Source organism: Primulina tabacum, chromosome 15 (genome assembly GCF_025594145.1).
Source record: "Primulina tabacum isolate GXHZ01 chromosome 15, ASM2559414v2, whole genome shotgun sequence".
Lineage (NCBI taxonomy): Eukaryota > Viridiplantae > Streptophyta > Magnoliopsida > Lamiales > Gesneriaceae > Primulina > Primulina tabacum.
In genome coordinates, this window is record NC_134564.1 from 28,551,828 (window position 1) to 28,623,916 (window position 72,089).

The 72,089-nt window shown below is 35.5% G+C and overlaps 4 protein-coding genes and 1 pseudogene across 7 annotated transcripts in view; all 5 read right to left on the reverse strand.

Moving 5' to 3' along the window:
- Positions 1–2,230: 2,230 nt before the first annotated feature.
- On the reverse strand, positions 2,231–3,829 carry LOC142527099 (ethylene-responsive transcription factor ERF027-like; annotated as a pseudogene).
- A 19,787-nt stretch (positions 3,830–23,616) lies between these two features.
- On the reverse strand, positions 23,617–43,916 carry LOC142527841 (transportin-1-like). Of its 2 annotated transcripts, XM_075632815.1 has the most exons (29): positions 43,527–43,913; positions 42,604–42,891; positions 42,143–42,232; positions 41,950–42,027; positions 41,791–41,871; positions 41,128–41,178; positions 40,867–40,952; positions 39,864–39,930; positions 39,729–39,785; positions 39,611–39,640; positions 39,468–39,524; positions 39,116–39,229; positions 38,165–38,278; positions 36,147–36,245; positions 35,369–35,494; positions 35,169–35,243; positions 30,265–30,336; positions 30,008–30,118; positions 29,385–29,468; positions 28,726–28,833; positions 27,736–27,837; positions 27,159–27,221; positions 27,008–27,082; positions 26,151–26,222; positions 25,679–25,803; positions 25,215–25,266; positions 25,059–25,127; positions 24,919–24,978; positions 23,617–24,378 (listed from the first exon to the last, which is right to left on the reverse strand). In XM_075632815.1, the coding sequence occupies exons 1-29, from the start codon at positions 43,716–43,718 to the stop codon at positions 24,295–24,297; spliced, it is 2,682 nt and encodes an 893-aa protein (XP_075488930.1). In that variant the 5' UTR covers positions 43,719–43,913; the 3' UTR covers positions 23,617–24,294. The 2 variants fall into 2 exon arrangements, with proteins under 2 accessions (XP_075488930.1, XP_075488931.1); XM_075632816.1 differs by lacking the exons at positions 23,617–24,378; positions 24,919–24,978; positions 25,059–25,127; ... (3 more) ...; positions 27,008–27,082; positions 27,159–27,221 and adding an exon at positions 27,250–27,459 and having other exon boundaries at positions 43,527–43,916.
- A 1,847-nt stretch (positions 43,917–45,763) lies between these two features.
- On the reverse strand, positions 45,764–49,277 carry LOC142527104 (uncharacterized). 2 transcript variants are annotated; one of them, XM_075631817.1, is made up of 4 exons: positions 48,980–49,277; positions 46,360–48,851; positions 46,218–46,287; positions 45,764–46,156 (listed from the first exon to the last, which is right to left on the reverse strand). In XM_075631817.1, exon 2 carries the CDS (start codon positions 48,837–48,839, stop codon positions 47,394–47,396), a length of 1,446 nt encoding a protein of 481 aa, XP_075487932.1. In that variant the 5' UTR covers positions 48,840–48,851; positions 48,980–49,277; the 3' UTR covers positions 45,764–46,156; positions 46,218–46,287; positions 46,360–47,393. The 2 variants fall into 2 exon arrangements, with proteins under 2 accessions (XP_075487932.1, XP_075487933.1); XM_075631818.1 differs by lacking the exon at positions 48,980–49,277 and having other exon boundaries at positions 46,360–48,870.
- On the reverse strand, positions 46,478–47,203 carry LOC142526037 (uncharacterized). The gene has a single exon (XM_075630312.1). It carries the CDS (start codon positions 47,201–47,203, stop codon positions 46,478–46,480), a length of 726 nt encoding a protein of 241 aa, XP_075486427.1.
- A 16,354-nt stretch (positions 49,278–65,631) lies between the features above and the next one.
- The window catches only part of LOC142526631 (plant UBX domain-containing protein 8-like), a 7,345-nt gene continuing 887 nt past the window's right edge, over positions 65,632–72,089 (reverse strand). The window contains exons 2-11 of one of the 2 annotated variants that reach the window (XM_075631150.1): positions 69,607–69,668; positions 68,950–69,502; positions 68,780–68,863; positions 68,578–68,696; positions 67,758–67,977; positions 67,452–67,664; positions 67,243–67,374; positions 66,622–66,765; positions 66,435–66,491; positions 65,632–65,911 (exon numbers count right to left, since the gene is read on the reverse strand). In XM_075631150.1, the coding sequence (XP_075487265.1) occupies positions 65,804–65,911; positions 66,435–66,491; positions 66,622–66,765; positions 67,243–67,374; positions 67,452–67,664; positions 67,758–67,977; positions 68,578–68,696; positions 68,780–68,863; positions 68,950–69,502; positions 69,607–69,668 (1,692 nt within the window). In that variant the 3' untranslated portion in view covers positions 65,632–65,803. Of the gene's footprint in view, positions 65,912–66,434; positions 66,492–66,621; positions 66,766–67,242; positions 67,375–67,451; positions 67,665–67,757; positions 67,978–68,577; positions 68,709–68,779; positions 68,864–68,949; positions 69,503–69,606; positions 69,669–72,089 lie in introns of both variants that reach the window. The other variant, XM_075631149.1, reaches the window with a different exon arrangement.

Here is a 72,089-nt window from a genome sequence, read left to right on the forward strand (position 1 = left end):
TAAATGTTAATTTATTTACCCTATACACGATTAATATACTGATTTATAATAAGATGCTTTTTAAATATTTAATTTAAAATTTTCTAAGCAATCAAATAACTTTAGAAAATAAAAATTATGTCAGCCTAATTTAATTTAATAGTTGTAATTGGACTTAAGAACATTTTAGGTTAAGAATAAAATAGACTATTTAGTTTGATTGTGCATCAATTAAGTCATTTTCATTCATTTAAATATCATAAATTATGTATCAAAATGAATTGAACTCATTAAAGGAATATTCAAAACAGAGAAAAAGCATAAGATTATATTACTTGGCTTGAAAACAACTTACCTTGATTGAACTTTCAAGAGCTAAAACTTTTATTGTTTATTCTTTCTGAATTATGATTTAGGGAAAATGATTTTTTATTTACTAACTTATCCAATTTTAGGTTTCTGTGTAGTGTGTTTTCAAAGTTTAGTTTTTCTACACAAACTTTTATATTTTGGTACAATTGATGACTTGAAATATGACAAATCAGAAATTTTCGAATTCATGTCACTATTTTCCGATGCTACATAAGCAAATTGACCTAAATAACTGTAAATTAAAATTTAAAGTACCAAAATCAAACTGTGAAAACTTAGTGAACCAAGAATCAAAATTGAACAAGTTGGTGGACAAAAAAATGTTTTCTCTATGATTTAAAATACATATATGTATTTTAAGTTGTTGGATTGCAATTGTTTCTAATAGGAAAATGGGTGACACGAGGTGCCTAAGTTCTTGTACGGTTTAGAAATTTGGAGTTGCCCTTTTAATATTAGCTATTTCTTTATTATTAAAGCGGCAAATGTTCCACTTTATATATATATATTTGTGGTACAATAATGGGAACTAATTAGATTATGATTATGGATGACATATCGTACCGTATCGTATCGAAATTATATAATGTATCTCGTACCGATAACTACAGTATAAACAAATTTTATACCAATATGAAATTATACGGTATACCGAGATTTCGGTACGATATCGATATATACCGTTTTTTATCGGAAAAAACCTTATATTTTTTGAATTTTATAACTTTATTGTTCTAAAATATTATAAATTTTAAAAAATTTATATATTTTTCGTTATTTCGGTATTCCTGTATATATCGAAATTTTTAAATTTCATATCATTACTATACCGAAAAATTCAATGTCGTTACCGTATCATACCGAAATTTTCGGTAAATCAAAAATTCGATATTATTTTGATACAATAATTTCAATATACTAAAAATTCGATATTTTTTTTATCATCCCTAATTATGTTATATTTTTTAACATATTCATGATGTAATTTTAGTTATTTTCTTGGGCTAAAAGATTTCCAAAAGAACGAATTTTGTTGACCAGAAAATTCAAATGTTTCGGAAAGGACTTTTTGTCCCCCCTTCGTTAGTGCATGTCATTAAACTCCAGCATTTATGATAGTAAATTTAAATTTCATAATGTAAAAGTTCAGAATAAGAAATTGTCTAATTTGGAAATATTGATGCACCATGCATACATACATATACATATATATATATTCACGTCTAATTTAAATTTTAAAATATTGTTTAAATTTAATAAAAAAAATATTGTTCTTGTTTTAGTTGAATCGTACGTATAACAAGTTAGCAAGGTATGTCTATAAAACTCCAATTATAATTAAAAGGAATTTTTTTTGTATTATATGTTTGTCTCATTACAATTTTTTTTTATGTTGTCAAATTTCAATTTTAATATGATATTTTTGTTTTTTTGCGCAAATTTAGTCATTTTTTTGTGTGTAGCTGAAATACGTAGTGTCACATCATTACTTCAAATTAATAAAAAATATATATAAATAATTTTAATTCAACATTTTTAGTTTCGATTAATTTATGCTGTGCGATTTGCTAAAATACTATTGTTATTCATCAACAATTATTTCAATAGTTTGTTGGAATTAAAAATAAAATAATTAAATCGCTAAAACAAAATAGTGATTCCAATTTTGTAATCTGCATCAGATAATGATTTAGAATCCTAATTCACATTAAAATTGAATAGAAAATAAATTTGATGATAGAAGAAGATTCGTTCATAGAGAAATGACAAAATACAAACTGAAAGTTACAAATATGGAGATGGATAATCAAATTAGAGAGTGTATAATTTATGTGAAAAAAGATATGAAATTTTAGAAATAAAACTTAAATTTTACTTATAGAATCTTTCAGGAAATAAAACAATGAGAAAATTTAGAAATTTAGAGTTTTGAGTTTACTTGAAACGCAAGAGAAACTATTTAATATGTATGAAAAATTAAGACAAGAACCGATTTCTTTCTTCCTATGACAATATTCATGCATTGCATGCAATAAACACATTGTCCCGTATGTATTCTATATTTATGTGCTTCAAGTGTACGCCAGGTGAACCTTGGTGGGAAATTTTGCCTTGATCAGTCCGACATTCGACGCACCCAAGTCGCACTCGTACGCTTGCACACAAGTCAAGCCTTTTTTCACGGCAAATCGGGCCCAGGATTTGCACCTCCTCTGCGTATGTGTACGCGAGAGAGAGCCTCTTGACCAATCATTGTTACACCTCCATAAAGTGCAACTCAATATAAGCTCACCCATACTATGTTTATTTTCCTAAGTGGGACATTTCCAACTTACCAACTATTGGGCATTGCTTGTCCAATTTCCCATTCAATTGATACAAGCCGAATAGGCCTCTTGGTACCAAGTTATCTCTGACAAGATGCCTTAAATTTGTTTGATTTCTCATCATGAATTTGGAATTAATAATCGAAAATTAGTAGCTCCATAGGTTTTCTGCATCAGAACTTGTCGGAGAGTCATCAGACGGCGGCGACGCTATCCTCGGCGGGCTTACAAGCATTCCCTCCGCCATGTCCTTGAGTAAATTGGGCATATGGAAGAGTTCCTCTTCATCTATAAATTCTTGCCCGCTGCTAATTACTGTTTCTGCATTAATGTTTTCATGGTCCCCTAGCTGTTGACAGGCCGCCGCCTCCGCCGCCAGCCTCCTCAACCGGTCCAGCCTCCTCTTCTCGCTTCATTAATGCAGCAGCATTAGTGGCTGCTCGGCGAATATCTGGCGGTGAAGGTGATGCAGGGAGGTGATATTTACCGATGTTTTCCGGGAAGTTAAGCATTGCTTCGTTGCCTCGTAAGGCCAGCACGGCCACATCATAGGCTGCGGCGGCCATCTCAGGCGTTGGGTAGGTTCCAAGCCATACACGGGTGGTTTTTCTCGGCTCTCGAATCTCCGACACCCACTTGCCGCTCCGGCTCCTTATCCCATGGAATACCGGGTGTTTTCCGGTGTTGGACCGACTCGGTGATGAGGTGGAGGTCATGTTGGTGACTTTTTGAAGCTTTCTTGGAGATGGGATGGCTTCAATTCTACTCAAAGACTGCAAATTCAGCGTTTGATCCCTACATATTGGCAATCGTGGCTGTGTCACTGAAGAAGCCAAAAACGGAGCCAATGACATAACAGAAGGTGGAGGAGGCAATGGCAAAGGCAGAGTCAGAGCTGGTGGCTGTGTTTCCAGTTCAGTACCGGAACAAACCGAATGATCGGTCGGTGCCCGCAAAATGGTATATTCTCGAGTCGGAGGCGGAGGCGGAGGAGAGGCGGATGGTGGTGGAGAAGAATGGTCTTGTTGACTCGTGTTCAGTTGATGTGGAGGGTCAGCCATATATATTGAACCAAGTGGATATATAATAATTTGTATATTTTTATAGTAAGTTTTCTTGTAACAAAATGGTAAAAACTAAAAATGGGCATGCAAATTTAATTTAGAGGAATTGATTAATATTTGGTAGTTGTATATATTAACCATGCAGAAATTTGAATCCGTGGGTAAATCGTGGGTGAATTGCCATGCTTTCTTTTGGAGTTGGAGCCTGCACATACACGCACGTATTACAGTACAGCAAGCAATTAGCTGCCACGCCTACTTTATTAGCTGTTTTCTAATGTACTTTACAAATTCTTAATGAACAGTAAATTTTGAGTGGGATACACCAAGTTTTATCTAATTATTTCACAATGTGAGATTGAGGTAAATTTTAGGTTTCATGCATCTGTCATTTATCTATGTGCTTCTTCGAGGATTATTCGGTAGCATTGTGTTTATTTATTTAATCGGAGATTTTCGGCATCGCGCTGTTCGATTATGTTGTTTTTCTTTTGAGCCGGGGAGTGATTTGTCTGATTTTATATCGAACTAATTAGATATCTCGTTCCAAATTTAATATCTTGATGTCAGATGAGTTATAAATAATTGATAATTAAGTTGTTTTTCAATGTACATAGAATTTTATTTGAAGAAAAAAATGGATAAAGTCAAACCATGATATTATATAAAATTGTTATATTCTCATCTCCAGACCCAAAAAAAAAAAAGGTTTTAATTATGATCTTCTTTTGATCACATTTAATTTGAGTACTTCATATCTGGCTTATCCACTGTCTTAATAGCCTATCTTTGTTCCAATAGTTTAAACCTTCCGGATAAATTTTAATTCGATAACAATAATATTAAATTAAATTTTCAAATCTGAAACATATTAATTACTAATTTGTCTAAATTTTGACAATTCTATTTTTTCAAAATAGATTTGTTTTCTTTAAAAATGTTATTACGTTTTAAATTAGAAGAGTTGACATGGACGTAGGATATGTTGCAAATTAAACATAGTGAATGAAAGTTAAGAGTCAAATTCCATAGAACTGGGAATGGCTGAAAAATTGAGATTGAGGTGTAAATCAAAGGTCCAGAATTGGAATAATATTTATGGGTGAAAGTATAAAAATTATGGAGGAGAAATATGATTTCTATATATTTGTTCAAGAAACGGTAAATGGGATTTATAGAGTACAAATGATGCAACTAATTCACAAAAATCTCGAATGTATATAATATTATCCTACTATCGGCAGATTTGCAATCAACTCGTAATAAAAATTTCTTATTTAAAAGATCACTTTCGAATTTTGTAATACATTTAACAATTGAAAGAATTTCTTTCTTTATTGTAGAATAATTTTTCTGTGTATTATTCCAAGTTCCAGAAGTATATATGACAAGAATTTCTTTAGATGTATTATCTATTTTTTGTTTAAGTATTCCTCCATATCCAATATCAGAGGCGTCTGTTTCAACTATTTTAAATGCTTCAGGATTAGCAATAGATAAACAAGGGAGTTCTTTAACCCTTTCTTTTATTTTTTGTATTGCGAGAGTATGACTATTAGTCCATGGTAGATGATTTTTCTTTAACCTTTGAAATAATAATTTACAATCTTGAGAGAGATCTTTATAAAAATCTCCTATATAATTAAGACTTCCAAGAAATCTTTGTAATTGATTTATATCAATGATTTTATCAGGAAATTTATCAGCAAAAGCTATTGCTCTTTCAATAGGAATTATTATTCCATTTTCAATATAGTGTCCTAAGAATTTTATCTTAGTTTGAAAAAGTTTTGCCTTTTTCTGGTTTACTGCTAAACCAGCTTTTTTAGTAACTTGAATAAAAATATTAAGATGTTTAAAATGCTGATCAATATTATCAGAATAAATAAGAACATCATCTATATAAACTATAATATAATCAATACATGAATTATAAATTTCATTCATTATATTTTTAAATTCCATATGAGCATTTTTTAGTCCAAATGGCATTACATTCCATTCATAATGTCCAAATGGTACAGTAAAAGCTGTTTTATATTTGTCTTCTTCTTTTAGAAGAATTTGATAAAATCCTGATTTTAAATCGAAAGAAGAAAATATTTTTCCTTTAAATAATCTATTTAATAGATCTCTTTTATTTGGTAATGGATGTTTTATCCATTTTAATGCTTTATTAAGCGGTTTATAATTAATAACAAGTCTAGGAGCCCCTCTTTCTATTTCAGCTGCATTTTCTACATAGAAAGCTGGACAACTCCAAGGGCTATTACTTGGTCTAATTAAATCCTTTTTAAGGAGACTATCTATTTCTTCTTTACAATAATTTAAAAGTCTAGGACCCATAGCAATAGGCCTTGCTTTTGTAGGAATTTTATCCTCATTAAAATCATCTGTATAAGGAAGACTAACTTGATGTTTTTTCCTATTCCAAAAGGCATTAGGAACATCTGCACATATCTCTTTAGATATGGTTTCTGAAATAATTTTTATTTTTTCTTGAATTTTATCAGAATTTATTTTTTCTTTAATATTTTTAAAAAGAACTTCATCTTTTAATGAAGTAACAAAATTTTCTTTATTAGTTACTATTTTTTGTAAAATATTGATAGATTTTGAAATCGGTATCGTTGGAAAGGGAAAGAATAAATCATTTCCTTTAATATTGGTATATAACCATTTTTCATTAATTTTATTAATGAGAAACAGCATTTGAAAAAATGGAGTTCCTAAAATAACAGGAGTAGATATATTTTATAAGAATAAAAGTAGTATTTAAACAAACTCCAGAATTACATATTGCCACATTAGACAATTTGTAATTGACTATGAGAGGTTGCTTATTAGCAGCTGTTATAAACTGAGTAGTCTTTTTATAATATTTAGAAGGAACTATTCCTTCACTGATGCAATTTACATCAGCTCCTGTATCTAATAATGCTTCAATCGTAATTTTAAATTTTTTATTAATAATTAATGTTACCTTTGAGTATCATTTTTGAGAAATAATCTGATCAATTTTATTGATCCAAATCATTTGATTTATTTCATTATCATTATCATCTTTGGGTAAAATTTCTTCTTATTCTTCATCAGAAGTAGAATCTTTTTCCCAAATATGATTATTATTAATACTAAGAGTATTTACTCTTTCTTTTAAATATTTGATCTCAGATTTTATCTGATCTATTTCTCCTTTTAATTCGGATATCGTAGGTTCTCTTTCTTTTTGTTTAGCTTTTTCTAATATTTTATTATAAGAATATAATTCATATTCTTGTACTGTATTTTGTACAAGTTTAGTAGGCTTATGATTTGCCATATTTAAATAATGTTCTATAGCTTTTCTTTTTTCTATAGGATCTTTTATTTGATCTATGAGATCTAAAATGAAATTTTCTTCATTTGATATAACATTTATTTCTAAACCCATAAAATTTATAAGACAAGTATCACAATCACAATCTGGTTCACAGATTTTATGTTCTGATATTTCAGAATCATTATCTGAACTACTATTAGAATATTCAGAGAATTCATTATCAACAATATTGATATAAAAATCTTTCTGTTTTAAATTTTCTTTTTTATTAAGAATAATATTTATCAATGATTCTTTTAAATCATTGTTTATATTAAGATTATTAATCTTTTTCTAGACATAACACTTATTAGCCTTATATCCAATTTTTCCACATTCCAACATACCGGAACCTTAGTAGAATCATTTTTTATAGGTTTTTTAAATCTTTTATTTGAATATTTTTTAGATTTTTCTTTATCTTTTAGATAATGTTTTTTCTTTTTAAAAGGAAATCTTCTTCATTTTTTTTTATCTCTTTTAGGATATTATATTGGTTGAAAGGCTATTTGCTCACAAAAGTCACCAATAATATTTCGATTTTCTTCTTTTTGCATATCAAGTTGTCTTTTTAGCTTGATATCATTACAAAGAGTTATACCTTCTGCAGTTATTTCTGCAGATAAATCTCCATAAGTAAAATACTCCAATCTATAGAGTTTGTTGGAGATTTAGATTTTAATCTATTTTTAACTCTTTCAGCAAAAAGAACTGGAAGTCCAGAAATAAATTTTTCTTTCCAGAAATTTGCATTGCAATCATTTCTAGTTAAAACTTTTGTCACAAACACATCTTTATACCATCTAAATTCAGATAGTGTTGGACATCTCAAATTCATTAATTGCTCTTGAGATCTATCTAATTGAAGTTCATTAGCTCCAACAAAATTAGATAGAATGGTATAAATCAGTGTATTAACTGCATCAGACTCTTCTCTTCCATTAAGATCAATTATAGAAAGGTTAATAATTTTATTTTTTGCATCTTTTGAGAGATAAAAATCCCACCAACCTTGAAGTTGGCCAGTAAAACCAGTAATAATGGCTTGAGCAATTTGCCTATCATTATTACCTTTTATTTTTGCGGCAGAAGAGTATATTAACATTTGTTTAATAACAGTTTTAATCTGATATTCAGATTTACCATCTATATTCCATTCAATAATGGCTTCACCATTAAACTGAACATAATCTTTCTTTTCTTCAATTTGAAGATCAATAGGTGTTGCCTTTTTATAAAAAAGTTTTACAATTGATACTTTATGCATTTTATTAATCTACATTTCTTCTTCAGAAGAACTTGAAAAATTTTCAAGTTGTTCATCTTTGGTAATTACCGAAATAAAACCCTTTTCTCTTATATTTATTTTTTGTAATCGGTCTATGACATTCCATAAAATTTTCATCTTTTTTAGAACTTAAAAGAAATTTTTCTTGTTTAAAATTAGGAGGAGGTTTTATCATCAAAGTTTTTGAACTTTCTTCACAAGAAATTTTTTGTTTGGATTTAGATAAAATCTCTTCTATTCTTGTAGTTTGATTTCTTAAAGAATGTAAAGTTAAATTGGTAAAATTATTTTGCTGAATTATATGGTCAAAATTACCTGATTGATTGTAACAATTGAGTTAATTTGGATCTTTGCATTCCATTTTCAATTATTTCAGTATTATCCTAATCCAAATAAACACATATATAACATGTCTGTTGGCTCAATATTCAGCTTCTGCATTGTTTCTTGTAACCACTGATTGTTTTGTGTTGAAGTTTTAAAATTTTAATTTGAAATTTAAATTATGGTGCCCAGGTATGGATCATATAATATAAAACCATGTAAATCACACTTGGGTATGACTCCAACTATTCTGGAGTTTAGGCGGAGATAACTCTTTCAAGTGCAGTCTACCAACGAACGAATCTTATTTCCTTTGTTTTCCTTAGTGCCTCTTAAGTCCACGGAAGGAATCAAAATTTCCTCACTTGATTGCACTAGAAAAACATGTGATAATATGCATTGAGATTGAAGAATGGAATGGCAGGAAACCCTAAAACTACATAATTGTTTTTGGCCGAATCTTAATGTTTGGGAGAGAGGATTTCGTAAATCCTCTTACGTGCTGAATCGTTGTGTTGTTTCAAGTACTAGTATTTAACCCGTGCATCATTAAAAATTAGTGAAAAATGAATAGACATTTAAAATGAAAAAATAATATAATTATAAAAACTATTTTTCGCTAATTTTAAAAAACTTTCTTAAATACAACGCATGTCGATTAATTTTTTTGGCTAATAATCACTATCATATATCAAAATTTTAGATTGCGTTAGCCTATGACAATGACATGATGCTTATCGTGTTTATTGTATTGATGTCGACCACCAACCTTAATACATATTTAATTCTTTAATTTTTGAGAAGCTATATATTATTATTTTTTAACATGTGATAATAAATATTTTTAAATCAAATTCAATAAAATTAATTAGAAATAATTTTTTTTAAAATTCATTAATTTCATCTAAATTCACATTCACAAACAATTTTGTGACATGACACATGTTTGACACATTTGAATGATAACAATAATTGTTTCATTAATATCTTTTTCCAAATGTGTTGTGATTGTATCTACAAAATCTATTCATAATATACACAACAGCCTATTATTCCTAAAGAAAAATGAAATATGCAATTATAAATAAATTATGTATAAACCAGAAAATTTATTTATTAACATTTACTATATGTATTCCAAAACAATGCCAATAAATTTTATAATGTGTCTCCTAATAAGATGCGCACTTTATTTAGAATTGGTTTAATCATTTTCATTACAGGACATTTTATAATATCATGTATCCGTGAACTTTGTAATATATAAGAAAATTATCACATTAGTAAATACGTAATAATTAAAATTTTGTACAAATAAAAGAATAATCTTTGTTTACTTCTCGATCATGAAAGTCAAATTTCATACTTAATGTCTCGTTGTTTCCATACGTAGGTTGTTCATAACAACGAACAAATCTAAATTTAAACGAACATTACATCTTGGAAGGATTCAACTCAGATATGGTGCTGAAAAGATGAGTCATTTCAGAATTCAATTTTGGAGTAGATAAATTTAGTAAGATAAATAGAATAAAATTGGTTTTAAATATAATATGCAGTATTGTATTATTTATAATTTAAAATTCAAATAAGACATTCCAAGTGTAATGCCCGGAAATTTAATCCTAGTAATCTGTAATTATTGATTTGTAATTTGATATGATTATGAAAGGATTAACCGAGACACGATTTGAAGTAACGTGTGAAAATGTATGTGCGAGGACAGTACCATCGGCGCACATGCGCGAATTGGACAGAAGGTCTCGCGCATATGCGGGACAGGAAGGCGCGCATATGCGCGAGCTGTGTGAAAGTTCAATCACAACTCCAGAGAGTCTCGCGCATATGCGAGGAAGGTGTCGCGCATATGCGCGAGCTGCCGAGAAGAAATGTGCGAAGACCAGAAGGTCTCGGGCATATGCGCCGATTTAGGTCGGGCATATGCGCCGATTGCGCGAGACGTGTTGCGTGAAGGGCGCGCCATTTGCCTTGCTGCATGTACGTTGATGTATATATATATATATATACAATGCAATTCGTTTCTTTAGAAGAAAACCGAGAAAGGGTCAGGGGAAAGTTGTGAAAAATCCTTACGCCTTTTGTGAAAAATCCGTCCGTCTGATTTTGAATCTGACTGCAGTACTGTGTTCATATCAACGCAGGCTACAACTGGACGTAAGTTTTACTACGTTTTGATATGATTTGAAATTATGATGTTGTTAGAATTGAATGGAATTCATATATGATGTTCTTGACATGTTAGACATCATAGAATCGAAGTCAGATTAAGAAACGGACTGATTATGGAATTGTTATGATTTTTTGAAGTTAATTGACTGAGATATGATATCAGATTGTATTGGTATCGATTATTAGTTGAGAGAATTATTATCTGGTGATGTTATATTGACCGGGATATCGGGATTGTGCGGTTATACCGTTGATTTTGAATTATTGATCAGATTGGAGTTGGTTTGAGCGGTATATTAATATCATATTATTGATATTGCCATTGCCAGATCGAGGGATTGACAGAGTTTGAATTCCAGACCGAAACTACAAACGAAAGGTATAAATTAATGTTGAGTTGGGATTGCACAACTCGAGTGAGGTTTGACTCGAGTTTCCCTAAATCACATACTTTACCTTATTGTATTGATTTGATTGATATACGTGTTCTCTTGATTGATAGATAGCAGGTATTAGACGAGTATCTTGGGACAGAAGTGCCTGATAGTGGTGGGATCGCCACGGGCACATTGCACGATGTCACAAGATAGTGTATTGGCGATAATGCCAAAGTCTGTCACCGGATGATTGGCTATCGATGTGGATAGAATTTGGGTTTTTTCTATTACTGTTGATCGATGTCGTATCGGTGTGGATAGAATTGGAGCTTCTTCTATTACTGGTGATCGATATTATATCGGTGTGGATATAATTAGAGTTCCTTCTATTACTGGTGATCGATTCCATATCGGTGTGGATAGAATCAGACCTTTTTCTATTTCTGGTGATCGATACCTTATCGACATGGATAGAACTGGAGTCTTTTCTATTACTGTTGGTCGATATAGGAATGCCAACTTCTGGAAACCGGGATCCCTAGACTAGGATTGAGTCTAGTCTAAATTGTGTAGCTACGAGTATTGTCGACAGTCTGATATTGATTATGTTTCAGATTTTGATAAATATTGCTGTTATCTGTTACATGCTTTATATTTGGTTATATGATTGCATGTTTCGTTGATTTATACTGGGATTATATTCTCACCGGAATTATCCGGCTGTTGTCTTGTTTGTATGTGTACATGACAACAGGTGGGACAAGATCAGGGTCCAGGAGATGAGGAGAGATCGTGATTAGAGTGGAGACTCCGGACTTGGATTAAAGATAGGGTTTTGGCACTTGATAATTAGATGTTGAACCTTAGTTCTTACTGATTTGTAGACGGTATAGGACTTGTACTTTATTTTATACTGCGTTGTATATTAGTTTGATTTCACTACATTCCGCATTAAAAAAAGAAAAAAATTTTATGACCCTAATTACTTGATTAGTAAATTGATCCTGATGACGATTAAGAACTGATTAGCGTCTGGGTCTCCACACCAAGGGACAAAAATTAAACATTGGATGCTTTTGACAGAATTATATCATGCATTAACTCTTTGAAATTATGGAAATCTCGAATTGCATCCATTGGGTGTCAACATTTCTGATTATTGAGGGTAATATACATGTTTATCGAGGGAAATTTAATGTCCATTTGAAACTCTTTTGAATCTATCTCTTTTAATTTTTTTGTGCTCTCTTATTTGAATATTTAAGAAGACAATTTAAGATATACAACATATATATGGTTTTGGAAGAAAACTACAATACATTAATTTTTTCAAATTAAGGTAATCTCGAAATAATATGCATTTGGGATAAAAAATTTATGATTATTAAATGGTAATTTAATATTAATTGAAAAACATTGTTGTAGTGATAACTTTTAATACTCAATCCAATTTTATTTTAAAAAAATTAAATTAACTAATTAAATATTGTATTTCTTTTTTAGTAAGTAATTTGGACAGAAAATTACTTAAAATAACAAAATGTATTTTTGAATGATTTACCTCACGAGTTGTGGGGACCCGGACGCTAATCAAGTTCATAATCGTCATTGGGACAATTTAATCAATTATAATAAATAGGGTCTAATTTTTTTTTTAAATGCGGAATGTAATGGAAATCATACTAGTATACATATCAGTATAAAATAAGGTACAAGTCCTATACAGCATACATTCAATACAGACTAAGGTTCAACAACTATCTATCAAGTGTTCAAACTCTATCTACAGCAACATCCAAGTCCGTGGTCTCCACTCTAATCATGATCTCTCGTCATCTCCTCGGCCCTGATCATGTCCCACCTGTTGTCATGCACACATACAAACACGACAACAGCCGGATAATTCCGGTGAGAATATAATCCCAGTATAAATCAATGAATATGCAATCATATAATCAATATAAAGCATGAAGCAGATATCAGCTATATATATCAAAGTCTGAAACATAAATAATATGAAACTATCAATCATACTCGTGACTCCACGACTCAGACTAGACTCAATCCTAGTCTAGGGATCTCGGTTTCCAGATGTTGGCATTCCTATATCGACCAACAGTAATAGAAGAAACTCCGATTATATCCACGTCGATATAACCAAACATCCAGTGTCTTGACCTATCCATCACAGATTGTGGCATTATCGCCAATACACTATCTTGTGACATCGTGCAATGTGCTCGTGGCGATCCCACCACTATCAGGCACTTCTGTCACAAGATCACTCGTCTAATACTCGTCTAATACATGCTTCCTATAAATCAATAGAACAACATATAAAATCAAATCAATGCATATAACAACAATAAGTATGTGATTTAGGGAAATTCAAGTATATCCTACTTGAGTCGATCTCCCAATACCCCATTGACTTATACCTTTCTTTTATTGTAGTTCGGACGTCGTTCCTGTCTGGAATTCAAAATCTGTCAACCCTCAATTTGGCAATGACAATATCAATAATACCATATCAATATACCGCCCAAATCAGTACCAATCTGATTAATCTGAATTTAATTCAAAATCAACGGCATAATGGCACAATCCCGATATCCCGGTCAATACAATCTCAACAGATATTAATTACAATCCATAACCAATATCCAATACAATCGGAAATCAATCAACAATCCAAATCTGTCCAATATCAACCGATATATTCTGAAAAATCATAACAATTCCATAATCAATCTGTTCTTTGATCTGACTTCGATTCCACAATGTGTAGTATTCTCAGAACACATAATAATGATCAAATAATAATTCCTCCAATATCATAATTTCAAATGATAACAGAAATCAATAAAACTTACATCCAGTTGTAGCTGTCGACACAAGGATCTCAGTACTGGGTTCAGATTATAAATCTGAGTACCGAATCTAGAATAATCAAATTTCGAAAGCGTAAGAAAACTTTGAGGGAATTGCTGAAACCCTTTTCTCGATTATTGCTGTTGGTCTCGTAGGAAATGAAGAATATACATTATATATTTGCATGCAAGGACAAGTGTCATATTCAAGTCCCAAATTGCACTTTAGTCCCTGAAGTCTTTACTTTTTGCGATTTGGTTCTCACAACTCTTTTTAATTCCATTTCAATCCTAATTACTTACAAAAATCGTGGAATCTAATTCATCATTCCAAAATTCGTAAATTAAATAATTTCGGATTAAATGATATAATCTCGAGCCTTACAATTCTCCCCCTCTGAGACATGATTTCAGTCCTCGAAATCTCAAGCAGTCATATCACAGGCAATCAAATCAGAAATAACAGAAACTGAAATCGTAAACTCACATCAGTGGAATAACTCTGGGAATTTCTGTCTCATATCTGATTCAGTCTCCCAAGTAGCTTCTTCAATACCATGACGAGTCCATTGAACTTTCACAAGAAGAATAATCTTCGTTCTGAGTTGCTTTTCTTTACGATCAATAATTTGTATCGGCTTTTCAACGTAACTCAGAGATTCATCAAGCTCGGCCTCGTCTGGCTGAATAATATGAGAATCATCGGGGAGATACATCGGGGAGATATTTCCGCAGCATAGATACATGAAATACGTTATGTATCCCTGACAATGAAGGCGGTAATGCCAGTCGTTAGGCACGATCTCCTATCTTCTCAAGAATCTCATACGGACCAACGTATCGTGGATAAAACTTCCCTTTCTTGCCAAATCTGACAACTCCTCTGAAAGGTGAAATCTTCAAAAATACTTTGTCTCCTGCCTCAAATACCAACGGTCTGCGTCGAATGTTGGCATATTTGGCTTGTCTGTCCTGTGCTGCCTTCATTCTTTTCTGAATCAGTTTCAATTTCTCTGTCATCTCTCTGATTATATCAGACCCAGTCTCAGGAACCTCAGAGATATCATCCCAATAAAGAGGGGATCGACATTTCTTTCCGTACAACGCTTCGAAAGGAGCCATCTCAATACTCGTTTGATAGCTATTGTTGTACGAAAACTCACAGAAAGGCAATGCATCTTGCCAATTAGTGCTAAAATCAAGCACTACAGCTCTCAGCATATCTTCCAATGTCTGAATCGTCCGCTCTGACTGTCCGTCAGTCTGTGGATGATATGCGGTACTCAGATGTAACTTCGTACCCAGAGCTTGCTGCAAACTCTGTCAGAAGTGCGAAGTAAACCGAGGATCACGGTCTGAAACAATCGATTTCGGCACTCCGTGCAATCTAACCACTTCTCGTACATAAATATCGGCCATCTGGTCATTTTGTATGGAATAAAGCATGCAGATTTGGTCAATCGATCAATCACGACCCAAATATCATCACAACCTCTGGAGGACTTCGGTAACTGCGTCACAAAATCCATGGAAATGTGATCCCATTTCCATTCAGGAATGGACAAACTCTGTAACAATCCTCCTGGTTTCTTCCTCTCGGCTTTCACCTGTTGGCAATTTAGACACTTGGCTACAAATTCAGTAACATCAAATTTCATTTGTTTCCACCAATACTGTGTCTTCAAATCATTATACATTTTCCTGCTACCAGGATGAATGCTAAAACGACTGTTGTGCGCTTCTGCTAGTATTTGTTGTCTCAAATCTGAAACATTCGGCACAACAATACGATTATTCACTTACAAAACATCAGCACGAACCTGATATTACGATTGATGTCCAGCTCTGACCATAGCAATCGAATTCTGCACGTTCTGATCAACTTTCTGTGCATATATTATTCTCAATATCAATTCTGGTTCAGCTCGAATAGCACATAATCTCAAAGGCTGACAATCTGTTTCAAAAGCTAATCCAGACAAACAGCAATCTTCTATCAAATTCGAAACACCAATCGTCGATAAGGATAAAGAACAAACCTTTCGACGTAGTGCATCTGCTGCTGCATTAGATTTCCCCGGATAGTACTTGATTTCACAATCGAAGTCTTTAAGCAAATCAAGTCATCTTCGCTGTCTCATATTCAACTCTGACTGTGAAAAGAGATATTTCAAGCTTTTATGATCAAAATAGATTTCAAAATTCTCACCGTAAAGGTAGTGTCGCCATATCTTCAAAGCAAAGACGATGGCAGCCAATTCAAGATCATGAATTGGGTAAAGAGTCTCATGTGGCTTCAGCTGTCTCGAGGCATAAGCAATAACATGCTCTCGCTGCATTAGAATACAACCCAATCCTCGGTGAGATGCATCACAATAAACCACAAAATCACCAGTACCTGATGGGATAGTCAGTATCGGTGCACTGGTCAATCTTTTCTTCAATTCAAGAAAGCTGGTCTCACATTCTTCAGACCAAACAAATGGAGCATTCTTCTGAGTCAACTGAGTAATTGGCTTGGCAATACTCGAGAAATCTTTAATAAATCGACGATAATATCCTGCCAAACCCATAAAACTGCGAATTTCGGGTACTGATGTCGGTCTCGGCCAAGAAATCACTGCCTCAACCTTACTGGGATAAACTGATATACCGTCTCCGTATATAATATGCCCCAGAAATACAACCTTTCTCAACCAAAACTCACATTTCGACAGTTTAGCATACATTTTCTCAGCCCTCAGAATTTTCAATACAGTTCTCAAATGCTCGACATGGTCACTCATATTCTTCGAATAAATCAAAATGTCATCAATGAATATAATAACAAAATCATCAAGATATCTCTGAAAGACACGGTTCATTAATCCCATAAATACAGTCGGTGCATTCATCAACCCAAACGGCATGACAATAAATTCATATTGTCCATACCTGGTTCTAAATGCAGTCTTCGAGATATCAGAATCCTTGACTCTCAACTGATGATATCCAGATCTCAGATCGATCTTGGAATATACTGAAGAACCCTGCAACTGATCAAACAAATCATCAATGCGAGGCAATGGATATTTATTCTTTACTGGTTGCTTTATTCAGTTGTCGATAGTCGATACAGAGTCTCATCAAACCATCTTTCTTTCGAACAAACAGTACTGGAGCACCCCAAGGAGACACACTCGGTCTGATATACCCCTTGGCCAGTAAATCCTCCAACTGTTCATTCAACTCTTTCAACTCAATCGGTGCCATTCTGTACGGAGCCCTCGAAATCGGAACTGCACCTGGCATCAACTCAATACTGAAGTCTATCTCTCGAATCGGAGGTAATCCAGGAATCTCATCTGGGAAGACATCAGCAAACTCACACACCACTGACAAATCCGCCAATGATGGACTCGATTTCAGTAAATCAACTGAATAGACAAGGAATCCATCCGCTTCTTTCTGCAATAATCGAGTCATATTCATAGTAGATATCAAAAGAATTCTGGCTCGAGAACCCTTACCATAAAATTTCCACTCATCAGCCATCTCAGGTCTGAATCTTACAATCTTGTGGAAACAATCGACTGTAGCCCTGTACTTGGTCAACATATCGATACCGATAATACAATCAAAGTCAGATATCCCAAGCACAATAAAGTCTAACTCAATTTCATGCCCATTATACTGCAGTATACACGATCTAACAGACTTCACTGATATCAAACCCGTCTCCAACGGAGAAGAGACAGACACTACCGCAGACAATGATTCAATAGGCAATGCATGACTCAATGCAAATCGCTCAGATATAAATGTATGTGATGCACCAGTATCTATCAATACATATGCAAGTATAACCAGAAATAAAGCAGTTACCTGCAACAACATCATCAGGTGCATCCTGTGCCTGCTCCTCAGTCAAAGCGAACACTCTGTCCTGCTGTCTCGGAGGCTGGCTCACTGTTTGGCTTCCTCCTGGCCTCTGCTGTGACTGAGTAGACGGTGCTGGCTAGAAAGAATGAACAGCAGATGGTCGTCTCCCTGTCTGAGCCACTGATCCAGATGACTTTGCTGCATGGGATCCCTGGGCACCTCTCTGTGGACATACTCGGGCAAAATGTCCCTGCTGTCTACAAATACGACAGCTGCCAAACACTCATCGGCACTGCTCTGTGGAATGCTTCCCTCCACAGGTGCTGCAATAGGGTCCTGTATAAATCTGGCCCTGACCAGTCTGTCTCGAGCCACTAGAACTGGAAGAACTGCTGCCAGACTTCTTGAACTGCTTTCCCCTAGCTTTCAGGAAGTCTTTCTTTCCACTACCACCGCCACTCTCGAATCGAGGAGGTGGTTGTTCTGGTCTCGGTGCTGAGGAACAAACGAAGCTCCTCTCTGTCTCATCAGACCTGCTTCGACTCCCTTAGCTCGGTTCAAGGCATCAGTGAAATTGTTTGGCCTCCCGGTATTCACCAAGGTAAAGATTTCAGGATTTAGGCCATTAATAAACTGATCAGCAACGGCCTCATCATTTTCAGCCACATGTGGAGCAAACCGCAACAAGGTCGAGAACTTGGCCACATATTCCTCAATGTTTAATTGGCTCTGTCTCAAATTAGCAAACTCGGCCCCCTTGTCCTTCCTGTACGACACTGGAAAGAATCTCTGATAAAATTCAGTTCTAAACACATTCCAGGTAATAGTCGTACCTCGATGCTCTAATGCCTTCTTCGTGGTAATCCACCAGTTCTTTGCAATATCGTGCAACTGGTGTCCAATTAGTTTCACTCTCCTCTCATCACTATAGTCCAAGGACTCAAACAACATCTCAATGTCGTCTAACCAACTCTCGCAATCAACTGAAATCTCAGTACCCTTCAGAGTCGGTGGATGGAATTACTGGAATCTCTTCAGTAATGTCTCCATCGGTGTTGCTGTCACGTCCATGGGAGGATTCGAAGTGCTACCATGTTCCGGTATTTTTCGAAGAGTCATATCTGATTATTAAAAGGGTTAGCAACCAGATACAACAAATGTGTTTCAGTCCTCCTCCGATCATCTTACTGCTGATCAAGAATCGGTTCTGATTCATTCTCAATAACACATGCTTTTAAATCAAGTCAGATAAACATATAACCATGTATTATAAAGCAGTAAATCATGCTAGCAATCACAAGCAGGAAAGAAAACTCAATCTACCCCGCTCACTAGTTCCTATCTCAGTCTAAAGGATCTATCGCTCTGATAACACCTGTTGTGGGGACCCGGACAGCTAATCAAGTTCATAATCGTCATTGGGACAATTTAATCAATTATAATAAACAGGGTCTAATTTTTTTTTTTAAATGCAGAATGTAATGGAAATCATACTAGTATACATATCAGTATAAAATAAGGTACAAGTCCTATACAGCATACATTCAATACAGACTAAGGTTCAACAACTATCTATCAAGTGTTCAAACTCTATCTACAGCAACATGCAAGTCCGTGGTCTCCACTCTAATCATGATCTCTCGTCATCTCCTCGGCCCTGTTCCTGTCCCACATGTTGTCATGCACACATACAAACACGACAACAGTCGGATAATTCCGGTGAGAATATAATCCCAGTATAAATCAACGAACATGCAATCATATAATCAATATAAAGCATGAAGCAGATATCAGCTATATATATCAAAGTCTGAAACATAAATAATATGAAACTATCAATCATACTCGTGACTCCATGACTCAGACTAGACTCAATCCTAGTCTAGGGATCCCGGTTTCCAGATGTTGACATTCCTATATCGACCAACAGTAATAGAAGAAACTCCGATTCTATCCACGTCGATATAACCAAACATCCAGTGTCTTGACCTATCCGTCACAGACTGTGGCACTATCGTCCTCGAAATCTCTAGCAGTCATATCACAGGCAATCAAATCAGAAATAACAGAAACTGAAATCGTAAACTCACATCAGTGGAATAACTCTGGGAATCCTGTCTCATATCTGATTCAGTCTCCCAAGTAGCTTCTTCAATGCGATGACGAGTCCATTGAACTTTCACAAGAGGAATAGTCTTCGTTCTGAGTTGCTTTTCTTTACGATCAATAATTTGTATCGGATTTTCAACGTAACTCAGAGATTCATCAAGCTCGGCCTCGTCTGGCTGAATAATATGAGAATCATCGGGGAGATATTTCCGCAGCATAGATACATGAAAGACGTTATGTATCCCTGACAATGAAGGCGGTAATGCAAGTCGTTAGGCACGATCCCTGACAATTAAACGAATTGATATAATCAATGTAAGTAATAATTGAAGTAATCATTTATTGCAGACACATATGTCAATATTCATGATATATTTTTCTTTTTTAGAAATGACATTTTGACTGAAAATTATTATTTTTGCAAAAACTCTGCATATATATATAGATGAGTGATGATGAACATTGCAATCATTTGTATTTAAAATTTATTTATACAATTTGTAATAAAAATTAAATATATCATAGTAACACAAAATCTTATCACAAATTAAATTGATTAATATAATCAATGCAAAATTTTTAATGTAGTTTATGCTTTCAATAGATATTAGTTTCAATTTAAATTAAAAAATAAAAAACATATAATACATAAATTATATTTGAATTAATATAAAAATAAATTACATTCAAATTTGAACTAAATTAATTGATATAATCAATGAAAACAATAATTGAAGTGATCATTTATTGCAGACACATATGTCAATATTCATGATATATATTTTTTTTAGAAATGATATGTTGACTGCAAATTATTATTTTTGAAAAAAACTCTGCATATATATATAGATGAGTGATGATGAACATTGCAATCATTTGTATTTAAAATTTATTTATACAATTTTTAATAAAAATTAAATATATCATAGTAACACAAAATCATATTTCAAATTAAATTGATTGATATAATCAATGAAATTTTTTTAATTAATTTATGTTTTCAATAGAGATTAGTTTCAATTTAAATTAAAAATAAAAAACATATAATACATAAATTATATTTGAATTAATATAAAAATAAATTAAATTCAAATTTGAACTAAATGAATTGATATAATCAATACAAGCAATAATTGAAGTTTTCATTTATTGCAATACACATATTTCAATATTCATGATATATCTTTTCTTTTTTTAGAAATAACATTTTGGCTGGAAAATTACTATTTTTGGCAAAAACTCTGCTTTTATATATATATATATATATATATATAAATTATGACTCATATAACCTTTTTATACTTGGACTTAATGTGCTCCAAGTTCAAGTGAGAGTCTTACTTAAAAAGTAGGCTTGGACTAGGACTCTCCAAGCCCATCAAACTTATCCACGTGGTTTTTAGAACTAACTTTTGTTTCATTATCATAATCCTTATATAACATCCAATATCACCGATGTGATGACTGTAATAGCTTGTTATCATGATATGTGGCTTGATTTTTTGACCGACTAAATTTAATCAGTGCGACTGACGATATTTGAACACTTCCACACTTATTTGATAGGTGCACTCTCCATGTTGTTTTTAACAATCTCTCTTTCAAACTTCCAAAAATGGAATGTGTTTATAAACTCTTTTATAAACTTAAAATGTTTGATATTATCAAACTCATATTTCAAAATAAGCTATTTGAATTTGACTCTCACCATGAAGATAGAGAAACCAATACTTTTGTGTCCCTCAATGGTTCAATGATACAGCTAGTTGTGAGTTTACAACTCTCTATGATTTAGGACAACATTTGTCCTTTATGCGGGCTAGCCATAATTAGCTTCATTATATGCATCAACTCATTGATCATATGAATCTCATAACTTATTTTGTGAATGGACCCATCGAATAAGGATAAAAGCGTATAATAACATCGTCACATGATTCCCTTGGTATCGCTGATGGTTCATGCAAGAACTAATCGATTATAGTTAGAGTACAATACAGTCCCTTCATTACATATATCCCAACAAAATCTACAATTATTGTTACTGTCGATAGTTGTATGATTCAATAGCCATGTGAAATATCTTTGAGCATTCACAGTCTCAAATGTGCAACTAGGTATCTCCTTTTTCTTAAAGCACATATCTTATTCTGGTTAGATATTTTATGCACTAAGAATTCAATAGATCACATACGATATCCAACCCATAGACGAACGATGAATCCCTGAATAAATGCGCTGACTACTACATGTTTCGTAACTACCTAATCTCGCCATTTGATGACCCTCATGAGATTACTAAACGAGTCAAAGCATAATATTATTATATAGAAACTCTGTGTTGTCTTAGGTCATAAGGATGAATGGTGTACAACCATAACCAAAAACTTCTCCACTAGAAAAATGGTAACCACTTGAAAATTCCGAGCAAGTGTAGTTCGATGAACTCATTCTATGAGCACTCATTTGTATGTTTGAACATCTTTATATACATACTAATTAAACGTGGTATATAACATCACATATGATAGTCTCGAATAACTTTTATCCTCTTAGACAAACCCAATCGACTAAAAAGTGCTTAGAGTATACAGTGATTAAATATGTGTTTGATGACCACAATCAAATTTATGATCTCATCTTTTATATATTATCGTATATTTAATGTCTTTATCTATGCATCTTGATTTCGGTAAACAGGTAAATCTTTTTTCAAAAATAATATAAACTATATAAAAATAAATAACTTTTTTACATAGAATTAATAAAAGCCCTTACTCAACAATTGGTCCGATGAGAGCATACTCTAACTGTTTGCAAATGTCAATGTACTAACTCTGATCATAATTTTTCGAAAAAAAATAAATATTTCTCAGGATTTGTTTAAGTTATCTCGAGATCCTTTAAACTGCATCAAGATGACCTTGACACAGTGAGTGCATATATTGATGTCTCAAGCTAACTACAAGTACAATGTCTGGTTAGTCATGTGATATAGATAAGTTTCCTAACAAGATCTTGATATCTCCGTACATTCTCTGATTTCTTCTCTCTTGATTATCGCCCACCATGACAATTAAGGATGCAAAAGAATTGCTCTATCTCGCTAGAGTTGGCGCGAAAAATATTTGATTTAATTCGAAATATCGAATTCAAACGGAACTCGAAAATGCTTGAATTTGTTTTAGATGAAATCAAATAGAATTTACCTGAACCCGACAAGTTTACCACGCTTATCTAGTCATAGTCAGGTAACATTTCTTTACTTGATAGCCAAATAGAATTTACCTGAACCCGACAAAACCCAACCCGCGCCCACCCTTGTTAAAATCTATCCATCGTACAAACCAATTTAACTCTGCGTGCTACAGCACTGTCCATTATATGTCAGTTTCAGAATTATACTTCATCTAATTATTCCTAAATAAATAAATGATACAAGTCCAGAAGATCATATATGGAATAAACAAGAATAATTTGCAACAAAAGATATAAAGACTGAATCATGCATGTGAAGCAACCAATGAGGTGCCAAAATCAATGCATCTTGTTGTTTCTAAACTTACACATGGTCTTCCAAGAACCCCATCCATCCGAAAGAAAACCCGAAAATCATTGTTTGGAAATGGGACTCAGAAGTACGACTTTTGATACCTTTACGCATACATTTAACTCACCCGACTAAAACACCACATTCAAAGCTATGTATACCGTTTATTGTTGTCACAAGTAAAACCCGATGGGTAACAGTGTCAATCTCTCAATACCCCCAAGAAATGTATTTGACGCGTTTTCTGACAAAACTTGACTAGTTTTTACCCGACCAGAACCTCAAAGAATTCAGGAATGATGACCAAGAAGCCAAAGCTATATATCGAAACTCCAGATACCTCTAACATGTGTTCAACCAAGGGAAGCGTAAAATTTTCACACAGCACGGCCCTGTCCAGGAAACCGAAGTCTCAGGCCACAGCTTCTTGTTCCCGATAAAAAGATCGCATAAACACTTCAAGCACTTCAATGAGAACACGTTGGAAAACATGACCCATCCCAGGCTGAAAATGGCTCTACAACTATCAGAAACATGCTTAAAATGAACATACAGCTCTGAAGCAGTCATGGACGATGGTCTCCAGCATAGAACAAACAAACATTCATCACCATAAAGATTCCTATACTTGATACTTTGATAACTGTTCTTTCACAGGTGGCTCCAAGGCAGACATGCATTGTTCCCATGCTCCGTTTTTAAGCATCTGGCAATGTTTCAATTGGTTGAGAAATGCATCAGAGTTTTGTTAATCACCTCTCATCACATTGACAGGATCACATTCACAGGATGCAACCAGCACAAACATTTTTGTGTCTTCTCTTTTGAGGGTGTGTGTGGTGTGAACTGAACAAAATGCCACCAGCCGCCGCAAAAGGGGGAGGGGACATCTAGGTTTTGCAACATATGCAAACATCGCATACATTTTTTTTCTTTTTATTCAGGGTGGGTAGGTGAGTGTGTAGGGACTAGACGCCACCTGCCACCACAAAAGGGGGAGGGGAGATCTGGATTTTGTAACATACTTGATGCCCCATTCTCAACTAACCATTTTCCTCTCGAGTATTTCAGTTCATTATTTTCTGAAGTTTTTTTGACCAAGCATTGAAACTCTTTGCCAATTAAAGAGATCTGTGGTTTTACATTTTGTTGTGGAGTGGGACATAAAAGTCTTGTTCAACTAAATTAAATATCAGGTTCTCCATGATGAAAATGGGAACTTAAATATCAACAAGGAATCACTTACTTGTTTATAGCCATGTAAAACCTGGGAGACTTCATTATGCAGGTCCTCGCTCCTTATTTCCTAGGAAAGAACAGAAGATGAGAAAGGGAAAATTGTCCTTTTATACGGAAAGTTAGACACCACGGTTATAAGTAACTCACATGCCAACTTGCAATGGCCTTGCACATGTAAACAAGTGAATGTACAGCCCCGGATGGATTTGCTCTAACCTGACAGACATCAGACACACAAAGTTATGGGCAATATAAAAGTGACGGACTAAACTTCATCCAGTATCAGCATAGGAAAATGCCTACAATTGCACATAGACCTCTAAAAGCATCTTCCTTTTCAATATCATCACGAATCCTGTAAGACAAACAACAGAGAGAAATAAAAGATTTGAATTAAAATAAAATGACAATTTAGATCTTATACACCAAGCTAACTTGCAAAAGTGAAAACAAATAAATATATCTTGCACTTCATAGTCCTTACCAATGTACAGTTGGTAAACAACTTAGCAAATACGAAGACACGTGCTATATTCAGTTAAAGACGGTTAAAAATCTCTAGATTGCAACCAGCATTTTCACTAATAGGAGCATAAGCACAAGACAACTGTCGATCAAGAAATCATTCATTAACCAAAATGTAGAAATATAATCCATGAGTTTTCACGACCACATCTATTTCACATATGTAAACTTGATGGAATGAGCTCTCCTGTACACACTGAAACTTCATTAATCACGAGTTAATCAAAAAGCAAATAACTTACATGGACAAAGCAATACACCATGACTGCATGAAATGATCCATGTGTGGTGAAACAAGCTCCGGACAAACCCATGCAAGTCTTCCAAGTGTAATGGCACTATTTTCTACGAGCGATTTGTTCAGGTCCTTCACAATGTAAATAAAACCATGAGAGGATTTGTCCAGTCAAGCTTTGATTTTCTCTAATCTTTTCTGTGCAATGAGTTGCACTGAATGTGGCTCGGTGCAATATTAGGAAAAGGAAAAAGGGAAACATAACTACTCTGATATCTTTGAATTTTCCCTGGCAAACAATAGAGAAAAACCCAGATATTGCACTTTCCTCGATTTAACAATTTGGACAAAAATAAAGGTGTAGATCGACAATTTACAAAATCAAGTTCAGGTTCAACAGAAAATGATTAAAGTTAACCAAAGGTGAGCCACAGAAAACATTATAAAACAAAAGGTGAAGCAAAGAGGCAGCCGATTACCTTAGGATGTTGAAGGATTGGAACCAAGCATGAGATCACACTTAGAACAACAGGAGATACCTCCTTGTGAACCTGCAATTAAGAAAACAAAACCAAAGTAATCAAAAGCATTCCACAAACCACAAAAAAAAAAAACACAATTAGCATGAACAGATTGAAAACAAAATGTGAATGACACATGAAAAATGTGGTAAGCAACTTGAAATCGGTGTCTCCAAGGAAAAAAAAAAGGAGATGAAAAGAGAAGCTTTGCCATTGCAAGTTATTGTAACAGGAGTGATTGATTTAAACAGATGAATTGAAAGCAACAAACTAATGGCATTGACTCACTTCAGGGGTAGAATTTGGTTGTTTAATGCAATAATTTTGCAATCACCAGTTCTAAGAAAGCACTTCATATTTTAATGCCATCTCATAATATACTACAGCAACATCCGGCCAAAGATTTCTTCTATTAAAGTATATAGTTCATTTCCATTTTCTCTATTTTTTTTGTAAACATATTGGACATTTTTTCATTGAAGTACATTCGACGAAGCAGAACATCTTCATATCTCTAAAGTTAGTAAAGACACAAGTGAAGACCAAGACCAATGCCGTCATGACCAACTCCAGCAAAAGAAAACATGGTGCTCAAACACATGAAAACCCCAAAGACAGGTATCAATTAAATCAGAATTTGAAAATTGATGAAGGATGAACATTATAATAATAGGAAGAAAATGGCAAGTGTTAGCATGCGTCAAAATAATGTCATGGTAGTGCCAGCCTGGTTCTCTACATGAACACAGAAAATATTCCTAGAGGCATATTGTAAGCAAAACAAATAAAGTTATATGCAAAACAAATAACCATACCTTTATTGCAAGTTCTCCAATAGCCCAACATGCATTATTGGCAACAGACAAGGTTTCCTTCAGCTTGGGAGTGTTCTGTTATGAACAAACATTAATGAAAAACATAAAGCTAAGAAACTGAAGCAATTAAAGAAAATGCTGGTCTACTTACCAATTGCTTGGCAGCAACATCAAGAAATTCAGATACACGAGAATGCAAATGAACCGGACAAACCTGATCAAGTCAATAAAACAACCTGATTATTGGGTTGCACCAATATATAGCTTAATATAAATACATTAGAATTTAATAGGGAGGAAGAGCGCAAACACGTGGTGCGCACTCCCGCACATATATGTGTGCATGTGCGCATGCAATACATACATAATATAGTTTAATTGCAATAAAATGTTGCTATAGATAAAAACATCGAGAAATTCATATAAACGAGATGCAAATGAACTGGACAAACCTGATCAAGTCAATAAAAACATTCTGATTATTGGGTTGCTCCAATAAATAGCTTAATATAAATACGTCAGAAGTTAAAAGGGAGGAAGAGCGCAGACACGTACATCCGCACTCCCGCACATATGTGTATGTATGCATGCAATACATGCATAATATTGTTCAATTGCAATAAACTGTCACAGGGAAGAGAGAATCTATAGACGCCCTCGAAAAGATCAGGATACAAAGAACATGTCTTGACAGGTGGATCGAAGTTTCGATATACTTATCAACTTACTCTAGCAAGATCCCCAAGCAATGCAAAAGCACTTTGGCGAATATCATATGCATCATCCACACAACATTGCAGTAGCATGTCTCTTAAATTACTCTGTGAAATCTACAACACAAATTATAAAGGGAAAAATGTTATAATACACAACCATATAAGCACGGATAATCCAGATCAGGAACTCTACCAAAAATAGATTTTTTGAAGTGGATATTCGCTTTTTGTTTGGATGCTCTACCACAGTTATCCAACCTGACTAACTTTATTTTAAGATTTAATATAATACAAACTCAAACAATATATGATCATCAAAACATCATAAATTCCTGACTCTGAAACGGATGATATCAATATCCACATATATTAAAATTTGATACCTATATCATATCCAGTAACACTGCATATCTGGAAAATTTTGATTCGCTAATAGTGGATATTTGATCAAATTGATTTTTTGGATTGGATGTCTAGGATGTTTTGGATTCCCAGATTTTATGCACCCCGCTATTTTTTATTTTTTATTTTTGATAGAAAACTAGACTTTACTATAATAGTAGAATGTTTTACACTAGACGCGGATGAGTAATCCTCAAAAGGCGTTACAAGAGATATCAATATGGCACTATCACACTATCATATGTCTAGCGTACGCATATGCATTTTGGATATTAATTCCAAGTATATTTTCCCCCAGTTTTCAGCTTAATCATGAGAAGATATGTTTATGTATATCACTACTGTTTGGCCAACCTCTCACTAGCTAGAGAGTTTGGGAAAAGTGGGTTCTCCCACAAATTAATGAATGAAAAAAAGAAAGATTTTAAAGATTCAGATAGATGGACAGCAAACACTCTACACTATCAAATAATTACCATTTTTTCATCTCCATCATTTTCAATATTCCTCCCATAATAATCTAGAGGAAGGGCCCACATACACAAATACAAAAGATATGGTGTGGTATCATGTAAAAAGGAGTATGGAAAATGGGAGTACCAAACTCTCTATCCCTGCACCAAGACCCTCAGCCAGGCCAGAGAGAAGATCCAAAGAGCAAACAATAAACTCTTTATCATACTGTGCACCAGATGAAACAGGATCAACCTGAAAGAAAACTTCAATCACTCGGACAAGTTTTAAGTGAGCAAATGTGTTGATTTTGCTCAGTTGCTTCAAGATTAACGCTAGGTATAGAGCAGAATCAACACAGAATAGGACAAGTGCCACAGAAATTATCTAGATAAACATGAACACCAAATCAATATTCCACAAAAAAAGGTGGGTGGGCTCAATAAGAATCGGGACCAGTACACTCAAAGTCAGGTGCAGTCTCCAGTTGCAAATTTATATGATATTGCCAAACAAAAATACATAGAAGACACTTGCATACATTCTAAACAAGGGACATTAAATTCTTAATCATTATGACTCCACAGGCTGCCTGGAAATCTGAAAAGTATTGCATATCTAGCGAAAAATTTAGAGCAAGACCACAGAATGATACTGGAAAGAGTATCTACATGATCAAATCATAAGGATGAAAGATTGAAGTTTAACATACATAGGTAAATTGTTGGTAAATACTTCTATAGATGCCAACAAAATGACATCCTTGAGCCAATTACTCAGTGAAAAGATATCATGCAACATCAAACCTTAGCCAATCGTTGAGTTTGGATGATGTCGATGCATCTCTGAAACACTGGCTGTGCAAAATGCGAAAAACCAGCTCCTAGTGCCTGCCAAAAGAACACATTATTAGCTCTGACTACCATCATAGCTAAGTCACAATCACGCAAAACACAAAGTGTTCAGTCAGAACAAAAACACACTGTTGAATCATGAGCATAGTTAATTTAAATGCAAAAAAAAAAAAAAAAAGACTATTCTCTAAGCATCAGAAAGTTTCCAGTAAAGTCTCAACAATGCTTCTGATTTCCAATACACATACAACTTTAACAACTTAGACAATCACAACAAAATGAAGAAAATTAAAAGTTGTGTCAGCATCTTAAGATTATAAGCCATGTGTGAGATGAATGAAAAATTGTGGGACAGTAAGGCAGTTGTTAACATGGTATAAAAAGACTTGGACTTGCGGTACTTAAGCATGCTTTATTCAAAGTAAATGGCAATGCCTTTGCCAGCTCTAATTATCAAGTTTCAAAAGATTTATTGCCATGATATACAAAATGAATCGAGTCATCAAATTTTATATGAAGTTTAGATTTTAAAATACTATTTTTTGATGCCGTCGTGTACAAGGTGATAAAAGTACCTGGGCTATCGATGTAAAGCATTCCAACAGTGGAAAAAGATCTTTGTCAGAATTTGATAGCTGCTGCCACTTAGCAATTAATGGGGGCATCAAGATTTCAAGATATTGGGGCTGCAGTAATCAAAATATGAAGCAGAAATATTTGTTAATACGGTGCTGTGTGAGGGAGAGTTTATTCCTCCATGGACATAAAAAAGAAAATGAGTATAAAATGTAAATGAGGTAAAGAGAAGTGAAAACTTTTACATTAGTTTTACCTGATTTAGTTCCCCTCCAACAGCATCTGCTAACGTTCCAATAGCATCATATACAATTCTAAGGTTTCGTCTCTGTAAAATTGGAGACAAATTTTACAAAAGAACAAAAAATTAAGAGTGGAGCAGAGTAGAAACTAGAAATTCAAATGGAACTTCTAATGCACGGGCATTAACAAAAAGTTCTGATATCTCATTTGATAGCATTAAAACAGAACAGAGCTGTAGATTAGTATCAAATATATTTCGTAGTCTTTAATTTCAATCTAGTTGATTTGATAGGCTAGCATAATCTCTTAATTTGGTCGGATCATATTATGTAGTTCCTTAATTCTTGGCATAGACTTTCCACTGGTGCATATTTAAAGGTGTAATCTGATTCATAAATATTACACAAGAAATTCTCCTCTGCATGGTACCACGAGCCAGTGTTCCGTTCCATTTCACCGCTTATTTTTTCTCGTTTCCTCATCGTCTAGTCTTCGATGTCTTCAAAATCCTCTAGTGAAGCGTGGTCGGAAAAAATTCTGGGCAGATTGCTTCTCTTTCCGGAAACGATCTGTCTGCCCTACAAGTTACCTCTCATCGGCTTAATGGGAAAAATTATCGGCGGTGGGCACAATTTGTAAAGATTGTGATTTGTGGCAGTGGCAAATTAGGGTATCTTACTGGTGATTTGAAGCACCCCAAGCCAGTCTGTTTCCCACCTATGATAACTAATTGGCCGGAATTCAATGGTTCTAGCCTGGTTAATCAATTCCATGTGCCCAATATCAGCCGTTGTTATTTGTGGTTCACGACAGCCAAAGAAGTCTAGGATGCAAAAGATGCATTCTGATCTGGGAAATGTGTCCCAAATCTTTGAACTTCGTTCGAAGCTGAAGGAAATGAAACAAGGATCTAATTTTGTGACTCAAAATTTCTCTTACCTTCATGATCTATGGCAGGAATTCGATCTATTCCTTGAGACCTCCACCATATGCGCTGACCAGACTGTGAAGCTACGAGCCAACGTTGAAAAAGCAAGAGTTTTTGACTTTCTGGCAGGACTTGACAACAATCGGGATGATGTTCAAGGACGTGTGGTGGCACATGATCCCTTTCCCTCACCTGAAGATGCTTTTGCCGAAGTGCGACTTGAGGAAATGTGTCGCGAAGTGATGCTCCCTGATGATAATAACCTCTCCCCAGCAGGTTCTGATGATTCTGCCCTTGTGACAAACATGTCTTCAAACCAGCCTCAACGTCATGGAAAACGTCCCTGGTATGACCACTGTAATCGTCCTGGTTATACCAAGGATACGTGTTGGGATATATATGGGAAACCACCAAATTGACAGCCGGAAAAGATGACTGATAGCCGTGCTCTTCAAACTTAATCAATCGGAGAGCAGCCGCACATCTCTGAAATTTCAGCACCTTTCACTAAGGAACAAATTGAGCAGATTGAAGAATATTGCCGTCTTCTTCGCCAAACCGCACTTAATCCTTCTTATAGCCCTACTGTTGGGTCATGCTCTCTAACCCAATCCAGTAATACTCACTCTAGCTTTCATTCTAGTGTTCAAAATTATTGGATTGGGACTCCGGAGCTTCCAACCCTATGACAGGAGACTCCCATTTGTTTTGCACTTACACTCCTGTTCTAGTCGTACTACAGTAAAAATTGCAGATGGTTCCTTTCTTTTGTTGCTGGAATGGGTGATGTTAGATTATCTAATAATATTCTGCTGAAATCTGTCCTTCACGTCCCTTCATTGACATGCAACTTGATATCCCTTAGCAAATTGACCTTTGATAGTAACTGCGTGGCTAAATTTTTGTCTCTTTCTTGTCAATTTCAGGACCTATCTTCTGGGACAATGATTGGCTGTGCTAGGACTCACAATGCCTTTACTACTTTGAGAATGTTTCGTCAAATTGTAGCCAGTCTATGGTGTCTTAAGTTGTTTCAGATTCTGGTTTTAATAGTGGGAAAATTATGTTATTGCATGTCTTGTGAAGTGTGTCAATTAGCAAAACATACTTGGATCTCTTACTCTCCCAAGCCATATACCCCATCTACCCTTTCTTCCCTCATCCACAATGACTTATGGGGCCCCTCACAAATCTGTCATAGCAAACGTTGGTTTGTAACTTTCATAAATGATCACACACGGGTTACATGGGTTTATCTCATTCAAAGTAAATCCGACACTGCCCATATTTTTAAAGAATTCCATAAGATGGTATAAACTCAATTTCACACCAAAATTCGCAATGTTTCGTACTGATAATGGCGCGGAATACTTCAATAGCATTCTTGACAGTTATATGTTGGAACATGGGATCACATACCAAAGCTCTTGTGTTGATACCCTACAACAAAATGGAACACGGGATCATCATTTGTTAGAGGTTGCCCGTGCTATAATGTTTGCCATGCATGTTCCTAAGTACCTATGGGGAGATGCCATTCTCGCCATTGCTTTTCTCATAAACCGCTTACCCAATCTACCATTAAACTTTGACATACCACAGTCACTTCTTGTTACTCATTTCCCACAAATTTCTCTCGCCTTCTATTGAAAGCATTTGGGAGCACATCTTTTGTCCACGTTCATGAATAAAATCATAGCAAACTTGATCCTAGAGCCCTCAAAATTGTCTTTGTTGGCTACTCTTCAACTCAAACAGGTTACCGTTGTTACTGTCCCCAAACAAAAAGAACATATGTTTCTCGTGACATGACCTTTTTCAGCACACACCATATTTCTCTCCAACTTCGCTTCAGGGGGAGATATCTGATAAAGCTTGTTGGAACACCCTACCTTTTCTTGGTGAAAATTCAAATGCCATAACCATTCCCATTCTTGATCCGACTCCGACTATATCTACTATAGTTTCCCCAGTACCAGAACAAGAAAAGAACCCACGCCACAACCAGAATTACAGGTCTACACGACGAAACAAATCTCAGAATGGGGAGAATATTGCAAAACTGAAGCATAACCAAGAATCTGATCCGATGGTAGATCTAAAGTCAGGTACAACTCTTGATCTCAACGTACCTATAGCTATAAGAAAGGGTGTGAGATCCTGGGACTCAAAATCCCATCTCTGATTTTATCTCATATTCATTTTTGTCTTCTCATTCCGTGCTTTTACTTCAAAGTTGTCGTCATGATCCCCGGAACTATTCAGCCCTTGACGCACCTGAATTGCGAACAACCATTCTTGAAGAAATGAGAACCTTAAAAGAAATAATACATGGAAGTTGGTGGAGCTTCCACAAGGAAAGAACGCAGTGGGGTGTAAATGGGTGTTCACAGTCAAATACAAAGCAGATGGATCTATTGAAAGGTACAAAACATGATTGATAGCAAGAGGAGTCTCAGACTTGGAATGATTACAATGAAACATTTGCTCCAGTTGTTATGCTCAATACATTTAGTATCATTCTATCATTAGCGGCTAATATCGATTGCCCTCTGCACCAACTTGAAAAATGTCTTTCTCAATGGTGAACTAGAGGAAGAAGTCTACATGAGCCAACCTCCGGGTTTTGAATAAACTCTGGGAAGACAAACTGTTTGCAAACTCAACAAGTCTTTGTATGGACTAAAACAGTCTCCATGAACTCGGTTTGATAGATTCTCCAAGGTCATAAAGTGGTTTAAATACGTACAAGAACAGGCAGATCACACACTCTTTGTTAAACACTATGAGAAAGGAAAAAATCATTGTCCTCGTAGTATATGCCGATGACATAATCTTTACCGGAGATGACAATCAAGAAATGGAAGATATTAAACTTATGATAGCAAAGGAGGTTGAAGTAAAAAATCTTGGAATTCTTAAGTACTTTCTAGGGATGGAAATTGCTAGAAGCAAGAAAGGTGTCTGTTCCCAAAGAAAATACACTCTGGATCTATTGGAAGAAATAGACATGCTGGGTCGCAAACCGAGTAGGACACCAGTTGAACAAGGGAATTAAAAAAATGTTGGAAGGAGCACCAATGGATACTGGAAGATATCATCGCCTCGTTGGGAAACTTATATATCTCTCTCGTAATCACCCAGGCATTGCCTTCGTAGTAAATCTCGTAAGCCAATACATGCACACACCTTGTCAAGGTCATTTGAATGTAGTATATAGAATCTTGAGGTACTTGAAACAAAGTTCCGGGAGAGGTCTTTTATACGCAAAAAGATCGAAGAGTAAGAGGATTCACCGATGCAGACTGGGCAGGTTCTATCACTGATCAAAAATCAACATCGGGGCTATTGCACTATGGTCTAGGGAAATCTGGTAACATGGCGTAGGAAGAAACAATCAGTGGTTGCAAGTAGTACAGAAGCAGAAAACAAGGCTATAGCACATGGGGTGTGTGAAACTATCTGGATAAAAAAGTGATGCGGGAATTTAAAATCAAGTGTGAGTCCAATGCACCTATATTGTGACAATAAGTCTACCATTAGCATAGCTCACAATCCTGTGCATCATGATTGAACTAATCACGTTGAAGTGGATCGACACTTCATCTCTAGATGGAAATGTTATCAGCATTGAATATGTTCCTACCACTCATCAACTCGCAAACATCCTCATAAAAGGACAACCGGAGCAAACTCATGAGTTACTTATAGGCAAGCTTGATTACTTCAATACCTATGGACAAGCTTGAGGGGTAGTGTAGATTAGTATTAAATATATTTTGTAATCTTTAATTTCAATCTAGTTAATTTGATATGATTGCATAATCTCTTAATTTGGTAGGATAATATTGTTGTAGTTCCTTAATTCTTGGGATAGACTTCCCAAGGGTGTATATTTAAAGATATAATATGATAATGATTAATAAATAATATACAAGAAATTCTCCATTGTTCTTCTCTGCAAGAGCGCAATAGGAACAAAAGTCAACCTGATATTTCCCAAAGGCACACATTAAGTGCCTCAGTATGATGTCTAATCGTGATACCAATTCTCCTGCAGCCTCCTGCGTATTAAAGAAAATGTTACGGCCAATGGGAACTGAATTCCCATTCATTTCCAGTAGCTGTGTTTAACAGCTAGAGAGGTGGATTAGAAAGATGGACAGCAAAATTAAAAACAAAAAAAAACCTCTTCGAGTGTCGCAAAAGCAGAACATGCAGCCTCTTGCACCCGCTTGTTATCATCCAATATTCTCCGTAACAGCCCAATAAGAATTTTGTCAAACTGTTCATGACCTTCTTGATGGGCAGTACGCTGGGAAACAAACAAATTGTTCTGAATCTAGAAAACCAATTATCACACGGCAGGAAAAAAAATGCAACGAAGAAAACTAGCTCCCGCACAAGACGCGAGCGCGTAAGGATTTTTCACCGTAAGCTTAAAGGTTGCTTTCAATACAAGATGCCAGGACCAAACTAACGTTAATAACCACAGATATCTTTTAGATATATTTGTGCCACATGTATACGAAAACTGTGGCATGTTATTACACTTCAACGACTCACTGAAATCAATTATATTTTCACCAAGGCATTTGTCAAAACAAGAACTAGCTTTGCAATAACTAGGCATCTTGATTAAGTAAATACGGCTCAATACTCCAAATATAAAAAGAAATCCAACATAGATTTAAGGGAACAAAAGCAGTACAGGGACTCTTTCTTGTATCAAGCAATCAATTATTTTAGATAACTAATTCCAACAACTGCCATTTACTCTTAAATCCAATTTTACCAGTTTTCAATTATAAAATATTATTAAAAACATGAACATTTAGAAATCAGTAAAAGTTAAAACAATCCAAAGAGCGCAGTGTGGGTGAAGTTCTTTAGAGCGTCATAACAGCAAAGTCTAAGATCATTCTCTATCTCAAATTAAAAATAACCAGACAATTATTTTATATTACCTGTACAATATATTTGCTGAAACGGGAAATTGTCCAACAAGATATACTCCGTATAAGGGGAAACTTGTCATCAAGCAGTGGAATCAGAAATGAAATAATCTGCAAGTCAAAAGAATATCAATTTATCTAGACAAATTAGGATAAGGAAAAAAGAAAACACTGAACCAGTCTTCATAATTTAAATTTTAATATTACAAGAAGCATAAATAAGCATCACGATTGAGTTAAAAAAAACACATCCAAGAAATGGCCAAGCTTTGAACAAACTGGTATAATATCACACCATCAAACAACAGAGACAAGAAAAATTCAAGGACAAAAAAATCCAGAAATAATGTTATAATTGGTAAGTCTGAGCTTCACTTTTAGCAGACCAATGTTCATAAGACAAACTTTTTACCACAACATACATAAATAGCATTCATTTTAAAAGCCAAACAAAAATGTAGATAATATAATAACAAACAAGGCATTTAGAAAGAGAGATTCATGGTAGATAACTGCACCTTGTAACTTCTGGTAGAATTTTATTGTAGGAGGAAGTTTTCTGCTCTTGAGATAAATTTGAGCTAAAAGGGTGATTTTATATCACAATTAAAGTTGCCGATATGATCTTAGTGGAAGACATGTTTCAGAAAAATTCAGACGTGGTTTTTGGACAAGACGTGATCACTCCTTGTGACTACTCTTCACAGTTGTCTAGTGAGAATCAAAGAATTTTTATATAAAAGAAGAATACTAGATAGAGTTTTTTCCATAAAAAAACTCTATATTCTTGGTAGATATTTTCTAAGTATCTTTTAATTTTAGTGATTAGGTTATAATTTTAGATTATTGGGCTTTTATATTTTTGGACCCAATTTTTTTTTTTTTTGATTTACCTACACAAAATACACGTGAAGGGAGGCGGCATAATCATAGAGAAATCTCCCAACCCTCTCACCAATCTCATGCACAGTAGAATAAAGGAGGCGCACATCAAAGAAAAAAATAATCCTCCAACAACAAAACACGTGAAGAACAAGAAAAAGAAGGCTCAAGGATTTTCTCTCCAATTTTCTATACGATTCTAATACTTTTCCTTTCTTTATTTATTTTTATGGAGATTGTAAACCACACCATGCTTGGCTAATTACCTATTCTGGTTTAAGTGTTGTTTTTACTGTTTAATTTATCACTGTGAGGTATTCGTTTTTATATATAATATTTTTGTTATTCCAAGTATTTGTCGATTTATGAGTTAATTATATGAATATTGTATATCGATTAATCTGATAATTTAATTCGATCTAAGATTTTCTACTGCTAACCATGAATTCAGTTATATGTAATTGTCATGAATGATTGGTACGTGAGTAGCATAGATTAGATGTGTTGTGCTTCATAATAAACTTAAATCTAAATAAATCAACATAATTGAATTTATCAATTGCAGCTATCTCGATTATTATATTTCAGGATTAATTGTATACACGAATCAAAAAGCTACCTTTAATTAATATGGAACGCTATCGTGCTCAGTTGGTTATTGATAAGTTTTGACGGGATGCTGAGTTCGGTCAATTAATTTAGGAAAACACAAGAATTTTAGTGGCTATCCCTATAATTTTAAGGTTAATTGCTTGGAACAACTTGAATAAGTTATTTGTTAGCCAATAAACAGTGATATAATTAAATTGTAGAACTCCCTTGAATCAGATGTTTTCTCATATTAAATTCTTCATTTTATTCTACTTGATTAAATATCATTTTAATTTATTGCTTTCCTTTCTTAGATAAATTTAGTTTAGTATTTTATTAAATTCAGATCACAAAATCACCTCTTTTACTTATTTTTATTATCGAAAGAAAAAAATCTACCGTTCTCTGTGGATTCGACCTTACTCACCATCGCACTCGCTATATTTGAAAGTAGAAAATTAAGTTTGGTGGCTCAAAGACAGCACATCAGTGGGGGAGCGATTTGAATCAAATGCAAAACTACAATATCATTTTTGACATTTTATAAAAACATTTACCTCTGACAAATGGGGATACAGTCCATTAATGCAACCCTCACCTATAGCACCAAGAGCTAAAACTGCAGCTTCCCTGTCTTTCCAAGCTTCATCACTGCCAGTGGTCAACTTTGTCTGCATAAAAAAATGCGAAACTTACAAAAGCTCGAGAAGTCATCAAACCATAATAATATTGGATGATTAATTTAAAAAGCAGAAAGCGTGAATATCATCCTCTCAAATTATTTTGCCAACTAGCATCAATAATTGCGAGCATTTCACTCTTCATTTTATGGCCCGTCCCCACAATTAATAATTTTTTTTTTTGATTGGAAACTAAACTTTATTATTAGAATAGATGTGTTACAATAGTAGCAGATGATTACCACAATTAATAATTGAAAACAGTACATTAAAAAGCATACCAAAGTAAAAAATCGAATACAATCTACCTAACTGAATTGCTTAAAGAATATGTTCAATTAAATGCACAACATTTCATTTATACATGAACTGCAGAAATTTGTATTCCCGTAAATATTCTCTACAAAATATTTTAAAGTAGATCAGTAAATTGTTATGCAATTTCTCCATATTCACTATGAGTGGTGCAATTTAAAGAAAGATTGAAGTGTGTGTGTGTTTGTGTGCATCAAAAAGCATACAGCCCTCTAAAGTTATGCTTAAATGTGTCATACTCCTTCCTTGTGGATAACTTTTATACAAAACCATATGATGCAATTTGTTCACAGAGATTAGAAAAAAGAAAAAGGAAATCAGAGCAATGCAGCACAAATGACAATACAGAGGATCTAACATAGTAATGCATGAGATTACATGCATGCGTGTAATGCGAGTATTTCGTCCCTGGAATTTTTAGTTAGGTCAGAAGTAAAGATAATAGAGTAGAGAAACTAGTAAGGGAAAAACAAAGAGCATAAGCTACACTAAATCGCCAAGCAACTTAAACACCTGTAGAATGGGCATCAACGTGGGTAAGATATCATCTCCAAAAACATTGGAGAGAAAATCCAGAGCAGCTGCGCTGCACTTTCTTAAATTCCAAACATTCACAATGTCATCATCCTGAAATTAAAAAAATGCATACAACTAATTATAATGTGTTGTAGACTTCATTTAAAAAATAGAATTGACAATCATGTGGTCAGGACAAGTTCAAGGTCATCCACTACCATAAAACCAAACCAGATAAATACTCACCGCTCCAAAAAAATCAACTCAAGTACACATAAAAAATAAATTAAAGAAAAAAAACCAAAGTTTCTCCCTTGAAAATAAGACAAGATAATCAGTTAATACACACCTCTTCTGCGTCCTCTGATCCATGAAAACGTGACGAATGGAAACGAGGTTTCAGATCCTGGGTTAAATAATAAGTGCGAAAATTGTGATTTTAGTAAGTAGAGAATTTCTGAAGTAACAGTAAGAAAAAAATGACAACTAGACCTGATCTCGATCCGGAAGAGATCCATCCTCCTGTAACGAAATGGTGAAAAAGAAACAACATTAATTTCCATTAATGTTTGAATCAAGATGAACTCCGGATATGAAGCAGACTACGAACCTCAGCTTCCAAAAGTGATTCATCATCATCAGCGTAAGCCATGTTTGAAAGCAAAACCTACACAAGTTGTTTAAATTCATTGAAAGATATAAACAAGTAGCATCAGATGTAATGAGAGCCTGATGGGGGACATACTGGAATAAGGCGTGGTAAAAATTCTCTCAAGTTTTCAGGGGGCAATTCAGCTTCGCAGTAAGTTGACCTGTCGACCAAAACCAACTACTTAAGTACAGAACTCAACACTACAGTGTTGAAAAGGCATTACCAAAACAATAACAGACATGGGAGGAAAGAAACTGGTAAAGGACCAAAAGTAACAAAATAATGAAAATGGACATTCAAGTTAAAGCTTGGGCATCTTTCAGAAAGACAGCGGGCTAAATATCTTAAGATCTGCTCAGAACATAATCATTTTTGAAGTGTTCAACATAATAAATTAGCATTAGCTGTCTATGCACTCCCATAACCTAGTTGACTATGTCATCTCTAACATTCATATCTTGTTCCAGTAGGGTGGAGTTAATAAATGAGATTCGCAAGTATATACCCCTATTACTCCATTAATAATCAAATGAGAAATATGTTATTAGCCAAAAGGATATGGCGTTTGACACCTGGACACAACAACGTATTGAAGAATATGGAAGAAAAATCAAAGGCGTCTGTTCATCAAATGTAAAAAGATTTGGAACTCTACAACCTACACATTGTAGCTCGAACGGCTAAACGTGTGCATTCAGATACAGATACAAGTAAAAAAAGAAATTACTTAGAAGCCAAAACATCAAATATATTATCAAAATAAAGCGGAACATAAAAAACAAACAAAGTAATCAAGAATAATCCAACTTAATTGCTGTGAGCTTCAAAAACATGTCAGGTGAAATCACAATAAGGCGAGTAGAAAGCAAAAAAATATTGGATCCACTTACAAGATGGCATCCCCTACTAAATATTAAAACCTGATGCATATGCAAATTAAACATGGAAGCATCCCCTACTAAATATTAAAACTTGATGCATATGCAAATTAAACATGGAAATTTACCTCTAGTTACAAACAACAATTAACAAACTAATCCATAAAAGAAACAGCACGATAATGCCAGGCACAAAACGAACAGAACAACTATTTTACCAAAATTCACAAGCTTCTAGAGCCACTTCATCATCGGGGTCCTTGTTGACTATCAATATATATTCGATTACATTCCTTAGATGTGGCTGCAGAAGGTTATCTAATTAATACAAGGACAGCAGAAGAAAAGCTTTTGGGATATTACACACCCAAAAATATAACAGATCAAATTTAGTTATGTATTTTAGTATCGGAAAAGATTGAAGGTGACTTTTAAACTGAACATTGTAGAAAGTGAGCAGGACAAGATGAAATGCACACCTCCAAGACAGCTGAACGAACTTCAACTAGCTGAACAAAAGCAGAACACACCTGTTCCACAGAAGGGTAAAAAATAAACGAACACCCATGTTAATAGAACATCACAAAGAAAAGGAAAAAAGACACCTACATTATCACAGGCAACTTTCACAAACTAAGCTCTCACAGTCCACCCAAAATAAAAATCACGGACAGCAGGAATATGAAAAGGGGAAGTTAAAGAAGTTCCAAAAGAACTCATGCAATCACAAAATCTCAACGATCTGTCGATGGATAGACACGTATGTATGACACATTGAACAAGTCTGATCCCATAGATCCATTTACTTTCAGGTGGAGCTGTATTTTCGTACAGGAATTGTTGCCAAAGGCTTCATATATTCCTTATGGATTAAACAAAAGTTCGCACTTGTCATTTTTCTCTTAGATGAACATATGGTGATTGTAGGATTCCCAGACTGCTTACTGACAAATCAATTCAGTAAGACCAAAGATTCAATGTATAAATTAAACCATCATCCAAAAAGAAAAAAGTGTGAAGAAGCGCGAAGCCGGCATGAATAGTTGAGGCGAATGGTAATTTCATACTTCAACACAGATGAAAAGTAAACAATCATTTGATTTTTATCCAATTAACAACTGATAACTGAAAGAATCGCTTACCAACTTCCTAACTTCTGGAGCAGTGTCATTAGAAAGAACAAACAAACCTTGCAAATATTTGTCCATAGAAGAATATAGGACCTGTAAATTTCATAAAAAATTTGTCACGTGCAGAAAAAAGATAAAAATAGGAAAAGTAACCAATCCAGTTGAACTCACTGTAGGCATTAGCATGATGTACTGATTCACAGAACCCAAGGAAAGCTTTCTCAATGTAATGTTCGGTGAATGGAAAAGCTGTTTGCACAAAATAATACAAATTAAGATAATGAACCCATGGGTAAAATATGCTTATTTACTCAATGGGACAAACAGGAAGAGAGAAGCAATGTATAAATAAACTAGTGTGAACCTGGAGGAATCTTGGAAGAAAAACGTCAATGGGTCGTTCAGATAATCCAGGAATATCAGAATCAAGCACATGGGGCGCATCCTCACAAATCTGTGTCAAAACATGTGAGTAAAGCATTGGACCTTTATATGAATCTTGTCTCCCATATTATTCTCACATTAAGTAAGAACGACTGTGGCAGAAAGGGTAAAGGACCCGGACGCTATAAAAAAGGTACAATGGTTTCATGCTTAAATGTATATTTGATCAAGATAATCACAATGGAGAAATGCCTTCACAATATCAGACATCAACCATATGCGTCAACAAAGCTATAGAAGTATGTAATGGTAAAATTTAACTCATTCAGATGACCCCAAATAGTGCATGAAGGACTTTTCACATGGTTGGTCTATAAAACAAAAGCCAAAATCTGAGGGAAAGTGATTCAGGAGTGACTTAAATATAAAGACAATCCATACCTTAGACAAAGCATCCATGGCACCTTCTATGTGATTGACATCATTACTATCTAAGCACTTCACAAGTGCATGCAGCAATTCAGGCCATCCTGCTACTCCCCCAATCTGAACAAAAGTACTGATGATAGTCCCAGCTGTCGACCTGATTTGCCTATCTGCTGCTCCAATACAAGGTAACAACTCTGACTTCAGGTATTGCTGGTTTGTAGGCGGCATAGTCTTTAATGCGCTTCTAAGGTTATTTTTGAGAAGCAACCCTGCTGCTTGCCTAATTTCAATCGATTTCCCCTGCAATATGACCCACCCGAAAGTTAAGACAACATAAAATTCCATTCTGCAGGTCCATGGGCATATATATCTAAAATTGAGTATTTTCTTAAGAGTATCTATTCGTCCACAGATTAAGCATCCTTGACCAAACTATAAAGCTCATATAATTAGCTCTTGATCCCCATATCATAGTTTTTTGAATGCTTCTGTGAACACAGAAACACACCTGTCCTACTATCACCACACCTAGTTAATAATACTAGGCATACAAATTGCCAACAGAAGATCACAACCCAAATCACAAAACATTCTCCAGTTTTCATTCACCGCTTAATATGCTCAATTATTACACTTGCATACAATAGGCATTACTTACACAGCTTTCAGTAACGTTAACATGCAGTCCCACCTACCATATAGTTCCCTCGTTATACATAGAACACCCTAATCCAATCTATAATTGCATTTAAAATAGCAGAATCTCCTGCTACGCCTCTGCCACCTCCAAAGGGACTGAGGCGTGAAACAATTACACTCATCACAATAATAGTTGCCCAATTTCATCGTGGCATAGAATACAAAACGTAACTACTCAGAAACGGTGAGCAAAGATCACCAACACAAGTTCAATGTCTAGGTAACTAAAAAGAGACCTCCATGCGCGCTAAAATGAATGCCAGGTAATTGTTGAAATCAGGGAACTGAGAGTACTGCTGGAGTTTTTGGAAAATCTGCGACTTTTCACCGGAAGACGGAGACATCTGATGCTCCATAAGTCCACAGATCTCCCGCAGTCCCTCTTCCTGCGGCCGCCAAGTCGATGCTTCGCTGCCGCTTGACGCCATTGTCTTCTTTCCTGAGCAAATTCAAGTCCAAATTTGGTAGAAAAAAATTCAATCAGCGATCGAAGAAAAGCGACGGATTTCCGACGCCAATTCAGACAACAAAACGAGGACCGGCGAATGAATTTTGAATACTATGTTTCGAGGAGACGCAAGCTGAGAGCGAAGAGATTTAGCTTGCCTTAGTGGAGGCGGGATTTGGTGCGAGCAGGTGCAGGAGAGAATATTGTGAACCGCCAATGGGAAATTTTCATCATTATTAAAAATTAACTTTATTTACCATTCATATAGTTAAAATCATCAAATCCATATATATTGTTAATTTTTTATTATATATTATTATATAAAGAATATGTTAATTATACCGTATTATTTTTTATTTTTCAAATTTTTCTTACATCAATATTTTTTTTTCAAAATTGTTATTTCAACTTATTTTCAATATTATTTTTCTCAAATCACTATAGACGTTCAGTAATTTCTATCGATTATTATTAAATTAACATAGAATTAAGTATGTAATAAAATTAAAACTTACACTAACGTTTTTTCTCAAAATTTTCAAATCTTATATAAATTATGATTACATGAAAATTTATAATAGATAGAGGATTTTCGTATTTTAGAAAATAAAATCACATAGCAGCACAAGTGTCACGTTTCGATTGTTTTGCAGAGACAATTATTACATTCAACAACTTTCCTCTCAATAATTGCACTCTTTGCAATCAATGAGAACCGAAGCCATGACCTTGACTTTGATACCAATTATAGGACTGAGCATTTGTCGTTTGTCAAAAACTATTGTTGGTGGTAACGGTGAAACTCAAATCTTTTAAACTGCATAATAGTACAAACGTCGTGTTTCGATTGTTCTACTAGGACAATTATTACACTTAACAATCAATACTTTTTCATATAAAGTATAATGATAATTGATATTAGTTTATGTTGGAAAAAATTATTTGATGAAACTTGTTTGGGCTTTCACTTTAGAATTCCTCTGGATCCAAATAAAAGTGTTGAGAATTTTTTGAAAACCACAAAAGAATAACAATAAAGGATAGGGAAAATTGCATATACTACCCCCGTGATATCCGAGTTGACATAAATCCCCTCGTGAAAAATTTATCATCTAAAAACTCCCTGTGTGTTTTAATGTCCAGCTTATGCCCCCTCGCCAGTATGGTTTATACAACACGCGCATAAAGTTGCGAATTGTCATTGTTTTATGAGTTTTTTTTGTCTAAAATGCCCTCGTTCGGTATAGAAATAGAAGACCTCTTCTTCTTCTTCATTTCGCTACTTCTGCATTTTCCCATTTTAAAAACCCTAGATTGATCCAAAATTATGAATCCAAATGTTGATGTAAGATATCCCAAACTCCACTGTGCAAGTGCAATGTTAGGGCAGAGATTAGAGTTGTTCAAACCGAAACCAAACCATCGAAGGGACGTCTGTATTATTGTTGTTATTTTAAAAAATGTGGCTATTTTCGCTGGTGTTTGCCTGAAATTGTACGAGGTGTTGATGTTGGAGGTTCCTCCGAAGTAAAGTCTGAGATGGACGCTGGGAATGCATCGACCTCAACGCCAAGGCCAGCAACCGAGAGCTCACCCGACAACGGCAATGAAGAAGTGATACTTCAATTTAAGATTTTAAAAGTCCGATCCAACACTTAATGCAGATGCAAGTTTTGATGAGTTTGTGTAATGGATGCTAGTTATTTAGTAATAAGGTTCCTTGTGTTAGGTTGATGTAATTTGGGGTTATTGTGCTTTGCTTGTAATTTGGGGTAAATGCAATCTGCAGTAACTATGTATTGTTGATTATGAAAACTTTGTTCAATCAACTCTAATGTAATCTGAAATATTAAGTATTTCGATTTATATCTTTGTTATTTTAATATTTTGCATCTTTTTTTAGTATTTTAAAGCATGAATGCAGCATGAAATGCAAATAAATACCATTGACATAAATAGGTTGCAAATGTCAACTTTGCAAGTTTTGACATCAAAGCTTTCCTTTCAATCAAAGGTACACTGGTTCCAAAAGTAACAAAACGACACAATGAACTTTGTTAGCATATCAATGTTTTACATCAAAGTTTTCCCTCCACATGATGCATTTGCCACTGCACTCACATTTTCACTTTCCATTGCACTTGCCGTTGCATTTTCAATTGTTCTTGCACTTGCGGTTGCACTTAAATTTTCACGTGCCTTTGCACTAGCACTAGCACGAGCAGTGATAGAATTACCACTACAAGACCTTGCCTTCGGTGGTTTTGTTGCACTAGAGGATTGTTCTTGCTGTGAGGATGATGGATGTCGTTGTGAGACAAAAGTATACCGTGAATGAAATGGGCTTGAAGACAGTTATTGATGTTGTGATACTAGAGGTGAAGTTGCTGCTCTTTGACTCTCGCTAGGAGTTGTGCCCTAAAAAATTTTGCAAAATGAAAGTTCTATGAGTTTTGTAAATAATGCACAATATTAATACCTGATTAGAAATTGTTCTGACTCTTGGATGCATTTGTCTTTCTTCCCCTGCTTTGAATTCTTGATGAGCTCTGAAAAATGAAGACAAAGTCAGTCATTTATTCGTTACTCAAGCATCAACAAACACAATCTCAATCTCATACCTGATAACACCTAGACCTATCATGCGTAGGATTTGTGCAACTAGATTTATTATGGCCTGTTTCCAAGCAATTAGAGCATGTGTGGGTCAAACCTTGTCTTGTAGAAGTCTTTTGTACCTCATCTACTCCCTTTTTTCCTTTTTTTCTTAGGCCTTCCAGCTCTTTTCTTCACCTCGGGTGGCCCTAGAGGCTCATATTCTGTCTTACAATAATCATCTTCACCTGGTACTGCATGAATCATGTAAGAATATGTCCTTAAGTAGGCTTCCTTCTTGTAATATTGGTGAACAAATTCAGAAACCTGCATCCGATGTTCTCTTATTGCTGCACAAGCATGTGCACAAGGATATCCACACAGTTGAAACCTCCCATAGCTGCATTCTTTTTTTGCTAAATCAACAACATTTTGTCCATTTGGAGTCAGAATCTGGTATTCCATCATTCCAAAAAAGAAAACAACACAATTTCTGCTCTTTTGTTCGTTCTCATTCAATGTTTTAACAATGTTAGGACAAATCTCACCCCAGTACTTCTCTATTCCCTCCCTCTTCACCTGAATTCTTGTCATTAATTTGGTTCTAATCCATTCAAACATAGAGATTATGGGCATATCTCTTGCCTCCAAAATATAGCTATTAAAAGATTCAGTCATGTTATTAACAATAACATCGGAAAATGAAGAAATAAGGAAATGAGACCTGGCCCAATGAGCAGGTGGGATTTTGTTCAACCATTCAGCTGCAGTCTCATGATCTGGAGAAGTCTTTCTATCAGCTGCTTCTATTCTTTTCATCCACATAGCAAACTCATTCTTGTTTGTTGTACTTGCGGCTGCCCACAACATTCCTTTCAATTCTAAACCAGGATGCTTTCTTGCAAAATTTTGGTACAAATGACGTACACAAAATCTATGTTCACACTCTGGTGCAAGCTCATTAAGCGCCTCTAACAGCCCCTTTTGTCTGTCACTGATGAATGTCCATCTCTCAAATCCGATGTCTTCCAACAACTCACTAATGAACCATCTCCAATTATCAAAATTCTCCACTTGCACCACTGCCATTGATATTGAGGAAAACATTTACATTTCCATCTCTGCCAATAGCTACTAGAAGTTGTCCACCGTAATTTGTTTTCAAGAAACATCCATCAAGACCTATAACAGGTCGACAACCAGCTAAAAACCCAGACTTCAATGCTTGAAGACTAAAATACATTCTTTGAAATGTAGGCACGGAAAATGAGTGATCCCTTTTCACTAAAATCTTGCTACCTGGGTTATATTTCCTAACAGTCTCACAGTAATCCCAAAGTTTAAGATATTGATCTTTAAACTTTCCTTTAAGTTTTTCTAGAGCAGCTTTCTTGGCCATGTATGCTTTATATTCGCTCACATCTACATTACATTTTCTTCTGATAAGTCTTTTAAGGTTGTCCACTGGAATTGTAGGATTCTCGCACACAATCATTTCAATCCTTTTAGACAAATATTTATATGTTGCCAACTTGTTGCTACTGGCCCTAACACATGTATGTTTTCCAGTAAGAGTTTTTATCTGAAATGTTGGCCCTCCCATTACCAAACTGGCATGCAATCTCCATTCACATCCAGCCTTGCACACTGCAGTAACCCTTCTTTTCTCATTCTTTTTAAATACTAGCTCCACTCCAGATCTCACAGTCCAATCAACAAGAACTCTTCTAAATTCATGCACATCTTTGAATTTCATACCCACTGCCAGTTCAAACATTTTCATGTTCATTCTCTCAGAGAAGACATGATGTTTTGGACAAGAATCGTCATCATCAGAACTTGCCAAACTAATAAGTTCATCCTCTAACTCAATGTCGCTATACCAACACTCTGTGGCCTTTTCATTATGTGGCTTCGGTTGGCTTCTTCTTTTATAATCTCCTGCATCATTCTCTGTAGAAGAGTCTGAATCAACATCCTCATCAGATTCATGAAAGCTACCATCTAATGAGTCTTCATCATCTCCAATTGAAACATCATCAAGTCCAATGTCATTATCATCTATCGGGTCACTCCCAAATGACTCACTTGTCCCCCTTTCATTATCATCAGATGCATTCATTACTTGTGGTCCAGCCTTTGTATCATCACTTGGATTACATCCAACACCAATAATTGCATCTTTCAGTGGGGTGAAATTATTCTCTTGTGACCACAATGTTATAACACTATGATTCCTAAAGCAATTAAACATCGTACGGATCTCTGCATCACCAACAATCTTTACCATTTCAGTGGTAAATGCATTTTTCGGCAATTGAAAGAAAAAATGCACATTCATTTGTTGTCCTCCAGCCGCTTTTAACATATCAAACAAGTCATCGAGGCAAAACATATCAAGATCAACATCTGGAATCACAAATTTGTTACCACCTCGGTATAAGTTGTTGTGCTGCTCATCAAATTTCCCACCATGCCACAACTCAATCCTAACTGTCGATTCCATGAGGTCTCTATACTGTAAAGAAAAAACATTAACTTACAAAGGAGATCTACCATACACAAGTCGCAAAGAGAATTCCCATTTCAAAGGAGGGAAAAAAGTTAAATTTAAGTACAAATTTTATCAGAAAAACAATAACTTACTGAGATAATCGATGAAAAACCACCCAACACAGGTCATAAAGAGCACTTCGTTGACAATATCATCTCCCAGCTCCAACGCTTGGTTTCGAGAAGGTTAGGGCAAAAGCTTTATCGGATTCCAACTCAGCAAAAATGAAAATGAAATAATTGAGCTTATTATTTAAGGAGGGACATTTTGGACAATAAAAAATTTTGTTTGACTAAAAGCATGATTGGCATGCGTGAGCTGGACATTAAAAAACACAGGGAGTTTTTAGATGATAAATTTTTCACGAGGGGATTTATGTCAACTCGGGATATCACGGGGGTAGTATATGTAATTTCATGACTGGGAAATTTGTATGTTGTAACTAGAAAAATGATGACATGAAAGTTTTATATTGTATATACACATCTAACACGTGTATAAAAGTAGATTGTCTTTAATAATAGATTGTCTTTAATTTATGTATTAGACAACACATATTTGTTAGTTGTTACTTGGTCCCCTAGGAGTGATCGGTCACTCAATTGACCCAATCAAAATTAGTGACATCGAGTTTGTGATCAGATATTTATATTTATTTTATTAAGTTTGAGACACTTAGAGTAACTAACTTTGGTGTCATGGTCTGTTTTAATAATTATATATATTAATAAAATGTTAAAATTTTAATGCAAGTTATTATATGTAGTTCAGCGGATAGAGTAATTGTTTCTTGAGGTTTAGGTTATAGGTTCAATTTTTTTTGAGGCCATTTTTTTATTCTTTTATTTTTCAATTTTTTTTAATTTATATATCAAAATTACAGTGTAGTCCCTCATTATTTCTTATAATTATATTCTAATCTTCATTTAAATATAAATCAAATGAATTATAAATAATATTATATAAGCACGTAACGCTTGCATCAGTGTACTAGTATAACATAATTGTTGCCCCCATAAATTATTTTGGTTACTCCTTTTCTTAAGCTCTGATATTATAACTATATAAAATATTTAAGAAATAATTTTTCCTTTTCTAATTCTTTAGTTTGTTATAATATTTTTGTAAAATATATAATGTGGAGGAATAAATATTTGATTTGTGTGAAGTTAGAAAACCTTCCCGTTCGCCTGCATTTAAACATGACTTTAAGTAAACAGACAGAATTATTTGAAACCTAAAGAGTGGTTATTTAATTTCCATTGAACAATCTAAAGAGAGGGGGATGGAATCAAAACCTTTCAACAAAATACAGGAATTAGCCGAGTAAAAGGTTTTGTCCTGACAAAAAGAAGTCCAATCCTATTCAACTTTAGAAATAAGTGTGGATATACAGGATGTTATAGCATGAGGAATTTCTACTGGAATCGTGGGTATGGGTGGGGTTCAACTTGCTCACTTGAATTTCAAAAAAAGTTGTGACCCTTGGTTAAGACATCTGCCACTTGCGGATAGTTCCTTCTTCAAGTTTCTCTTTTATATAATGTTTGTCCATTTCAACATATTTTGTTCGAACTCGATCATGAACAAAACTGATTCGAGTTGTTATCACAATATAGCTTCGCTTAGGACAACTCGTTGGTCTTTTGATTTTCTCCAGAGCTCTCGTTAGCCACAAAATGTCACTCTGACATATGGTGTTGATTATTTTGAGTTTTGACACATTTTCTTCTTTTGCTCATATAAATTGATTTCAAACATTCTTTTTATCGGTATGATCCGTGTTTCAACTAGAATGTCAATAATTCTTTCATATATGGTGACTTCGGGGAAGATTGTTTATGGAACAACACGATATGTCTCTCGGGAGGAAAAATGGCGTGCGTACTTAATCGAGCTATATATGGTTTGAAACAAAGTCGGCATACTTGGTATGACAAGATTCAGCATGGTCAGGGCCGGAGCCATCCCAAAGGCTGGGGTGGGCTCCAGCCCAGGGTAAAAAAAAATAAAAAAATTAGTATATATTTTAATTATAGACGATTTTAAATTTTTGTAAAGTCCTTTAGTAATCCAAATATTTATTGTTCCTTCAAGCTATTGATATTTTGATTGTCGCTTCCAATTTTTTCCGATCAAGTTGTTCGGGTATTTGTACTTTTATTCGATTGAGAGCAGAATATTATGTATTCTTCTAACGATCGTGTAATCAGTTTGTGAAAATAATGACACTGAGATGTCAGATATGAATGTTTGTTATAGATCTGCTACATGACGTTCGTGGCATCAAAGAAATTCTATTTCATTTGAGCATCATTATCGTTTTGATGTATTTCATACTGTAATAGATTTTCAAGTTGAAGAAATCAATAACAGATTCAATGATGGGACTGTAGAATTCTTAGACTTAGCTCTGCTTTGGAACCTCGAGACAACTTTAAGTTGTTTAATATTAATGATATTTACAATCTTGCAGAGAAATTCTAGTGATTTCAATGGACAAGAACTACATCATTTGAGAAGTTAGTTGGAGAATTATCAGTTTGATATGATTTATCATGAAAAGTTTCATAATATATCTACCATTTCTGAATTATGTCGACGATTTAGTAGAAAATGAAAAGGCACAACATTATCATTTAATTGACAGATTGATTCGTCTTGTTTTAACTCTTCATGTTTCTACTGCAACAACAGAACGATCATTCTCAGCTATGAAACTTCTTAAAACTTCTCTTCAAAATAAAATGGAAGAAGAGTTCTTGGCAGATTCTATGATTATCTACATTGAAAGAGAGTTTACTGCAAAGATCGACATTGATTCAATAATTGATGAATTCTATTCTATGAAACATCGCAGAGCACAACTTCAGTAGTTTATAATTTGTTCGTGTCACTATGTAATATTTGTAGTTACCATTAAATATTTGATAAGTATTTTTTATTATAAACCATATTTTTTAATTTTTTAATATTTAATTTATACTATTTTATTTATTTTTATCAATCATGTAGCCCAGGATGGAAAAAAATTCCTGACTACGCCCCTAAGCATGGTGATGATGTTTGGCGGGTTTCGTCACTGTCGATCATATCATTCTATTTTGTTCATCATGGCTTGTTTGGTCCGGTCGTACTAGTTGTTTATGTTGATATATATTCTGCTGCAAATAACGACATTGTTGGCATAGAAGAAGTGAAAGACTGTCTGAACAAATATTTTGTGACAAATTAAAGAAATGGGATGACCTAGATATTTTCTTGGGACAGGGATCGTCAAATATGATATTATCTCCTGTCTTAAAGAAATGATGCACTTGAACTTTTACAAGAAATTGGAGTACTTTGTTGCAAACCCGAAAGAACTCCTATTGATCTCCTATTGTTTAAATGTCACAAGACCTGATACAGCATTTTCCGTGGAACAGCTTATAAGTGAATTGTGCTAAAACCTAAGCTTGTAAATTGATAGATTTGACTCCTAAAATTCAATGTCCCGCTCTTTTCTTTAGAGATATGAAAGCACAATATACTCGGGTTGTCATAGATTTTTAAAATATGGTCGTATTTTTTTAAAAATAAATAAATAAAAAATTATGGTAAGATCCGAGGAACAATTCCTTGGATTTTTTAAAATATCTAATTTTATTATAGTTTGGCAAAAAAAATATTATTTTATATTTTATTAAAAAAAACCATAAACTTATAGTGATTAACTTTGATGTTTTAATTATGATATAATTTTTTTTTTAAAAAAAAAACTCATAGTCTCAAATTTAAAAAATATTCTATTTTTATTTATAATAAATTTTAATTTCATATTTAACGATCATATCCTAATAAAATATTTATTTCGTCCAACTATTTATACTATTTTTTTTTTTACATTTTATTTTATCTCCTACTATTTCAGTTTCAAAAATTAATAATTTTTATTTTAAAATTTAAAATAAATACTTCATTATCTCATTCTTATAGATAGCATATACATCAAGTGTGTCATGCTAATATATATAATTGCACAATAGGTAGAATTGTTTAAAGAATTAAATAATCGGTGAGAATTAGAATCATGTTTGGTCTATAACTCGTTTTATCATCTTGAAAAATATGATAGACCCAAAGAATGTACGTTGTGTGTATATATATTTCACCACTTGAAATAAAGAATTAATTCTCACAACATTTTCAGTTTTCACAACTAAACACCGTTGAAAAGTTTTTCCAACTCAAGCATATCTCGGCTCTCCGACCTTGAGACTACTTCGTTTTCCTCGTTCAACAGTTTTTATAACTCCAACATATCCCAGCTCTCCGATCTTGAAACAACTTCTTTTTCCTCGTTCAACAGTTTTTTCAATTCCAGCATATCCATACTCTCCCACCTGAAAATAGCTTCGTTTTCTTTATTCAACGGTTTTTTCAACTACAACATATTCCAAGTCTCTGACATTGAAAAACCTTGGTTTTCGTGATTTGTTGGATTGGTGATAGATTCCGAGCAGATATATACTCGCCAACACAGAACCGGCCAGCTGGATAGCTTCTTGTTCGATGTCCCGATGTCGGGATCCATTGCCTGCTTCGAGCTCCCCATATATGTGTGTCAATATCATAAACTTCTGATTTCCTTTTGTTGTTTGATCTCCAATTGGATTTGTAAATCTTACAAACCGACCATGTTTCCACCTGCAATGAAATTCATTTGTACTCGTATTAGCAATATTGTTGATTCCGTACAGTGTGTACTCGTGCATAAGCCACAGGGTCTTCTCACCCTTGGAGGGATTTCCTCTCGGGTACTCCAATCCCTTCCGATATCCGACGATTCTGCCATCGCAGCTTACGGCCTTGTTAGCCACACTATCCTCCAACATCCGTTTCCGACGGTTCTTTGGGCTCCTTTTCTATTTTAGCTTGCTTCTCATACACTAAAAAGTGCCCTTCATTCCTGTCATGACAGGCTCGTAATAGTTTATATTTTTGTTGTCACATCTCTCATTATTATCGTTTCCAACATGTTTAATTGACGCATTTTTGTGTGATTTTATTTTATGAAAAAGTTTTCTGCTCTTGCGATAAATCTAGGCTAAAAAGGGTAATTTGTTATCATAATTAAAATTGTCGATATGATCTTAATGAATGACTTCAAGCAGACAAAATTCAGAAGTAGCTTTTGGACAAGACGTGATCATACCTTGTGACTGCCTATTGAGAATTAAGGAATTTTTATATCAATGAAGAAATAAAAGATAGAGTTTTTTCCATAAAAAACTCTATATTCTTAGTGGATATTTCCTAATATATTTTAAATTTTAGTGATTATGTTTTATTTTAGATTATTAAGCTTTTATGCTTTTTGTAACGCCCCGAAAATTTAAAGGTCCACGCGATCCACATGCATTTGAATTATTAAATTCTCCTGTATTTTAATTAAATGTTTTAATTGCATGATTAATTATGTTGTGCATATTTACATGTTTAAAATATATTTTTCTACATGATTGCATTAAAATGTATTTTTAAAGGTTATTCGAGTTGCGATCGAAGAACGGAGACCGATGGCTGAAAAACGTAAAATGTTTTTATTAAATAATTATTTTTAATTATTTAAAATATGGTTGATGGTTTTTCATATTTTTGAAAATAAGGGGGTTTTGAGGTGATTTTATACGCCGGGACGTAAATTTTATCGATGTTGGTTTTTCAACTAAAATACGAGCTTCTTGGCAACCCGGCTATTAAATTCACAAATTTATTTAAATAAAAATCTTGTTGATATTTTATTAAATCCTAATTAAAACTAATGGGCTTAATTTAGAGGCTTAATAGGCCTAAAAGCCTTGTTGGTATTTAATTGGTATTTAAAGTGTTAAACCACCAAAACCCTTCACTCTTGCATCAAGATCTCTCGGCCACACACTCCCAAAATTCTGAAATTCTCTCCCAACCACTCTACACACACGGCACACCTACATATCACATTCAAGGGTTTTTTTCGAAGGGTGCTTAGGAAAACAAGCCAAAGGTTGCGTCCCGTTCTTCGTCGTCAACGGTTTTTCGTGCGTATAAAACGCAAAGGCACGCCATATTCTCCTTTTACTCATCATCACATCATATTATGCATTTATATTTGAAATTTCATGAAAAATAAGGGAAACTTTGTTTTATTTTCGTTCATGCATCAAAGGTGATTTTTAAAGCTTGATTTTTGTACCAAAAACATGTTTATATGGTTGCTAAAGGGGCTGTCATGGCTAGGATATAATTAAGGATGATTTAAACATGTTTTAGAGTCACCGAAATCCACCAATAATGTTGCACAAAACAATGACAGAAGCGGGGACCGTGGGCCTAAGTATGGAGGGAACCGTGAGTTTGTTTTGGTGTGTCAAGGTGCAAGGGTTCGGTTCCTATGCATGGGGCTAGGGGGCTCGACCAGGGCTCGTCCAGGGTCAGGGGTGGTCTCGGTTGAGGGCTGGGTTGGGTCCTAGGGTGGCTAGGGTTCGATTTTTAGGCTTGGGGAAGGAGTCCACCCGAAGTGGGACTCCTCCCATATTCACGCGCATGATTTGTTCAGGAGAGAAGAGGGGCTCGCGGCTCGGTCTGGGGCGAGCTGGGTGGTCCATCATGGTCCTAGTGTGATGGGTATGGGTCGGGCCAGGGCGTGGTGCGGCTGGGTTTGATGCTGGCTCAGCTGGAAGTGGAAATCGTGAGGGAGGCATCAAACGCGCGAGGCTGCTGTGCTGTTCAGGTGGCTCGTGCGCGGGGTCCAGGGGCTTGGGTCTGGGCTTGGTCTGGGCGAGGTCTAGGGAAGGTTAGGGTCGTGTGGGCTCGGTGGTGGCTCGGCTGGGAGAGTCCTAGTTGGGTTAGGAGTCCTAACATACAAGGAAGCACACACACAACACAGCAGAATATTGGGTTGAGTTTCCAGCAAGTATTGGTCGGGCCAGGGCTTGTTTTACGGGCTGGGCTTGGTCAATAGGGTCCCTAGATGGGTTGGCTAGGTTTTGGCTCAAGGTGGCTCGGGCGTGGCTCGAGTAAATTAGGAGTTGGCTCGGGTGGTTCGGTTATGTGTCAAAAACGAAAATTAAAGAACAAAAATTGAATCCATGTGTCCACGGGTGTGGCTCATGACTTGGAAGGGTAGAATAAATCATAAAAAGGTTATGTTAAAAATTTGGGATCAAAATAACGAGTTTTGGATTTATTCGGGATTTAATCGGCGCACGAAACGCTAATTAACGAGTTAATTGAAACGCCTAGTTTTAAGCTTTATAAAATTATAAAAATTAGGTTTAAGCTTAAATAATTATTATAAGTCTAAGTTTTTAATTTGGGAATTTTATATTAAGGTTTGGTTTAATTCGAGATTAAAATGCATTAATACGTCACATTTAAAGATTTATTTAAAAGTCCTCGTTTTAGGCTATATAAAAAAATAGAAAAATTCATGTAGGCTTAAATAATTATTTGGGACATGTTAGAATCAATGGAATTAAGAAAAAGTCAAAAATGTAAAATTTTACGTCTAGGTGTAAAACGGTCATTTTACACCTTAAAAATTAGTAAACGTCATGGCAGTACCCTAAATGTTGTTTTATATGCTAATATGATTATTTTCAATGATTATGGATGTTTATATATTAATATGTCAATTTTAAATATTTATGGATTTTTAAGACGTTAATATGTTTAATGTTTTATGATTTAATATACTAAAACGTTATTGTAAATGTTTATGATTTAAATATTTATTTTAAACATTTATGATGTTAAAATGTTTATTTTAAAATTTTCATGGATGTTTATGATTTTTAATATGTTAAGTTATGATTTTTAAATGTCTATGATTTTTAGGATTTAAATTGGATATTTAAAAGACATGTTGCATGCTTGGTTTAAAAAACAAAATTATATGTAATGCATGATTTTTATGAAGTAATGAGAATGTAAAACGTTGAAGGAAGTGAAGTGATTGTGACTAATTCGCTAATATTGGAGATATCGTGAGGGCGACGGTCCCAGTGGGAGCCCGACGATCGTGTTTCCATTATTACGAATATGAGGATATGAGGATATGAGGTTTGAGGTAAGAATGAGAATATCGTGAGGGGAGAAGGCCCAGAGGGAGCCCATTTATGGGAGAAGGCCCCAGATGGAGCCCCGGCGATCGTATTTCTATTCGAAAGAGGATAGGCCAGGGCCCAGTTGACCGGTGAGAGTGTTGCTGGTGTCCCCCGCCGCCCAGTACTGTTGTTACATGTAGATGGATCAATCAACTTTTGAGGTTTATGTCATGATGAGGAAAGTCACAATTAACGATCTGAATTCAACAAAGGAAAAAGGAAAAATGTTTATGATCATGAAAAAGGTTTTATGTTATGTCATGTTTAGGAAAAAGGAAAAAGTTAAGGTTTATGTTATGCATGTCATGAAAATGTTTATGCTTAAAGTTGATGCATCATTATGAAAATGTTTCTATTTAAAGTTCATGCATCATACAAAGGTTACGAAAATGTTCATGATTGAAGTTTATGCATCTTCATGAAAACGATATTTTAAGTACAAGTATTTTTCACTGTTATATGTTGACTGTATTATGTATTACTTGTTATCAAGATTATGGTGTGTTGAGTCTTTAGACTCACTAGGTGTGATGGATGCAGGTGAGGTTGAGGGAGGGCTTGACGGATGATTTGACTGGACTGAAGGCGCACACAACCCGACGACCAGCGCTTCTACTTTTTCCGCATTTACGATTCATGAATCATGATTTATGTTAAAGATTTTAAGACTATTTATTTATGCTTCTTGAGAGATTTTTGAGAGGTTTAGTATGAGCTATACTTTTCAAATATTATTGCCTTTTAGGTTTGGTAAACCAGTTGACGATTTCACTTGATTTTTAAAACGCTAGTTGGATGATGTTTTATTTTAAAGGGTAAAATATTTTATATTTTCATGAGGTTTATGTATTGGCCGAAAATTGAGTGTTTAAAAAAAAATTCTAGTACTTTTAAAGTAATAAAAAGGACAGACGTTTCACTTTTGGACCCAATTTTTTTTTAATTTGCCTACACAATATACACGTGAGGGGAGACGGCATAATCATAGAGAAATATCCCAACCCTCTCACCAATCTCATGCACAATAGAATAAAGGAGGCGCACAACAAAGGAAAAAAAGAGAGAATCCTCCAACAAAAACTCATGTGAAGAGCAAGAAGAAAAGGGTATAAGACTAGATTAGGTACTTCGGGTTTAGAGAATTGAAAAGATATAAACTCTTCTAGTTAGGGGCATTTTGACAATAAAACCTTCCATTTGGCGATTGAAAGAGAACTCTACATTTCACGTTCGCCTACAAAATAAACAGAGAGAATTCAACTTCCATCACTTGCATCTCAATTTCACTTCAATCAACCACATTGGAAATATCCATTTCAATTGGCGAATGCGCAGTTTTACATCATGTCTTATTATAAAGAAATTAAATGTTATTTTATCATATACTTTATTTTGTAATTGAGACAGCGAGGTAAAAAAAAACTTCTATTTGGATAGTCAGATGAATTTCCATTCATCATTGTGAAAAATATTTCTTCATATGAAATAATGCTATTTATATAGTGATCTTCCAATAATTCTCTCTCTCATTGTTAGCGGCATTTTGATAATAACTGAAGAGCCCATTTTCAATGCATTTTTGGTTCTTGAAATCTCGAATATTTTTTTTTTCATAAAAAATTCAATTTATATATAAAAAAATCTATAAAATTTCAAATTTTATTTTTTGCCTTGGCGAAATACCCTTTTTTCTATTTTACCCCACTATTTTCTTTTAATTTTTGCATGAAAAATATGTTTAAAAAATCTATTCAATTTCAAATTTTATTTTAAATTTTTAACAGAAATACTTATATAAAAAAGTAGACTGAACATACATACAACGTGTGTACACTGCAGGACTTGTTATGGAGAAGGGCAAATAAAAAAAAGGACATTTGATTAATTTTTTCTATTCGTGAACTCGTCCTTTCAATTTTTCAACTGTAAAAAATCACATGTAATCCTTTTCTAATGCAAAAAATTTCGCATGTTTATGAGATGGAAGTGATGGAAAACATGTTACCTTCTTTTTTCCTTTCTCCCAAGACTCTAGTGGAAATGTCGTCCCCTTCTATTCTATTTCCCAAAATCTTCTCTAAAATTCTCAAGGCAAACCACCTACCCCTTTTTTTTTTTTAAATTTCAAATGACAATATCTAATATCAAATTATTAAACCTCTACTTATCAGGTCCGATTGACTTTACTTCTTTGTACATATATATTGAGTTTGAACATGGAAATGTTGTATAATGTTCGAAAAGTAGAAAATAAAAGTGTTGTATAATGTTCGAAAAGTAGAAAATGAAAGTGTTGTGAAGTGTTGTATAATGTTCGAAAAGTAGAAAATGGAAGTGTTGTATAATGTTCGAAAAGTTGAAGATCCACGAGAGTTTCTAAATTTTGGTCTGAAGTTTTCTTCTTCATTACTGCATAAAACTAGTTTCATAATTGGAAGAGAATATATCAAATTTTCTTTTTAAAAAAAATTTGATGTTTGATTCATTCGAATTCCAAAATTATTCCTTCAACCTCTGTTTTGACAATCGGGCCAGACAGGTCACGGGTCCGGTCCGGACAACTCCTAAAACCGTTTTACCTGTTAAAATGGCCAAGAACCGGTCGGTCCAGTGTTGAACCGGTGTACCGGTTCATATTTTTAAATTTTTTTTGGTTGTATATATTATTATTTGGATTTTGAACTTTGTTAAAAATATTATTTTAGAATTATTACAGCTTATTTGATTTTTTAAATCCTTGATCAATATATATTTTTATTATTTATATACATATTTAATTTTTTTAGAATTAAAATATGTTATTTACTATATTATATTATTATTTTACAAAATATAACAACGTTTCGATCCGATCATCCAGTTGAACCAACCATTATTTTAAGTTAGACCGGCTCGATCATTCATCCGATCATGAAAACGTTATTTATAACCTCAAAATCGTACCTAGCCTAGCAAGCTCTTCTTAAAAATAATACATGGAGATGAATTAATGAGAGTTCATTTGTAAAATCCAACAACACTTGTCTAAATAAATGTTGTACTTTAGAAACTAGCTAACATGGTCCGTTTCTTTTAAATTTCCAAAGGCTTCCAGTGCGTTGTTCTTCAGCATTTGCAAGCTGCAAATTCTCATATATGAATCCGACAAGATTTGAATTCCATGCCTCATCTGAGTTTTATCCTTAGACTTCTCGATCAAATTGGTCCAGAAAGGCTTTGGTTAAACTGGAACAGTAGCCATTGCAGAGGTTTTTGGCCGGATAAAATTTATGTTCTTTGCCAGAAGATGTCACGTGACAAAAAAAGGAGGAGGAATTTCAGTACTTGTGGATAATGGGGAGTTGAAACAAATAAAATTGTGTAAGTGAGAATTGATAACAAAGTTTGAAATGTATTTTGTTTCATTAATTACAATTTTTGACAACGTGAACAATAAATATGACAAGGAAAATGCATACAAACTATTATATTTTACAAGTTTTTGGTTTTTAACATAGGCAAGTAGATATTTATTCAGAAATTAGAATAATGTAATCCCAAATTCCATTCATTGCGCCTTTTCTCTCCTACCAACAATGGCTACTGGGTTCCGGAATTGTCATCCGGGGCTAGGACGACCCTTCTCCGCTCTTCCGTCGCTCCGTCCGCGCACAACGATATCTCGATCATATGTACTTGAGCGACATAGAATCCGACGATGATTCAAAGTTTTCTACAATTTCATAGCATTTTCGTATCACGGGTATATCGTTGTCGAGTTTGCATGAAATTAATGTCTGATTCATGCATGGAGCCACTTGATGATCACATAGATGGAGCAAACACTTGGGAACGCAAACAAACTAGTTGATCTCCGACATCTGGCGGAATTAGCTTTGAAATTTTACAATGAAACCAAATTTAAGAATTTCAAGCTTGTGAACATTTGTAAGATCAACTCTTTTGTGCATATTTCGGGCTGAATTTCAGGGCATGTTTTCGAGGTGGTGTTCATCTATTAGGTCGAGAAAAGGCGACGTATTGTGAAATCAAGGATGATGTTTGATGCGATCCGGGTGAAATGGACGAGCAGGATCGGGTGCTCCACCGGATCTGCTATCAAAATGATGAAGGAAATAAGAGCAATGTAGATATCTGAACCAGAAGCTTCTTTCCCGGGCGGAGAGGATTTCCTGCACTCAAGAAGGTAACCACGTGAATGGGCGTCAGAGGGGTGTCCGGCGTGGCCACTCCGATGCTTAAGTCAGTGAATGATTCAAGCCAAGAACACATGTAACCAAGTGATGGTTGTGATATTGGCGTGAATGAATGAATGTAAATGTAAAGAGAGAACTTGGTATTTATAGTAAGAGAAGTAATGATGACCTCGTTCTCCGTGCTACCTACTAATTATAGTAGGACGGCTGAGCACACCCTATATTCTGACATGTCAAATCTCATACTGGTCACATCCAGCCCATCTGATTTTGTCAACCCATCGGCCTGGTGTCAGAGATGGGACAGTCGCCCACATCCTATTCTGCTAGTATACTCGAGTGCGGTGCTCATATCGAGGTGGCCCGGGTAAAAAGTTCCCGGGAGCTTGAACGAGAGCCTGGGCGTCCGGTGGCCCGGGGAGGAGACGTCCCGGGCATTCACCCGCTCGACTCCTGATGAGAGCCTGATGAACCCTTCCTGCCGACTTGTCATGATTCTGGCCATCCATCCAGTATCCTGGGTCGTCCATGCCCCGGGCACAAGAATCGTCCATGACTCGGGCACAACCCGGGCTATCCCGAGGGTATCATCACTCCCTCCTTAAATAGTCGGGCTATAGTCATACTCGCTGTCCCGATCAGTCTTGTGTGCCCGATCATGGAAAATATTTAGTTTGTCTGTAAAAACATCGGGGGCTTCATGTATCCCAGAGATGGGATGAGGTGCCGGGAACTTACGTCTCCCGGGCTTGATGAATGATCGAAGTGCGGAGCCCCGAGCCAGGGTACGGATCACTAGGCCAAGGTACGGGTCCCTGGGCTTAATAGATAACCAGGGTGCGGAGACCTTGGCCTTCATAAATGGTCGAGGTACGGAGCCCTGGGCCAGGGTACGGATCCCTGGACTTAATAGATAACCAGAGTGCGGAGGCCCTGGCCTTCATAAATGGTCGAGGTACGGAGCCCCGAGCCAGGGTACGGATCCCTGGACTTAATAGATAACCAGGGTGCGGAGCCCTGGCCTTCATGAATGGTCGAGGTACAGAGCCCCAAGCCAGGGTACGGATCCCTGGACTTAATAGATAACCAGGGTGCGGAACCCTGGGCCGGAGAGCATGTCCCGGGACTTGGGAATGGTCGAGGTGCGGAGCCCCGAGCCAGGTTTGAGAACCCTGGGCTTATAAATAACCAAGGTGCTGAGCCTTGGGTCGGGGAGAATGTCCCGGGACTTGGGAATGGTCGAGGTGCGGAGCCCCGAGCCAGGTTTTAGAACCCTGGGCTTATAAATAACCAAGGTGCGGAGCCTTGGGTCGGGGAGAATGTCCCGGGACTTGGGAATGGTCGAGGTGCGGAGCCCCGAGCCAGGTTTGAGAACCCTGGGCTTATAAATAACCAAGGTGCGGAGCCTTGGGCCGGGGAGCATGTCCCGGGACTTGCGAATGGTCGAGGTGCGGAGCCTCGAGCCAGGTTTGAGAACCCTGGGCTTATAAATAACCAAGGTGCGGAGCCTTGGGCCGGGGAGCATTTCCTGGGACTTGGGAATGGTCGAGGTGCGGAGCCCCGAGCCAGGTTTGAGAATCCTGGGCTTATAAATAACCAAGGTGCGGAGCCTTGGGCCGGGGAGCATGTCCCGGGACTTGGGAATGGTCGAGGTGCGGAGCCCCGAACCAGGTTTGAGAACCCTGGGCTTAGATAATGTGTCGGGGCCTCGTGTCTCCCGGATTTAAGATAATGTGCCGGGATCTCGTACCTCCCGGGCTTAAGATAATGTGCCGGGGCCTCGTCCCTCCCGGGCTTAAGATAATGTGACGGGGCCTCGTGTCTTCCGGGCTTAAGATAATGTGCCGGGGCCTCGTATCTCCCGGGCTTAAGAGAATGTGCCGGGCCTCGTACCTCCCGGGCTTAAGAGAATGTGCCGGGGCCTCATACCTCCTGGACTTAAGAGAATGTGTCGGAGCCTCATATCTCCCGGGCTTAAGAGATTTTGCTTTACTTGCTGTATTAGTTTTATTAAAAATCAAATCACTAACCTGGAAATATTGAATCCGAATTCATTTCCGGTAGAGTGAAACTTATCTGGTTGAGCTAAATTAGGTGACTAATATAGCTGTATGCTACTGAGTGCATAGCAAATGCTCTTTATGCCAATTCGGGATAGCTGCTGAGCTTTGAGCCCATATGAAATCCACATATAAGATCTGAGTGCCGAGCTGGCCGGACTTGTATGTTTGCCAAGCAGAGTTGGGCTTATTTTTGAATGGAAACCATATCTACGTCTTGAGCTCAATTTCCCGCAGACGGCGCCAATGATGCGATCCGGGTGAAATGGACGAGCAGGGTCGGGTGCTCCACCGGATCTGCTATCAAAATGATGAAGGAAATAAGAGCAATGTAGATATCTGAACCAGAAGCTTCTTTCCCGGGCGGAGAGGATTTCCTGCACTCAAGAAGGTATATGCTTAAGTCAGTGAATGATTCAAGCCAAGAACCAATGTAACCAAGTGATGGTTGTGATATTGGTGTGAATGAATGAATGTAAATGTAAAGAGAAAACCTGGTATTTATAGTAAGAGAAGTAATGATGACCTCGTTCTCCGTGCTACCTACTAATTATAGTAGGACGGCTGAGCACACCCTATATTCTGACATGTCAAATCTCATACTGGTCACATCCAGTCCATCTGATTTTGTCAACCCATCGGCCTGGTGTCAGAGATGGGACAGTCGCCCACATCCTATTCTGCTAGTATACTCGAGTGCGGTGCTCATATCGAGGTGGCCCGGGTAGAAAGTTCCGGGGAGCTTGAACGAGAGCCCGGGCGTCCGGTCGCCCGGGGAGAAGACGTCCCGGGCATTCACCCGCCCGGCTCCTGATGAGAGCCTGATGAACCCTTCCTGCTGACTTGTCCTGATTCTGGCCATCCATCCAGTATCCTGGTTCGTCCATGCCCCGGGCACAAGAATCGTCCATGACTCGGGCACAACCCGGGCTATCCCGAGGGTATCAATGTTAAAGTCACACTTCTGCCCTTTGAACATGATTATGTTAGTTCAGATTAGAACGCTCATGCGAAAGCGAAGATAATTCTGGAGATGCCCCCGATCACGGGTGATGTTGCAAAGGGGAGTTGGAAACAAAGAACCCTTGTATTTGATATTACTATGTTTGCCATGTTTCTAATGTCTTAGTACGTTGCTTGTATGCATGCATATGTTTAATAAAACGATATCACGGATTTATATCTATGAGACAAGTCGACCCGATCCATATTTAGAGTCAAACATAATATTTTGACATAAAAAATAATACATTTTCATGAGTTGAGTTCAGCAGGAAATCTTTTACAAAATTGAGCCGTGTAACGATTTCAAAAGTTAGTCTCATATAAATACTAATACAATTAAAATCCTAATGGTGAGAATGAAAATGATGCATACATCAAGAGGGGCTGATAATTGATATGAGAAATGACAACTGATATCCAAAGCTACATTATATTCAGAACATGAAAAACATTTTGGGTCAAATATAGCATCGGATTATTTTCTCACGTCATGTTAAACTTTCGCTAGTGCATCCTAACATCGAGTATAGATCACAAGCTATGAATCTACGAGACACAGACCCGAACACCAGTCCTCCACGTTTCAGTTCGCAATAATTTTATAGAGCCAGGACTCGAAACAATTACCGAGCGTCGTCGACGTCAAATATTGAACTTCTATAGATGTTAATCACTTGGGAAAATCCAATGGTAGAAGCCAAATCAACAAACAATAACGTTACGTGTATAAAAAAATATGACTATTTGTGATTATATTGAATGATTATATCTGATTATCTATAAAAAAAATAATTAAAAAAATTCAACCGCCTAGATGCCTTCTACATAACCAAGGTTGTAAATGGCAGGACGTCTAGGCGGTTGAATTTTTTTAATAGATAATCAGAGATAATCATTCAATATAATCACAAATAGTCATCATTTTTTTTATGTAAAATGTGCAATTAAATAATGTTTAAACACAAAATATAATATAATCTAGATAATGTGCAATTAATAAAATGCGGCGGATGACAGATTGTGTGTGGTGGTTGAGACTTGAGAGTGAAAACCAAAAATAAAATAAAGAAAGTGAAGTGAGTTAAGGATTTGATATTTAAAATTAGTTGATTTTGACTAGGTTTTTAAAATTGTCAACTAAGTTAAGGATTTGATATTTAAAATTAGTTGACTTTGACTAGGTTTTTAAAATTGTCAACTAAGTTTTTAAAATTGTTGACTAGGCTTTTAAAATTGTTGACTACAACTTAAAAATCTTGATTGCCCACTTCGCCCGCCTGCTCACCGCCATTTAGAACACTGTACATAACCCGACCAAGCATAGACAAATACGCATACAAGCACAGCTAGAACATGTTCAAGCACAATTCAATATGTCGATTGACTTTGGAGTATCAAAGGTATTAATGTATACAAGGTTATGCTCAAGAGACAATTGTATCGACATTGCCATGGTTTACCAAAAGCAACAAACCTGTGAAGGTCTATGATGAACATTCTTAGAAACTATATGAAACAAGTGCAGGTCATATCAACTCCAGGAACAGAGCCTCTTGTTTGCTGGTCAAACCCAACTCACTGAGAGTTAAGGTACTTTCAACATCGCTAAAAGCACGTCGAGGATATGGTCTCACCTGAAACAAAATAATACCCAAATGATCAGAACCAGCACCTTATATCATATTGTGTAATCAAGAGAACACTCCTATGTATATATATATATACACAACAGTTGTAGAATAAGGATATTTGCATGGGTCATAATCTGGAGGTGCACTAACAAATTTATCATTTTCACACCCTTCAATCTTTCCGGTTGAAGATTATTTTTGGCAAATATACATTTGCCATATGAAAAGGTATTCTAGGGCTCTTTTGTTGAATGTGTTAATAGTACTCACGTAAAACAGTAAATAAAAAATCTGTGACAGCAGAATAAGAGATTTGCATGATGACGATGAACTTCGCCCACCAATCTAGAAACTTGTGACTTGATAATATATGATTAGGTTATGATCTTGCCACTGATTGAATGTAATAGTGTATGTATTTAACTATTTTGTACATTAACAACAATAGCCAGAAAGACAGGAAAGATTTAACTCAAAATAAACAAATCTGGGTAAGTAAAACAAATAGATTAGATGGAGGTATTACGAGTCTGTAACTGCCAAGTTTGATCCCTCTGGAGACATCAATGAAGTCAAAAAGATACTGAAAAGAGTTGAGAAATCTGAGTCAGCTCGTGACGATTAAATTAAACCATATTGAATATAATCCCCATCCAGCGAAACATAAACATGTATTCTACACATGGATGATTCCCCGTCCACCAAATATTTACCTGTAGCTTGTCTGACTTAAGAAATCGTCGACCTCTTCTACTTCCATCCGGCATTCGCACAAGCAGTGTGACAGCATTTTCATCATCTGGTGCTGGTTCCTGAGGAAGGGAAGCTTCTTTTGCTGCTAATTGTCTCGCAATTTCCTAAACAACAGAACATAATCTGTTTAGATACCCCTAATTAATCCGTGACTTGATTCTTTTAAGATCATGCAAAACATTTTTTCCAAAGATCCTTGAAAGTTGTGCACAATGTTTTGAAGAAATAAATGAAAGGTCAGTTCACAAACCAAAGCAATAGAAAATCACCCTTTGCAACATGATATATGGTTTCTCAACATCCTAGAACCAAATTCAAACTTATTAAGCCAACAGGGCTTAATTGTACCTCAGATTTTCTTGAAGTTTATTTCATCCACAATCAAATCGACATACTACCAAGGATGAACACATGAATATATCCACCCGAGCCATGGTCAACTATTAAGAAAATATTATCTCAGATATTTATCCTACATGAATCTATATAATGAAGACAACTCCACAAAAAGAAATCGTGCATAGGTGTTCTGAAAAGTGCTTCAACTGTCATCATAGTCCATAATCTTCATAACAAGATACCTGTTCCTCTAGCAGCTTACTGCGCAAATTGTCCTCCTTGCGTTTCTCTTCGGCAAGAGCAGCTTCAGCTTCTTCCTTGGCCTTCAACTCTTTCTCCCTGTCAGCTTCTAATGAAGCAAAATATTCATCATCCTGCAATAAAAACATCCAAATTTACCATAAAGGAAACGTTTTGAACCTAGAAATCAGTACAAGCTAATGATGCAAACCTGTTGTTCTCGTAACAATCTCTGAGCAGTAAGAGAAGGCGATGGAGGACGAGGTACATGCATCGAGTAAGGCCCCACGGCTGTATCAAAACCATTCTGACTGAGCTGAGGAGCATAAGGGAAATGATATCCACTTCCTTCAGGAATGCCACCAAACATTGCAGCTTCAAGCATAACCGCTTCATCGTGTTCTTCAGATGAGATGCCACCCCACTTTCAAATTATCAAACAAATAAAACAATCATCATATTTTCCAGATGATTGGACAATGGCAAGTCCATGAAAACAACAAAAAATAAAACTTACCACATCAGCAGCAAAGTCATCTCCATTGTGCTGAGAACGATTAACATTATTGTGCTCCTGAGGACTTGAAGGTGGGCTAGCCGCAGCTTTCTCAATATCTTTGTTTGTCTCAACAGGAACAGAAGATACACGTCTCCTCCTTCGCCTAACCAGCGGCTGATTTTCTACATCTTCAGCATCCACTTGGATGGATGAGCCTCCAACCTCCAACTGGGATTTCCTACAGATAAAATGTTGGTGTAACTTACAGCCATAAATTTGCATGGGTATATTTTAAAAGTAGGGACACATATAGTTCTACGTTTTTAATGAGAGTACTGTTTCAGATCAAGTACATGATACAAAAACCCATATAATAGATTACGCCTCATGACGTGAGCAGCTTTGAATATCAATTAACGATAAAGAGAGAAAATGCAAACTGCTCATTGAGAGAGGAAACCAAAATCTGTCTCTCTGATATTGCTATCAATCATTTCTAGTGTAACTTCTACCCACTTCTCATGTGCTTCATTGATTTTCATTAACAGTTGATTTCTCTCTTAGTTAGTAATCACAACTTAATACCTCACCAATCTCTTTCAGTTGATATCTTAAGCCACAACCACTGTCGGCCAAAGTTTTTGAACATATAGTTGACATATAACAGCGGTCTACAATGTTATATTCCATGCCCTGGTGCATTGTATCCTAATTCTCATGAGAATGCCACCTGTAGTTTATTGTTTGTACATGTTCTTCACTAGTTGAAGGGAATTTACCTTCAGCACAACAAACCTATGAAAAAAAGTCAATCAAGGAAATAAGGCAGAAAAATTACCTTGCATTTGAGGATGTTGCCTCTCCAAGTTCCTCCATGCCAGGATGTTTCTCATCTCTTACTTCTGAAGCTCCAGCATTTTCTTCTAGTTCCCTTAGTGCCTTTTCTTGTTCGGCAGTCTGCATTTTCACCTAATGTTAATTGGATTAATCGCCATTATTTTAAATTGTGCGTGCAGACACCCAAAACAAAGAGAGCATACCTGCAATGACAGAGAAACCGCATGTTCAAGCTCGGTATCTTCCTGGAATGATTGCCTAGATCGAGTGTCAGATTCCGTGAGATCCTGTACCAATATGAAAAGGATATACAGGAAAAATAAACCATCACAAAGTTAAAGGATAATGCACATAAAGTCAAAATATCACATACAAAATGCTCGTCGTGCTGTTGATTTGATAGCTTAGCATCCTGCTTTGAAGCTTCAATTGCAGCTCGTATCATTTCTTCTTCTATATCATTGCTATAGTTGGGCACATCCATGACAGTAGGAGCACTTTGTCCAACATTCACAGAAGTAATGTGCTTCCCATACCTAGAAGCACCAATAGATGGTGTATTCACATCCTTCTCATCATCTTCATCGTCTAATATAATGGTCCCATGTGTTTCTATGCCCAAATCGTGCTCTGTATCAGTGACTTCTTCGATGGTAGGAGCATTGTGAGGATGCATTGATGCGCCATCTCCATCCTTCACCTCAATTGGAATCTCCCTCACATTCCTTGGATGTGAGACAAAAGGTGACCGAGACACGATGTCGAGAAAAGCACTTCTGGAATAGTTAGGATCCAGGAGAGAGAAAGGATTCAAATCTCTTGCTGAAGGGAATAGCAAAGAAGATGGTCTGCGGGTTTCAACAGGTGTTGAATCATCTATGTCCATAACATCATCCGATGGAGCAGAAAATGGTACCTCTTGAGTTCTGAGCGTACAGAAAACAGATCACTTACAAAATGCGAAGTATAAAAACAATAATCTGCAAAATAACAAAGAGTGGGAGATTTAATAAGACGTCAAAATACTAACATGTTTCTATCCCCTTCAGTGAAATGTGCATTAACAGCTTCATTAAGGTTTCCACGATGCTCCTGCTCAACAAATGACATAAAATTATTCTAATCAATCAATACAACAGGTAGTTCAAAATAATATAAGTTCATGAACACGTTCCATGAGAGACCTTTAGCAAAATGGTTGATCATTTACCCATGACAAATTATAACATACACACAATAGAAACACAAGAAAAATCCTTCATTTCTGATAAACATGATTATCGAGCTACAGGCAAACACAAATTACTTCTTAATTTTTTTTTTTTATCAGAAACTATTTATTATTTTATTAATAAAGATTGTTACAATTACAGTGGATGAGTAATCCACAAACATCAGATGCTACAAAATTACTTCTTAATTAATCAAACTAAAACACCAGAAATATATTGTCAACTTACAGAGTCCTAAAAGATAGCAACGGTAACTTGCATTAAGATTGTGGATGCTTCTTCAAAGAGTAAAACAACAAGTAAGCATAAAGAATTAGTGACAATTTACAATAATTTCCATCTTCATTTAAAAAAGAACAAATTTTTGGTGGGAAACATTAACTATTATCTGAAAGCAATCTCCTTTTCTATGGGTTCATTGTTCACAAGAAACGTCTCAAAAGTATCACATGATAAAAAAATATAGTTATATAAGCATACATTGCACGTGCTATGGAGCCTAGGCTCAAGGTGCAATATCGGCTGATCGTGTAATCAAAGAGATGATGGTTGAGCATTAATATTTTAATACTTAGATTAGATAACAGGGTGGATTGCGCCGTGGCGTGCCTTTAGGCGTAAAGAAAGTGCCTCACTGCACCTCAGGCCTAGGTGCATATATTGCGGGCTTCAACTGTCAAGATGAACAGATCCACTTGCAAGTATGGAAACACTTCTTTTTCTCTTCCCACAAAAAATATTCAAAATATAAAAAATATATCAATGATTTCTGACACAAGTGAAGTAGTATTGACAGTTTGACACTACAGCATATATATATATTTTTTTGATAGGAAACTTAACTTATATATAATAAAAATTCGTGTTACAAAAGTAGCGGATGAGTAATCCGCAAATTAGGATAAACTACTACATTGTAGTCAAGACATTAAAAACTTCAAATCCCTAACAACGTCTGAAATCGACAAATGATTGAATTCTTTGATCTTTGTTGTCGTTCCCGCCACTCTAAATTTGATGATCTCCCAAACTTCATTGATGTGTGAAGCCTTGTCATTGAAAATTCTGCTATTTCTTTCAAGCCATATCGTCCAAAACGTGAAGTGAACGATCACGTACCAGAATCTCCCAACTTTTGACCCCGATAAAATACCAGGCTCAATAATGAACATATCTCGTGCCCTTTGAGGAAACACCCAATACCATCCAAGTTCTTTGATGACCATAGACCATAATTCTCTTGAAAAAGAGCAATGCAGCAACAAATGTTCCTGAGTCTCGTCGTGGTCGTGACACAATGTACACCAGGTCGGACTCAACGCACAAGTAGGCCATCTGCTTTGCACCGAATCAAAAGTAGGAATCTTTCCCAAAGCCACCATCCACGAGAATATCTGAATCTTCTGGGGGATAGGTACTTTCCAAATATGGTCGTGACAAGCGAAAGAAGGAAAAATATGAATCGGAAAGAAAGACTCGTAAAAAGATCTGACTAAGAATAATCCCGAGGAATCCCCTACCAAACCCTGAAATCCTCTGAACCCACCTGTAACCTTACTGTATCTAAAATAGCCACAAGAGAAGCGAATTCCCCTAGCTCTACATCATTAAGATTTCGCCTAAAACGCACATCCCATCGGTAAGTAACCGTGACCCCAACATTGACAATCTCTAGAAAGCTACGAATGGGTTTATTAGTCTGAGTACAAATCCTAAACAAGGAAGGAAACCGAAAGACGAAAGAGGGACCCTCCCCAACCCACACATCCTCCCAAAACCGAATAAAATTACCCCCTCTCAAGACCGAACCACACAAAAGATGAATTGCCGGGAAAGAACGTGAAATAAATTTCCAAGGGCTTCTAAAAGTTGCATTCCTGCTGGCTAAACCCAAAACCCACCCATTATCCTGAAGACCATATATGCTCTTTACAACCTTCTTCCACAATGTATCTTTTTCCTTTGTGCCTCTCCACCACCACTTTCCTAATAATGCTCTGTTTCTGAAACCAATATTCCCCAAACCCAATCCGCCCCTCTCCTTTGGATAAGGTAACAAAAAAAAGAAAGAATGGCAGCTCAACTTAGACATCCGTATAAGTGCACGTGCTTTCTTGAAATGTATCTGCCTTCAAATCCCATTTGCAGCATTTTCTCACATTAACACGAACATTTAAGAAAATAGAGGGGAAAAAAACAAAAAAGAGAACTTTAAGATAGAAGTACAGAGTGGGACAGGATTCCGGCTTTATTCCAATTTCATCCCCTTATCAATGTCAAA

Coding starts and splice junctions, on each gene's coding strand:
- LOC142526037 (XM_075630312.1), bottom strand. CDS start 47,203: ATGTTGTGGGCAGCCGCAAGTACAACAAACAAGAATGAGTTTGCTATG.
- LOC142527104 (XM_075631817.1), bottom strand. CDS start 48,839: ATGGAATCGACAGTTAGGATTGAGTTGTGGCATGGTGGGAAATTTGAT.
- LOC142527841 (XM_075632815.1), bottom strand. CDS start 43,718: ATGGCGTCAAGCGGCAGCGAAGCATCGACTTGGCGGCCGCAGGAAGAG. Junction 27,838..28,725: donor GTGCAGGGATAGAGAGTTTG/GTACTCCCATTT, acceptor TTTGTGTTGTAG/ATTTCACAGAGTAATTTAAG. Junction 25,128..25,214: donor TTAGAGGTCTATGTGCAATT/GTAGGCATTTTC, acceptor GATGTCTGTCAG/GTTAGAGCAAATCCATCCGG.